The sequence below is a fragment of the Sparus aurata genome, chromosome 3 (assembly GCF_900880675.1).
Source record: "Sparus aurata chromosome 3, fSpaAur1.1, whole genome shotgun sequence".
In the NCBI taxonomy this organism is placed as follows: domain Eukaryota; kingdom Metazoa; phylum Chordata; class Actinopteri; order Spariformes; family Sparidae; genus Sparus; species Sparus aurata.
In genome coordinates, this window is record NC_044189.1 from 19,752,562 (window position 1) to 19,824,650 (window position 72,089).

At 44.8% G+C, this 72,089-nt stretch overlaps 3 protein-coding genes and 1 long non-coding RNA gene across 5 annotated transcripts in view; 3 read left to right on the forward strand and 1 right to left on the reverse strand.

Moving 5' to 3' along the window:
* The first annotated feature begins 3,081 nt into the window (after positions 1-3,081).
* On the forward strand, positions 3,082-6,382 carry sp8a (sp8 transcription factor a). Its single transcript, XM_030411259.1, has 2 exons — positions 3,082-3,394; positions 3,795-6,382. The coding sequence occupies exons 1-2, from the start codon at positions 3,374-3,376 to the stop codon at positions 5,016-5,018; spliced, it is 1,245 nt and encodes a 414-aa protein (XP_030267119.1). The 5' UTR covers positions 3,082-3,373; the 3' UTR covers positions 5,019-6,382.
* Positions 6,383-6,625: 243 nt separating this feature from the next.
* Positions 6,626-27,734, reverse strand: itgb8 (integrin, beta 8). Its single transcript, XM_030412929.1, has 16 exons — positions 27,060-27,734; positions 26,006-26,091; positions 23,900-24,071; positions 23,665-23,771; positions 22,280-22,419; positions 21,782-21,947; positions 20,147-20,305; positions 19,055-19,150; positions 18,611-18,703; positions 16,904-17,044; positions 14,479-14,899; positions 14,167-14,389; positions 13,971-14,074; positions 12,353-12,469; positions 9,605-9,768; positions 6,626-8,886 (listed from the first exon to the last, which is right to left on the reverse strand). The coding sequence occupies exons 1-16, from the start codon at positions 27,148-27,150 to the stop codon at positions 8,758-8,760; spliced, it is 2,409 nt and encodes an 802-aa protein (XP_030268789.1). The 5' UTR covers positions 27,151-27,734; the 3' UTR covers positions 6,626-8,757.
* Positions 14,824-17,062, forward strand: LOC115579409 (uncharacterized). The gene is made up of 3 exons (XR_003983642.1): positions 14,824-14,919; positions 16,687-16,829; positions 16,932-17,062. It is a non-coding gene; the product is annotated as an uncharacterized LOC115579409 (long non-coding RNA).
* A 34,018-nt stretch (positions 27,735-61,752) lies between the features above and the next one.
* Positions 61,753-72,089, forward strand: part of LOC115578387 (alpha-(1,3)-fucosyltransferase 9-like) — an 11,894-nt gene continuing 1,557 nt past the window's right edge. Inside the window, exon 1 of one of the 2 annotated variants that reach the window (XM_030411335.1) lies at positions 61,753-61,897. The gene's annotated coding sequence lies outside the window, so the exon portion shown is untranslated. Of the gene's footprint in view, positions 61,898-62,355; positions 62,498-72,089 lie in introns of those variants that run through there. The other variant, XM_030411334.1, reaches the window with a different exon arrangement.

Sequence of the window (72,089 nt, forward strand, 5' to 3'; positions counted from 1 at the left end):
GAGGAAAAACACCAAGGAGAAATAAAATACTTCACCCATCCCTCTCCCCGAGAAGTGCCAGATCTTTATTTCACTCTTTTCTCTCTGCCTTTTCTGTCTCAGTGCCCACGAAGTGAATGGAAAGCACACGACAATCTTGTTTTGTTGACGTTCGATGGCGCGTGATAATGTGGTCATTATCATCGCTAAAGGAACAGGTTGGGGCTCAGACAGGGTTTCATTGGCCTCTTTTAAGGCACACACACACACACACACACACACACACTTTCAGTGTGGGAAAAGAATGCATCTAAAGAGGGACAGCTGTTTGGGTGGCTGGTGAGGATGGCAGGATGGCCTACTGTAAACTCCACCTGTGATCAGCCGGGCCTCAGGCTGTGGGAGCACTGAGCCGTCAGCGTGGGAGCCGGAGAGTTTGTCTCTTCCACAGATTCATAACACACCACATTTTGTCTGCATGTCATGAGGAACTCAGCAGTCTTCAGATTGGTGAGAGGGCTGTAAAGTTTCCAGCTGACTGGAAGCTGCATTACAGATGTCTTCATACATTTTAAAGGTGATTATTTAATAAACATGATACAATTTTACTACAAAATATGAATACTGAATAATATTCACAGAACGTAGCATCTACAAATAAATGAATGTAAAGGGGCTCTGAGGTGTTGTGGTGGGAGCCGGTCACATCCTGTCAATGAAAATCTGAGTCCTTCACAGAGAAAGCCAAAGTCTTTAAAGGAGCACTACGTAGTAAAAACGTCTTAATCAAAAGAGAAAGAGCTTCATCGACTGATGTGTTTTATGCCTCAACAAACTACATGAACACTTTGTTTTCATGATGAATAAACAAACTGACCTTAAAAGAAACACAGTTTCATACTGTTTCACTGTGTTTACATGTGGCGGACCCTGCCACCTCTCTAGCTTCACACAGTGTTCTGAGAGCAGCTGCTTTATTCACTGATGGATTCTTTTCTTTGTATTATTACCTCATTAATAGCAAACATACTAAAATTCTGGGTTTGAATTACTTCTACAAAACTATGTAGTGTCCCTTTAAATAACATAAACAAATCAGTGAAGGTCTCATTTTTCACGTCGCTTTACAATCTGCTCACACACGACAAGTAAAATATTGATTAATACGTGTTTAATTCTGCAGATTGTTGCACAGAGCGAATAGTTGCATTCCACTTAAGTCTAACGCTGAGACAGCATATGCTAAGCTAATTAGCAGTAGCAGAAGTCTAGATCATAAAAATGTAACAATAACATTGATATTTTTTGGCTTACTGATAACAGCTGGAGATAAAACAAGTCGTTTACTTTGAGCTTTAGCCTAAAGCTAGCCATGTCTGTCTCACCAAATCACTTCCTTCTGACAGAATTCTTCCTTCAGCTGCATTAAGTGATGACGGCGTCTTTAACATGAACAAAATCATCTCTGCATGTGTCTGAAAGTGTCTGAGGGTTAAATTCAGTCAAAATGAAGCTATCAGACGTCACAGGTATTTACCTATATTTATTTTAGCTACTAAAAATAATGTAGGATGATGTTCATGACCTGCTCTAGGTGTTTGTGTCTTTGCATCACTGAAATGAGTGTTGTGCTCCATCGATCACACGGTGAAACGGCTGTGTGTGTGTTGAGCTGGTCGGAGAACCAGAGAGATGAAGAGAGGGCAGGAAGCAGTTAATACCAAGCAAATGAGGGAAATCCATTCAATCCTGCCGTTTTGTTAAATTTGAAATTCAAATGAACTGATCCGTTTGTGGTTTGGTTCACACATGAGGAGGCTGAGGATCCTCCTGAACAGGTCCAGGCTGTGCGTCATCACGTCGGTCGACATTATTAAGATTTACCTGCTCACATTCCGCTCAGTCCGATTCTGACGTGTATTTAAATGACTTATAAAATAGTTTAACGCACAGGAAGAGGTGTGTTTTTCCGTTTTGAAAGCCAGCATTTGTTTTGTGTGTTGAATGGGGTGAAATTGGGGAGGCAGTGGTGTCCTCCCCTCCCTCCCCTCCCTCCCTCCCTCCCCCAGGGCCGGCTGGAACCGCCCCAGGGACGGGATGGGACGGACCGGACCAGCCTCTCATTCATCAGCCTCTCCCTCTGCACGGCTTCACAACGCCAGTAAAACTTGTTCAGGATGCACAGCTGAAACACACCTTTAATCCTGACACAGCCGCTCAGGTGGCTTTAAACATCCATACACTTAAAGGTGCACTACGGAGTCCTGGGAAGAAATGTGATTCATTAAATAAATTACTTTAATTGGTAAGAACAGACAGATCTTCACACACTGATATTCTTTATCAAACTAAATAAACACAATCTCTTTCTTTTCATCACTGAATAAACAGAATAATCAGCCTAAAGTGATAATCTCACAGATTTCCATGTAAATAAATAAATGTTCCCTATTGATAGCTGAATGAGGTAACACAACGATGATTGATCCAATGACCCACTGATCAGAGAGAAGTCCACTGCACAGTTAGTTCACCCAGCAGTGGCTGGTCGTCCAGAGAGAGTCGGCAGTTTGAACCCAACGTCACAGATTTCTTTGTCCTGTCTCTGCTAGCGTAGTGAGCCAACGGCTAACGCAACGCGACCAGCCAAGACGATAACGGCGACGATGAAACAAAAAAGTACAAATCCAAAGAAACGGACTGACGTCACACGGGCCACACTGGATCTCTGGGAAGCACAGAGGTCCTAAAATACGCCAAGATCTGACCCGAGTCCTTCACAAAGAAATCCACAGCACAGCAACTTTAAAGGAGCACTACGTAGTTTTGGGAAGAAAGCTCTAACAAACTACACAACACAACACAGTTGTCACAGTGTTTACATGTGGCGGACCCTGCCACCTGTCTAGCTCCACAGTGTTCTGGGACCTCGTGTTCCTGTGTTTGGTGTAATTGTTCACGTTCTCACCCAGATGTTGATGACCCGGATGTTTGCACTGTGCCTGGTTCACAGCGAGCTCTGTGAGGAAGAACAGCCGCCTTAAAGACATGTTAACATTCAAGACCTCACCTGAGGAGGAGGAGGAGGAGGAGGAGGAGCTGCTCTGCTCACCTTTCCTTCAGCTGGTCTCCTACCTGTTGCTGGCTGATGCGCGCCACTCCGTGATTTACGACGACCTCGAGCGCAGAGTGTGGTGGAGCTGCTCTCTGATTGGTCGTCGGGCTCTCAGCGGCACTTCAAAGCCACGAAGAAGCTACAACTACTAAAGGAGCCGCCGGGGAGGAAACACACACTCATCACATCCAACCACCGCACACAGACACACACAGTCACCGCACACAGACACACAGTCACCGCACACAGACACACACAGTCAGACCAGGAGGACACACCATGGCTGCTACACTGCTCGGGGTAAGTTTTACTTCTTTATAAATGAAACTTTCTTCTTGGTTTAAAGTGAGCGTAATGTCCGTACAGCGCTCAGTGCGTCGGTGGCATTCAAGGAACACACTTAACGTCGTACTTTACAGCATTTTATCTCAACAACCATCATGACAGTGTGATAACACACCGATAGTATATATTGAGAGTAAATGCTTGCTGTGAGGGTGACAGCAGCAGGACGGAGCGGTGCATGTGGCTGTAGTGGACCTGCTGCACAGCCACAAACACTTGATCCAAATCAGTGACGCACTTCTTACAACTCAGTTACACATTATTAATCTACAGGATCCGCGTGGTGCCGACACATTACAGGCTGCCCTCCGTGTGTCTGACAGGTCTGAATGTGTGTGTGTGTGTGTGTCCTCAGGAGGAGCCCCGGCTGGGCAGCACACCGCTGGCCATGCTGGCCGCCACCTGCAGCAGGATCGGTGACCCCGGCCCTTCGTGCTCCCCTGCGCTCTCCGATGGAGCCCCGGGTTTCGTGAAGGGCTTCCATCCGTGGAAAGGAGGCGCCCCGAGCGCCGGCAGCCTGGGTGCCTGCTTCACTTCGCTCGGAGTTCCCCCCGGAACCCCCCGGAGTACGGACACCTCCAGCGCCTTCTCGGTGACCAGTGCCAGCTCTCCTTTTGGAAATGATTATTCGATGTACCAGACCGCTGCGCCGTCAGACAGCTCCGTCCAGGATCCGGCGCACACTCAGCGGTCCATGTTTCTCACCAAGTTCCCGTCCTCGGTGGAGAGCATGGCTGGGATTTATCCGAGGATGCACGCACACCCGTATGACTCCTGGTTCAAGCCCATGGGAGATGTCAGTAACGGCTCCGCTGCTTGGTGGGACATGGGGAGCAGCTGGGTGGACACACAGAGCCCGGCCGGGTTACCGTCTCCTCTGAGCGGGTACAGCTCTGACTACAGCTCCGCTTTCAGCCCCGGAGCCTCTCAGCACCTGCTCCCCGCCGCACAGCACCTGTTTGACGGCTTCAGGCCACCTGTCCCGAGTCCCTACACAGAGTCAAAGACGACCGGGGCACCTGCGCTGACAGGAAACCCGGTCCCGGTGGTTTCTCTCCCCGCGTCCTCCCGCTCCTCCTCCCGGCGCTACGCGGGCAGAGCCACGTGCGACTGTCCCAACTGCCAGGAGGCGGACAGCCTCGGCCCGGGGGGCGCGAGCCCGCGGCGGAGGGGCCTGCACAGCTGCCACATCCCGGGCTGTGGGAAAGTTTACGGCAAGACCTCCCACCTGAAGGCTCACCTGCGCTGGCACACCGGGGAGAGGCCGTTTGTCTGCAACTGGCTCTTCTGCGGGAAACGCTTCACGCGCTCCGACGAGCTGCAGCGGCATTTGCGCACGCACACCGGGGAGAAGCGCTTCGAGTGCGCCATTTGCCACAAACGCTTCATGCGCTCGGACCACCTGAGCAAACACGCGAGGACGCACACGGCGGACGGCTCAGAGGACGGCGGGGAGCCGGGAGTCGGGAAAGGGAGCAGCGACACGGACAATAGCCTCTCCGGGAGCCCGAGCCAGTCTCCCGGGCTGCACGGGCGTGACACCGTCCAAACCTCCGGGGGGCACGGAGCGGCCGAGTAGACGGAGCCGCGAGAGCAGCAACACGTGGGCACGGAGCGCGTTCCTGGACTCTGACACACTGAGATGGCACTTTATGGACTTCAGCTGTGGATGAATACGCGTGTCGTTAGCTCACCTGGTGACACGAAGCCTTGTGTGAAATACAGGTGTGCTGCAGCTGAGCTCAGGACTTCAGACACGATCATGTTCCTGATAAAGAAGGAGGCTGTGAAATGTTCTCTTAGTATTCAGTTTGGAGTGAAACCATCTCGTTACAGACTTTATAATAACACGAAGCTGTGATTTATTTCCACATGTCGGTCAGATCAAGACTCCGTGAATAAAACAGGACATTTAAAGACAAATCTCGTTCCTCATTATCTGAAGCAGTTGTTGTGGTTTTTTTATTTTTTTATTTTATAATTTATGACTATAAAGTATTTTTTTTCCCACTAATTGCTAAAATAAAACTGTACCAAACTAAAATCTAACATCTGTCTGGACTCTTCTAAACCTGGACCGTGATTACAGTCGGGCTCTCATGTCTTCATGCCGCAGGATTCTTTCAAATCGACTGTTTAATTTGATTGATTGATTTTTGGTGTGATGTTAGATAAACCTGGTCACATTTGTCCCATCAGAGTGTTGAGATGACGGCGTTTCTCTTCTGCTCTGTGTCGAAAGACTGATAACAGATGATTGATCAAATATTATATTTGACACAGTTTCTGTAACCGCCCTCAAATGTTGACAGTGATCAATAAGTCTGTGTTCACTTCAGACAGTCATTGGTTGTTGTTTAAAACAGCAGGAGAGCTTCACAGTCTCATATTCACTGTGAGTGATGTAGGGAAATGTTCCATCACATTCAGGCAAAAGTCACAATGCATTTATGTAAAATCATCATTGTTTTTTAGTGAAATTAAACAAAAACAACCTTCTCACTAATATGTGACTCATATCTCCATTATATCTGTCAAAATAGTTGAAATATGTTTTTTTCTGCAAATTGCTGAGCTCTAAAAAATACCAAAAGAATTTGACATAAAACAAACTGAATGAAATCATTCAGCAGAAACATGAGCGTGAAAGAAAAGATGTTGTGATCAAATGTTACTTTGGTAGAAAGTCACTGTATGAATTGTACTTGAGTAAAAGTCCTAAAGTAGCTGACATTAAATGTACTTAAGTATTAAAAGTAATCTTCTGGCAATAAATGTACTTTTAACTACAAGTAAATGAAACACACATGAACATGTACGTATAAACTGGCTGACTCGCTGTCATCGGCCGTGACGTCATCAGATCTGATTATCTGCTGATCACAATCAGTGTTTGTTATTTATTAATCTGATTCCAGATAAATAAATGTATTTCATAATGTGCTGGTTTGACTCTGACTCAGTCTGCAAAGTAACTAAAGTTACCAATAAATGTAGTGGAGTAAACTGTTTGCCTCAAAGTGTATAATACTCAAATAAAGTACAAATACCTCGCAGTCGTACTAAGTTCAGTACTTGAGTAAATGTACTTAGTTCCTTCATCCATCCACACAGACGAGGCGCTTCAGTAATTATCATATATTGAACCACAATAAGTTGAAGTCAAAGACAGCTGTGGACACGAAATGATAGAAAAAATCTCGCACATTTTATTGTGATGAAAATCTTCATGCTACACAACGAGTCACATTAACAGACAGAGAAACGAGAGAGGAAAGTGCTGCTGTTAGCCCGAGCTCAGCCGGGTCAGAGATGATTATTGCTGAATTATTCTCATGATCAGAGATAAAGAGACCGCTTCATGAACACAAACACTTCTCACTACCTGCAACTCAAGCAGCCTTTTCATAAAATACAACAGTCAACATAAATAAAAAGAAGAAAAATCACAATAAATAATAATTAGTGTTCTTGACTTACAGTACAAGAGAGCAGGCGTCGCTGTAAACAATACTGTGTTAAATAAAACTCACAAAGAGGAACAGGAGTGATCTCACATGCAACCAGCCCAGCATGGAGGCTGATGTCAGAACCTTCAGGGCTCACTGGTACCACGTTAGAGTAATGGTTCTGGAATGATCAGCAGATGCATGCGGACACAGTTCCGGCTCTGCCACACGAACATATCCATGAAATACTCACCAGTTAGTTGTCAGTATGTTGCTTTTTAAAAGAAGAATGCGTTCCAGTCTATTGTTATTCCAGTGTTGTGGATGTGTGACGTCTAATGCCCAACATATATTGACCCGGTCCCTTCAGACCCACCGGTGCAGCTCTCCTGCCCCCCTCAGGTCTCAGTAGTATAATGCAGAACAATTGCTCTAGTGCAAGTCTAACCAGATTATCAACAGCTGACAGTCACAGCGGATTATAATCTCACTCATCATGATAGAAAAATTACATAAAGTAACACTATTCTGTAAAACAGTTGATCAGTTCACACAAATAAAATGCAACAAAGAAACTAGAAGACGAGACTCAACATCTCGTCAGTCCAAGTCGTTGGTGTGCTTCCTGAGTTAAAGGGTAACGCCACCAATATTACACATCAAAGTGTGTTCAGTGTCGGGGAGAACTACTGCATATGTGAAAAAGTAGTGTAAAGTCTTCTGTGGCTCCAGAGGAAGCGGCATGTGATCTAAAGATGTCCTCCATTGATGTCAGTCAGTGGTTAAATTGCATTATGGGTAATGTAGGTGCTATGTTCGAAAAATGGCACAGCGTCCTAGGACTCATTATGGACAGTTTAAAAACAAAAGATGAGAAGCGATGCAGCAGAACCAGAGATATCACATCTTATATGTCATTAAATCTTCCTTTTCAAATCCTGGTGACTACATTACCCACAATGCAACACACACGCAGTGTCCTCTGGAGCCAGAAAAGGCTTTATACTACTTTATCACAGATGCAGTAGTTTCCACCAAGACCTATAAACACATTTTATGTGCAAAATTGGTGGAGCTACCCTTTAAATCCCAGGTAGGGCTGCACAATTAATTTAAATACTATTAAAATTGTAATATGGCCAATCACAGAAGCAAGTACAAACCTCCACATAAGGAAACATGTTTGTCTAATCGTTCTTTCAGTGCAAATAAAATGTTGATGCAACAAGAATCATTGAATCAGATCACAATCTTGATATCCGTCAAAATAATTCAAATCCTTTTTTTGGATGACATCATGCAGCCCTTCTCTCAAGGAAACAGGTGAGGTCAGTAATGGAACATGTCGTACCCAAGCTGGCCACAGGGGGGCAGACTAAGACAGGGAGAGAACGGCTGGAGCGTCACACCTTCACATAAACATGTAGTGTTTTACTGTAAAATCATAAATAGAAGCCTTGATAGAGCACAGATGCATCTACCCTCACCACACACACTCTCTGCGTCTCTCTCACACACATGCACTCATAAGTTAGAGCAGTGATGCTGCATGGCTGAAAAGTGTGGAATGATCACCTTCGCCCTGCGGAGGAAGCAGCCTTCCCTGCGGCGTCAGAAGAAGAACAGGTGGGCGACTTGTGCTCTTTGTGTCATCTAGACTTCCAGGATACTGGCCACATTAGTCACACAGTCTCTGAGGGTTCGGTCAGTTCTCGTACAAATGTACCATGGAGGTTTCTCAGTTTAGTTTTCCATTATCACATTCTCCGCGGGCAGCTGGTGGAAGTTTAATGAAGCTTAAGAGGCAGAAAAGAAGCGACTGTCCTTTTATATGTCTCTACTGACTTCCCTCTGACCTTTGACCTCTGCCTAGTACTGCCAAGGGTCACCGAGGGGCATCTTGGGAACCTGGATGTGCATCTCCACGGGGTGGTCAGGTGGACGGTCCCTCCTGTAGGTGACTGTCTTCTCATTGGTTGTGGGGATGTATGACAGGTCCTGAAGAGTGACAGAAAATGCAGTCGGTAACGTCATACTTGATTTAGTGCTGCATTTCTAGAGATGTTGTTCTTTCATGAGAGCAGAAGCTGAGAAACCCCCTTTAATATCAGCATTTTACATTTCATGTTAAACCTCAGAAGTGTTTGTTACATTAGTTAATCTTTGAGGAAATATGTAATGCTTCACAACACTTGCAAAATCCCCAGGAAGGATAAATATGTGCTAGATTTCCCCTGAAAGTGGAATGTTACATCTGCTACATCACCAGGGGATGAAGCTCCTTCTATGAACTCAAATGTTACCCCGACAGATGCATCAGTCTATATTCTGCAGTGTCATTAAGATGATCTGTGGCAAACGCTTAGCAGTAAATGAGAGGTTCCAAACAATCCACATCACTTCAGACACTCATAACTCCAGAACCGCCCCGCACTCAAGTTTCCAACATTTCCTCCTTCTCAGAGGTGCAGTAAGTCATCGTAAGGTCACAAATCTGGACACTGTACATGTTGATCTGGGATTTGAGAGGAAATGTAAAATACAGCTGCAGCTCCAACAGCAGACTCAGATTTCTGGTTACACACTAACATACACATTAACAAAAATATCCCAAAGAATTGAATGGTCCTTTGCTTCTGACGGCTCCGGGGAGACATTAGCCCCCCTCGCTTCAAACCCCTGCCGTGCTAACCATCGCCAGCTCTTTAGGGCTAACCTTTCCAGTGCAGTGATAGCCTCGCTCCTCAGCGGCGCCCCCTGGTGACCTGCCTCTCTTCTGCAGCAGCAGCCGGGACACGGCCACCACCACCAGGCCGCACAGCACCGTGAGAGCGCACACGCTCAGGAATGTTCCTACCAGGCGGCTGCTGCTGGCACACTCTGCAGACACAAACATGAGCATCACTGTGGAGAACTGAGGCCTCACCGCCACACACAACACAGTACAGAGACCAGGTGCAGTCTGCAGACCAGGTGCAGTCTGCAGACCAGGTTCAGACTGCAGACCAGGTTCAGTCTGCAGACCAGGTTCAGTCTGCAGACCAGGTTCAGACTGCAGACCAGGTTCAGACTGCAGACCAGGTTCAGACTGCAGACCAGGTTCAGTCTGCAGACCAGGTTCAGTCTGCAGACCAGGTTCAGTCTGCAGACCAGGTTCGGACTGCAGACCAGGTTCGGACTGCAGACCAGGTGCAGTCTGCAGACCAGGTTCAGTCTGCAGACCAGGTTCGGACTGCAGACCAGGTGCAGTCTGCAGACCAGGTTCAGTCTGCAGACCAGGTTCAGACTGCAGACCAGGTTCAGACTGCAGACCAGGTTCAGACTGCAGACCAGGTGCAGTCTGCAGACCAGGTTCAGTCTGCAGACCAGGTTCAGACTGCAGACCAGGTGCAGTCTGCAGACCAGGTTCAGTCTGCAGACCAGGTTCAGACTTCAGACCAGGTCAAAATAACGATAAACAAACAATATAAATATGTTTTTAAATATGAAAACAGTTCTTAATCTCTCAAATCAAAACACACCAACAGATATACAGTTTCATTCACTGACATGTGTTTGTCTTTGTGATGACTCCGTGTTAGCCAGAGTCCATCACACACACACTCTCAGATCTAATATAGAAATGGAGCTGATTCCCGTCTATTGACTAGAAGTTACACATTTATAATATCGTTATAACATTAACACAGTTTTATCGTACAGTTAGTTCACAGACAACTTCTTATATTTACTTTCACTACTTTAAAACTGAAATGTTTCCCTCACCAAAAAAGTTAATAACTTTTAGATGTTTTAATAAAGTAGATGAACATTGAAACATGAAACATGTTGAGGTAACACGTGTGTTTGTGTGGATCAGAGGGCAGCTGAGTGCCAACAGAACCGTCTCATCAGGTCACGAGGTCACAGTTTCACTTCTGTTAAATTACCCAAAAGTCACCCAAAAGTCTTCAGTAAAAGTAATGTTATCATGTTAAGATCTAACTTATATAACCCATATGAATAGTACTTGAGTAAAAGTCTTGAAAATAAAGTAAATACAAGTATATGAAAATAAATGTACTTAAAGCTGCAGTCTGTAAGTTTTCTTATCAATCTAATCAACAGAATGTCAAGAAATAAGAGTTTTGACTTTATGAGATATTTGTGTTATATTGCAGATATCTACTGAAGCTAGCATGCTAACCATGAAAACAACACCAGCAGTACTGTAGTGCACTGTGCTCCCACACTGAACCACTAGATGCACGGCTAACTGAGCTAAGTGGCTAAGTTAGCGGTTACTCTTGTGGTTCGCTGCCCCTGTTTGTTTTGATAATGAAATCGACAGGCGGCCAATTTGTACATATTCCAGCTTTATGTATTAAAAGTCCACTTCTGACAATAAATCAGATCAGTACCAAAAGTACAAGTAAAAGTGAAGTATACCTGTAACTACATGTATATATACTGTGAACTAAGACATGCGTGATCATCTGCCTGACCGATTATCAGATCTGATCTTTTACACTTTGCTCTTTTTCTTTTTTAGCATTTAATCTACGAGGTAACGAAGTGAGTAAAGTAGTTATCACATAAATATATGGAATAAAAAGTACAGGGTTGCCCCCAAACTGTAGTGGAGTGGAAGTATAGAACGTAGAAGACAATGGAAATATTAATTTACTATAAATAACAAAAAGTACATCAAAATCGTACTAAAGTAAAGTACTCGAGTAAATGTACTCATTTAGAAAGAGTGTTGGAGTGGCAGCTGTGCCAGCGGTGATGTCGGAACAGTCAGCTGGCTGTGTGTCTGCTGGGGAGCATGTGTGGATGACGGCTCGTCACTCCTCACAAAGAGCCCAAACACAGCGCTGACATTTTGTAACAGGGTTACCATGGAGACCTGGCTCCTGCTGCACCGGGAGGAGGAGTGGGCGTGAGCAGGAAGAGAGCGTCCCGTTGGGTGGAGGGTGGAGGCTGGATGAGGGGAACGGGCGAGATCGTGGGGTGGTCTGTGTGTGTCTGTGTGTGTGTGTGTGTGTGTGTGTGTCTGTGTGTGTGTGTGTGTTGTGTGTGTGTGTGTGTGTGTGTGTGTGTAGGGGGGTGACGCACAATGAGGAGCACTGTTCCAAAAAACGGGAAGGCGGGGATGAACTGTAACACTTGGAAGTGCAGTGATGTGTGTGTGCGTAACCCAGTGCATGTGTGAACTAGGGGGTTTTAAATAAGCTGTGTGTGTGTGTATGTGTGTGTGTGTGAGTGTGTGTGTGTGTGTGTGTGTGTGTGTGAGAGAGAAAAGTAAGCTGGAAACTGATGGGAAATCTAAAATACAGCTGTAACACTGACAGCAGGCTTGCTGACTCAAACACCCCAGGGTGCAGCAGTGGTAGCAACGGAAGTGACCTCGAATTAAGGTGTGTGTGTGTGTGTGCGTGTGTGTTTGTTTGTGTGTGTGTGTGCGTGTGTGTTGACAGTATACCTGGTCTTGTGCTAATGCGGAGCTGGGTCTGACCAGACTGCGAGCTTGTTTGAAACCGATATCGACAGCCGTCATTACTGATGAACAAACACTGAATCCACTTCTCCCCTGCTGGACCTGAGAGAGAGGGGGAGGGAGGGAGAGGGAGGGAGGGAAGAGGGGAGGGAGGGAGGAGAGGGAGAGGGAGGGAGGGGAGAGAGGGGAGGGAGGGAGAGAGGGAGGGAGGGGGAGAGGGGAGGGAGAGTGAGGGGGAGAGGGGGAGGGAAGTGAGGGGGAGAGGGGGAGGGAGGGAGTTGAAGTGAGATGTTTTTCAGTCCAGACATGTTCAGAACCAAACCTCCAGTGAAAATCCTCCAGAACTTCTAAAAACTAAAAATCAATGAGAGCAGCATTACAAGCAGGCTGCTGTGTTTTACAGCTCTTCTGTTCGTACCTGGAAGCTGCACCGATCAATACTTCTATACCACTCTAACAATAGATCAGCACACCATGGAGAATGTGTGCGAGGCAGCGGGCAGAACCCTCTGCTCTCTTTTAGCTCATTGTTTTGCTTTTCTTGGGTCAGGACTTTGGAGCATTTAGTTGCTATAGAACTTTTTTGTTCAGGAGTTGATGGAGACCGAACCCTTCTAAAGTGGTTCTGTGTCTGCTGGATGTGTACGGAGGCCTCTGACCCGACTGTAAACCCGCCGTGACGTCACACAGCCAGTTTGGCGTTGTGGCTGCTGTCACCTTCAGCCAGCAGTGACCACGTTTGGACGAGATGGTGGAGATGATGATACCGACTGGATCCGATGCTAAAGCACATCCTCCTTCAATGGGACCATCAGCTACAACATGAGCGTCGTGCTGCATTGAAGAAGAGCTGAAACTAGCGCTTGAGAGCATGAACTCATTATGAAACTGTTCACTGAAGTAATAAATTAAGTGGGCTCATTTTCTCAGTTTCCTCAGGGTCCAAAAATAATCAAGAGCAACCAAACCAGCAGAAATCCTCCTCTGCTGATCTCCAGTGGTTTAGCTTCTCACCACGCTGCAGTGATGTCGACTTTCTTGCTGACCGGGAACATTCCTGTGAACGCCCTCCGATAGATGGAACAACAAGTAGGAGACGGTGAAAGTTTGGTGCCTCACCTCCCGACTTTCTCTTCATATAAGCAGAAACATGGCTGTTTATTCACTGTAGTCGGGTGATCGGGGAAGAAATCATCCACTTCACTGCAAAAGCAGGAAACTGCACACAGCTGGACGGTTTTCAGAGCCTCTCGGCAGCCCTTTTACTTTCTGCCATAACTGAATTATGTCCTGACCCAAACATGATAACGCTAAAAAAAGCTGATGCCGAGTCCTCTGTTCTGATGGTCATGGATCACAATGGCACCATACACAACATGTGAAGAGTTAATGGGGAAGGAAACCAGATATACGTCACGACTTTCTGTGAGCTGGTGCTCATTTTTTACTTTTTTGTCCTGCCCCTCAAACCGCTGGACCTAGATTAGTTAGATGTCATTTATTATCGTTAACCCTGATGACAAGTCAGAAAAGGCTCCATTTTCAGGGTGTTTGTAGGGTGAGCACAAGTGTTGAAAGATTCTATTGGCTAAACCGGCCGTACCTGGTACATCCTCCGTGTAGCCCACCAATGGGGCGCAGGTGTTGTTGCAGTGTCCTCCTTCTTTTTGCGTGAGACCGTGAGACAGGTGGCAGTCCACACACCTCCTGAGAGACAGACAGGGAGAGAGATTCAGCTACCAACTGTTCTGTAAGAGCTCCCATCATGCTTTGCGGTGGCACACAGAAACTGACAGTACCAGTTTGATTGGCAGGTGCTCTGGCAGGCAGGACATCTCTCACAGAAGTCTCCGTAGCGCCGAGAGTCGTCACACACACATCTGCCACACACACATCTGCCCCGCCCGCTGCACAGCGAGCCGTCAGCTGACCGGCAGGTCGCCGTGGAGACGGGACACCCGCAGCTGTCACCCGTCCAGCCGTCCTGGCACACACACCGTCCTGACACACACACACCCCTCCCTGAGGCACACACAGACACACACAGGGTGTTACAGAGGTCCTTTATGAATGCTAATGGCTTGAGATTATTTCTGCAGTGTGCTCCTCACCTCCACACACCAGGCCTCCTCCGTACGGGCAGGAGAATTCGTCTATCTCGCAGTGCTTCCCGTACACTGCGCCCAGCCGGCTCTGCTCACACACACACCTGCCACACTCACACACTCCCCGACCGCTGCAGTCCACGTCGGCTCCGTCTGCTCTGCAGTTCCGGGTTGAATCTCTGTTTGAGTCCTGAATTAGTCCGGGATCAGGCCTCGGCCCCTGATTGGTGCTGTCTGGCGTTCCGCTGCACTGTGATTGGCTGTCGTCATTGCAGCGCTTCGTCGGGCCGCAGCTGCAGCGACATTTGGAGTGGATCCGGATCACGGTGGATTCGTTATATCCCACAGGGCGGACCGTCACTGTTACATCCTCATCTTCACCGTGGTCGGGACACGAGTGCATGCCGATGGTGATGTTGAAGAAGACCTGCGTTGGAAGACAAACAGGTGATGCTGGGTGCAGACTGAAACATGGCAACAACTGTTGAACGGATTGCCATGAAATCTGTATGAAACATGATAAATCTGAACTATCCTCTGACTTGTTTTACTTTTAGTGCCATCATCAGGTCAGAATATTGAATTGTTACATGTTGACGTCCCCATGAGCCTCGGAGGTTCTGATAGTGAACACGGTAAAGATTATACCTGCTAAACATTAGCATGTTAGCGTTGTCACCATGAGAATGTTAGCATGCGGAAGTTAGCATTTAGCTCAACAAACAGCTGTGCTGTGATGTAAAGTCCTCTGTAGACAAATAAGATTTATTTTTTTAATTTTAGAAATACCCTTTTAGAAAGACACTTAGCTTGGAGCCTGTAGAGCCGACTGTAGATTAATGTAACACAACTTCAGTATTAGAGTCTGCGTGTTCTACATGGTTCCCTGTATGTTGGACGATTCATTTTCAAAGTTTGAATGATTATTTTTACAGCATGTGTGGAGTTGATCATATCACTGACTTCCACGTCTCTCTCAAAAACTTTTTTTTACTTGTGTTTCTAAAACCAGTTGTCCTTCCATCAGTATTTATTTCTTAATGCATTTCTCAATTCTTCCCTCACTTGGTTTTATTATTTTATCTTCATTAAGTTGTTGTGAGGGCGCTTTTAAGACCTCTATCACTCGGTCCTGATATATAATGTCATTTGAATTAGATGATGACACTTAGAGGTACCTGTTGCAGTTTCTGAACACTAGCAATGGTGGTTTCAGACTCTTCAGCTGATCTACAGGTGGCAGAAACACACCAAGACACAATAAACCTGCACCAAGAGAGGCAGGGAAGGAGACGCCAAGTCCAAGTCCAGGTGTTACGATGATGAAGTTGTTATGAAATGAGTAACACTGAAACTAAACAGACATTTTGTTTGTAAGAAAACTCCACAGAGCACCTGTGAGGCTCTCTTGTGTTGGACGAGGCAGAACAGGTCAAAAACATACACCACACCACAGATAAATGATTGACTATTTATCACACATTTACTTCTCGAAAGCCTGCTGCTGCTGGAAGTCAGACACAGTTCCTGAGAAAATCAGCACACACGTATTTCCCTGATACAACTCCTGCCGTGAATCTGAGCGGCCACGTCTCACTGCCTACGATCTGATAAGAGTTAACGAGTTGGGAAAATCACCAGGAACTGGATTCTTAAGACTTACTGTGAATAATTGCTCTATTGATGTGGTTGGAAAACTGCGAGCTTTCTATAGGTGGGCCTTCTGCTGGATTTTTTTTAAATGACTCTAGTAATTGTGGGTACTTTCCATAATTCACTTAAATCCACCCATGGATTAAAAGGCCGAGCCTCGGTCTCTTTGTACAATAGAGTCACTATAGAGCAGTGATTACGCATCTCGGTGTTAAGAGTCCCATAAGGTCGAGCAGGAGAAGAGTCTCGTCAGGAGTTTAGGGAGTGAGCAGAAAGAGAATTTCCTGAAAATGCTATAATTAGTACCAAAGGTTGTTACAGAACGTCTGACAGAAGACCTTTGTGTGATCATGACTACAGCGGCAGCAGAGCTCCTGCAGACACTGAGGAGGTGCAGACTGCTCTAAAGCTGTTTTTAGGTGAGAGCAGCGGACATCCAGCGACCTACTTCTCAATATAAATGTCCTATTTGTTTGTATAAAGACTCTCATATCAGGCAAGGTAAGGATTTTCGGACAGGAAGGTCATGGAATCACATGGAAATGTTTTCCTGTTTTCCAGCGCCTGTAATCCGCTCACATCGGATTATTTAACAAATCTTCAGCTCTCAGTGACGCATGTTTCTGTGAGCGTGTTCTGAAGCGTCAAAATACAACCAATAAATGTCCGCTGACATCTCCGGGGGATGAAATGAAGCTTCCTGTGTAAGTACATTGAACTAAATCCCTGTATGAATCATGCGATTAGTTACTGACGGTATGCTGCTGTTATCTTTTACCTTCTGGCTGGGCTTCACCCCCGAGCAGCCCTGGTCCTTAGCAGTGGATCCGTCAGGACAGAGAGGAGACACAGACACCCAGTACCTGCTGGCTGCCTGGTCCTCCACTGACACCGACACCTCCACCTCTGACAGCAACCTCTGGATGGGCGAGGGCGGAGAGAGACCACAGAGCAGCGTTACATTCAGCATCTGCTATCAAGAAATGGTTTTAAAGTCGCCGTCTGAAAGGAAACTTATCACGCTTTGTTGTTTTCCAGATGTTCTTCTGATGTAAATGATCTTGAACGTTAAAAAGGTGAAAGACTGAACCGGCTGACAGAAGCTCCTTTCTCCCACAGAAAACACTGCTCCTGAAACGCCTCGTCAGCGGCCCCACCTCTAATTCTGTGACTTTGTGACATCACACTACGTCACCATGTCAAACATTTGCAAAAATCATGTGTAGTGGTTAGTTTGCCACGCAAGAATTCATCATAGCTGCTGAGCTGAGTCAGGCATGTGTGAGCTGACCAATCAGAGGAGACCATGTATTCGGGAGGGGGGCCTTAAAGAGACAGGAGTGTTTCAGAGGGGGGGGGGGCGATACAATATCTGGGTTGTTTTGAGCATTAAATCCTGTAAATGTATTCAGCAGTAACCCAAAATAAAATGACAAACCTGAAAATGAGCATGATGAGTCTCTTTTATGCTCGGATGAAAAGAGAGTGAGACTAACAGTGATCGCTTCAAATGTAAATGAATATAATCCGTGTGAGAGAAAACTAATGAGGCAGGAGAGAGAAATGGAGACAGAAAGCGAACATGTGATTAATTAAAGTTGTCACATGTCCTCAGAAAGCCCTCATTGTTGCCCTCCTTCTGAAATACAGGGGCTTTATGGGAACCAGGGGGAGGGGCCAAAAATAGCATCTTTGTATTCATCCATGATTAGGACACATGGTTTCCGAGGGGATCTGATAGCTATTATAATGCCAGCTTCTGTTCGGGCCTGCTGTTTGTGTATGCATGTGTGTGTGTGTGTGTGTGTGTGTCTGTGTGTGTGTGTGTGTGTGTGTGTGTGTGTGTGTGTGTGTGTGTCGGCACGTATGCGGGGCTGTTCACCCGGATCTGTGGATTCGGCAGATTCTCGAAGCAAACAATGGAGCGCTGTGCCTGAGGCAAGATTATAGGCCAGACTGCTGCCAGCAGAACGAACAACCAGTCTCACACACACACACACACACACACACACACACACACACACACACACACACAGGCCCTCACCCCTCCATAACCTCCTGCTCTCTGTCATTAGGCCCTCAGCGACCACAAACATCTCCAATCATCTGTTTTCCCAACTTCAGAATTAAAGTTTGCATAATAAAGTGTGGAACCTGACTTCCCAGGATGAATATACGTAGAACAAACATCCAGCAGTTTCACAGATTGTGTTGCAGTGTGCTATCATTACATCTTCATGATTTAACACGGCTGACAGTTAGAGTTCATGTTGCCTCAGCAGCAGATCAGTGGACTTCATGCCTCAACACCTCTGATAACTGTGTGGGTTCATGATCCAGCTGCTGCTGCTCTCTCCTCTCTAACCTGTCCATCTCTCTATTGTCTACACAGTGAGTAATTCACCAAGGCAGACCAACGGGATCTGAAACTGAGAATAAAGCAATTCCATTGAAGTTGCAGAGGAAGCAGGAGAGTGTTCTGTACCTTGTATGCGTCCACCACCAGCTCTATGAGGTTTGGAGCCTGGAAGAGGCCTAACTTTCCCAGGTGGGAGCCGGGCAGGAGGCGCACCAGCTCCTGGAGGAGCGAAGAGAGACGAGGGGAAGAAATGCTTCACATGTTGGAGCTCAGAAGAGAAACATCTTCACAGACCAACTCTGTTCAGACAAACTCTTTACATCGTCATGACTGATAAACTGAACAAACAAACTGACCTTAAAGCACAAAGTTCATACTGTTATACTTTGTTTATATGTGGCGGACCCTGCCACCTTTCTATCTACACACAATGTTCTGGGGACATTATTTTCCTCTAAGAACAGCGTGTTCATTCAGTTATAAAAAATAAATGAGGTCGTATTATTAGCTCATTAATATTGTGAATATTCAAACCGTGAGTTTGAGTTTTAACGCGGTGGGAGAGATTACCTCGTACCACTGGTACTGCTGCTTCTCCACAGCGAAGATGGAGTAGATATGGTTCTCCAGCAGCTTCTCAGACAGCTGACCCAAACTGGGATGGTCCTGAAGAAGATGCAACCAACACATGAAATACAGATATAATACTTAATATGCAAGTTTAAGTACAGAGCTCACATCCACTTCAGCCTGCAGCAGAGCCAGACACAGCAGTTAATCAGCTAATTAAACAATAATGAGTTGTCAACCATAAAGTTAATAAGTAACTATTTTTAAGAATGGATTAAAGGTGTGCTATGTAACTTTCTGTGATCACAGTTTAGTTAATATTATCATAACTCCATGATCTTTCTGTCATATGATCCTCTGATGTTTAATAAACACAAATGTAAACATAACAAATCTACAGTCTAATCCAGGCCTGCAAAAAGTTGTGTAGTGCACCTTTAATTGGTTTGAGTCATTTTCTAAGTGAAAAATAAGTTTGGATGTGTGAATCCTCTCTGGTTTCTTCACTCCGCTACCACAATAAGAGTGACTTTGGAAAGACACAAACAAGACACTGAGAACGTCTGCTGGGCCACAGTTTTAACAAATGTTTGACACTCTATTGACTAAACAGCTCATCAGATCTCGAGGTAATAATCAACAGATTATTCCACAAGGAACATAATCATTGGTTTAAAGGAACAGTTTCACTTGAGGGAAATAAGCCTATTAATTTTCCTGGCAATAGTTGGATAAGAAGATCAATATTCATCTGTGCAGTAAATACAAAGCTACTGCCAGCGACTGGCTACTTTAGCTTAGCTTAGCAAAAAGACTGGGAGCAGGGGGAAACAGCTAGCCCGGCCTAGCAGTGTCCAAAGGTAACAAATCTGCCTGAGCACCTCTAAAACTCACACATTACCACCGGCACAAGAAACAGACACGATGTGGATTCACAGCGACTCTTTCTTGGCCGAGGGAATAAATTGGAAACTCTGCGTGGCGTTTATCTGCAATCAGAGTATCACGTTTTCATCTAGTTATCAACACGCCAAGTTAAAAGTTTCAGCTCCTTCCAGCCTGACTGCCTGGTAGGTTTCCTTCTCCTCTCACCATCTTAGTGCTCCCTGTGTAGACGTTGTTTTCCAGGTGACACAGGCCGTCGTGCGGCGTCACGATCCCTGCCAGCCGGCTGTCCAGGGCCAGGTGAGACGGCTGGTCTGTCATCAGGAGCAGCAGACGCTTGGCCTCTGGCCGCCAACCCACCGCTTTCTGAAGACAGGCAGTGAACAAACAGGACAGAGTGTGAAAAGTTTGGAGACCAAACAATCGATGAAGTCGAACCACGCCGTCTTATGTTGGTGCTAATGTGTGTTCTGTTTCTGGTGAGTAGTTTAATAGACTGTCACATTTTTCTTCTTTTACATCACTAGACAGCAACATTTACACAACTGATGTGGGAAATATGTGCACGCTTTCAATTCTGAAGGTTTGCACATGTGGTAAGAAAACTGCAAATTCAAACCATTTAGTCATCTGAACTAGATTAGTTCCCATGGTGACCAGCTCTTTCTGTTACTCCCAATTAAAGGAGAACCAGCCAAAATTCTTGCACGAGTCACAGAGTCTCCTTCTTTATGTCTGTGACTCGTCATAGACTGTGAGAAAAACGGGTCAGTGTGAGTCTGTGTGTGTGTATTTTAGGAGACCCAGTGAGCTTTAAGTAATAAGTAGGCCTGACATAATGGAGAATCTATTTCAGGAGTCATGATGACCACCGTGGTGTTTCCCTTCAGGCTGGTTACTCAGGCCCCCTGCAGGCTGTGAATCACAGGCCTCCTGCAGCCATATAGCATAAGGAACTGTGTGTGCATGCGTCTGCCATACCCCAGCACTGGTGTCATTACTTAGTGGGATTCCAGTGGTAACATCCAGTGCTGAGTCAGAGTGCCACCATTCTCCCAGAATAAAGGCCTCTTTCACAGCATGCAGACTTACTACCGAATTGCGATCGCACCTCAATTTTCTGAACGTGTTCAAGCCTCACAGCAAAACTGGTCAGACCGAACACAGCACTGACTTATGGTCGACAGGTGGTGCAGATTTGTTCGCCACAACTTGGGTAGCCCTCGACCGTTGACCTTGCATTATCTCAGCCATCTGTATGACTGTAGCTCACCCTATCTGGCCCAGAACCCAGGCCTCTGTCACGGGCTACACTCTGGACCACCTGTGGACCATAATTCATCACTGTGTTGGCTGGCCAGAGCAATTCTGCGATGTGGAAGGAATTTAAAGTAAACTGAACAATTCGTTCATTAAAGCAGATTCATTGGGCTCCCCAACACCCCGTCTCCTCTCATTGGTCAGTTCACAGATGCCAGAGCAAGCTGCGCTAAATCAATTCTTACGTTCCGAACTAGCTGCAAGGCATTAACTTATGCAAATGTGTGACATGGTGTCGTAGTGTGATGTCACAAAGTCACAGAATTAAAGGCGAGGCTACTGCTGAGGCATTCAGGAGCAGTGTTTTCTGTGGGAGAGAGAAGCGTCTGTCGCTGCTGAATTTGACCTTTATAACTTTGAAGATCTTTCACATGCATGAGCACATTTATAAAACACTGAATGAAAGGCAGTAAAAATGTGACTCCTTCAAACTGAATTGCTTCGGTAGCTTTTGCTCTTTGTTGCGCACATGTGTGGCGTTTGTGAGCCTGACCTCCATCGTTAGCATCTGTGTATATTCACCTGGCAGACAGCAGCCTGCAGCATAGCATCCAGTCCTCCCTCAGGTGTGTCCATGTTTCCGGAGATGCGCTGGCGTTTAATCGTACGCGTGAACTCGCTCATATTTCCCGTCATGCCTAGGACGTGATGGAAGCCGTGGGCGGGACGACAGCGGATCTCATAATCACTTGTAGGAGACAGACCAAGAAGGTTTTTGAAGTGAAACACAGTGAGAAAAAAACAACCGGAACAAATGAATGTCAAAAGCCTGTTTGTTGTTTCTGACGGCTCGTCATCATTATAATGTTGCAGGTGACAATTCTCTGCCTGAGCAACAAAACTGGGAGAAATATCTGCGGATGTGTGTTTAAATAAACTCTCACGGCTCTTCTGGACTCATTAAAAGAAGAAAAAGTTACTCGACTGATATAAGAAGACCAGCAGTGAATCAGGTGTGGAGAGGATTACAACTACTTTTCTTAGCAATCAATAATCCAACCAACAAAATCTGTGTCTTACCTGCAGGGGTTGTTGATCTTGGAGGGATGGACGTTGATGTAGGGGGAGACAGGTTTGTCCACAAACGAGCCGAAGCCGAGCCAGAGGTCTGCGGAGTGCTCCGTCATACGGAGAGACAGAGCCACGCCGACGGTCTTCAGCTGCACCACAGAAAACATGCAGACAAGGGAAGGATGTAGAAACACAAGCAGCTGTTATCTGTGATCGTATCATCAAAAACTACTGCAGAGTTTGTGTAAAGCAGTTGGGACTATTCTGGATGTAGTTATGTAGAAACATTTTTTTTTAAAGTACAATTATCAATAGAATGTGTAGAAATAACAGCTTTTACATTAGGACATCTGTATATTGAGTTACAGAGATATCTAATAAAGCATTAGCATGCTAGCTAGCTAGAAAGTTCATGTCCCGAACATCAACAGTCCTCTGATGCTCTGAGCTCCTGCTGCTGGACCACTAGCTGCGAGGCTAACTGAGCTAACAACAGCTACAGTTAGCAGCATTTAGCTGACACTTTGGTGATATGCTCACCCCCTTTTTGAATCTGATAGACAACAGCTGGCTTATTATTTCATATTGCACCTTTAAACCTTGGATATACTCAACATTTGTTCCTTAAGACAAGAAGAATGAAATGCCACAGCTCTGAATCATCGGACACGTCTCCATCTGACTGTCGAGATCATTTGAAGCAAGTTTTTGTGGCAAATCAACATCAACTGCTTTGGAGCAAATAAACTAGGCGTCCTTAACGTAGTGTCACTAATGGTTGTCAGCACAGACTACATTAAACATGGACGTATTAAACTGAGTGGAAGAAGTAAAGGATCATTCGTTGTTGTCATTGATCACATGTACCAGTGCTGCTAACAACCCTGTTACTGTGAGTAATGTGAATGTCCGACTGACTCACAGTCACTCGAGTTACATGTTCACTACATCAGAACTTACTCTGAACTGTACTGTACTCTGATTGTACTGTGAGGCGCAATACATACAATCTTTCATTATATTATATAAAATATTCACAAGAATTAAAAACTGAAAGTTTTGACATAATGTCAAAGACGTGTGTGTTGTGTTGCAGAGATGTTTATTGTAGTTAGTACGCTGATCAGCTAGCTTCTAGCTACTGTACATTAAAGAAAATGTCCCGATCCGATGAGCTCCCCGTTGGGGAAGAGTTGACTGATAGCTGCAGAGTTAACTAAGCTTACGAGCTAATGGCGGCTACAGTTAGCAGCAGTTAGCAGCTCCTCTGGTGATATGCTCCCTACTTGATTTGAGGATGAATTTGACAGGTTGCTAATACTTAAATATTGCTTCTTTATCTCTTTTCAGGCTCATGGAAACGCAGCTGTGAGGAAACTGACCGCTACACCTACATGATCAAGGTTCTCCTGCATAGATGCTGATACATCAACCAGGTAGTACAGATCCACTGGATAACGCTCCAGCTGCTCCACAGCCACAATGATGTTGGCCTTTGAACCTGGACACACACACACACACACACACACACACACACACACACACACACACACACACAATGAAATCAACTTGCCAACCACAAACTCAATTAGAAATCATTAGGAGACTCAGAAAGTCCCCGTCATCTACCTGGTCTTAGGGTGATGCTGATGTCTTGTGGGGACACCTGCGTGCTGCTGACGGTGGCGTTGACCTCCACCTTGATCTCTGACCGCTCCATGAACTCCACCTCGCAGCCTCTCCTGAGCAGGTTCACTGGCAGGTCGCAGCGCAGGCTCGGGCCCGCCTCATCCAGAAAGTCCTAGAGATCAGACGAGGTCAAAAGAAAAAATGATAAATTAAAGAAAACTGTTTGACTGTCTCTAATCCAGATTTTATTTGTTTTTTTTAAATGGGAAATAACAAAATGTAAAAAACAACACAGAAATAAACGACACAGACGGAAGAAGCTGCCAGCCATCGTAAAGATTATACAGCTAAGCCGTCTTTAGGATGGTATCATTGTAATTACATTGGAGAGACGAGAACAAGTGACACAAACAAGTGGGTCAGCTTCAGCGCCACATCGTCCTCTGGGTCGCCACAGGCAAGACGCACCAACGCTGGTAAGTCTGAGAGCATCATGTGAAATGGAACAATTGAACTTTGAGGTCTTTATTTACTGTTCGCTGTGCGTCCGCTCACACACACAGGGAGCTCGTTATCGCGTGTTCCCTGCATGACGAAGTTAAAAAGCTCTTTGGTTCATTTAACCTGAGAAAACAACCTGAAACTGGTTTCACACTGACTCACTTTGGTTTCATTTTTCGTTTCTGTCCCTCTTCTGGCCTTTGTATTGATTCTCGATGAAGTTACACAGACAGAAGTACTGTAATGAGTCTGTTATGTCATCCTGAAGTGACTTATCAGTTTTGTGTATCAGGAAGGAGTGTCCTGTTTGTGATTCGATAGACCTCATTTTCTTTCTCAGGATATGATTTAATCATCACTTCAGTGAATAAATCTAGCTGTAAACAACCTCTCTGACTGTTTCCACGACGACGCAGCACAACAGCATCATGCCTTACAGCTTTGTAGTGGATTAGTGACCTTTGGTACTTTAGTCTTCTGAGAAAAACACTGACAAATACAGTGATCAGTGATGGAAACATAAAACTAGACCATTCAATGTCTGTATTTAAACTATTTCTTTGGGTGTGATGGGCGCTGGTGGATTGGGGGGACAGAGGGGGCCGTCCTCAGGTACCCTTCCTACCTGCTGCTGCCTCTGACCCTCAAACATCCTGAGTCCATGTCAAGTCACATGACCAACAAGATTGTGCCACTAGGGAATGAAATAGCGCGAATAATCAGGATTACTTTAACTTTATCACAAGATCAAAGCTGCAAACTGCCTACAGTAAAAAGCTGGAGCATGTCCTGAACCTGAGTGTGCTCCACTGGGTTTATTTACGGCCGTCCCTGGGGATAGAATTTGTCCTGCAACAACTCTGAGAGTTTCACAGCAACTTCCCTGGACTTTCCTCTCACAGTTTACCTCCCACATTTACAACTCTACCTGCCTGTCCAAGCGTCTGTAACTGTGTGTGTGTGTGTGTGTGTGTGTGTAGGAGGTTAGAGACATGCTGTTTGAACGCTTTCACAGACCAGTGAGCCCGGCCCTGCTTAATGATGTCAGTTAGGGTTAGTGTTCATGGCTGGAAAGCACCTGAAGTCTGTAAACACACACGTGTTGATGGTCTAGTCTAGCCGGTGTGGTTTGTGTGTGTGTGTGTGTGTGTGTGTGTGTGTGTATGTTGTGACTGGTGTGGCTCTGGGAGGCTTAACGGCTTCCCGAGGTCTGATTCGGGGTGGGCTCTTTACGAGACAGGGAAAGGAAAGAAGACAGATACTGATGTAGAAACACGGCGGCGGATGCACCCAGAGAGAGAGAGAGGCAGGGATGTGTGTGAGCTCCTAGACTAAACACACAGATAGAAAGTGTCTCTGTCTCATGAGAGAGCATGCATGGAAACACACACACACACACACACACACACACACACACACACACACACACACACAGGTCATAGGGCAGCCTGCTTAGCTGTAAAGTGCACATTATATTCTCGTGTGTGGCATCAAAGCTTTGCTGTGTGTCATCTGAGGAATGCTGCTGAGTGTCTGCCACTCTCTCTCTCTCTCCCTTCTTCTCTCCCCCCTCCTCACAAACACACTCTTTTATACACATCCTACCTCCTTGAAGCACCAGGCACACTGTGGTCCACGGCCGAGACACTCTGTGCAAGAAGAGACAGTAGGAGACCAACACACACTGTCACCTGCAGGAGGAGGGGAAGGAAGCCAAAGATGGAGAGGAGGAGGAGGAGGAGGAGAGGAATCTGTGATTAGCATATGAAAGAACGTGTGTGTCAACAGTCATTAGCCATGCAGCGAGCCGCTGTGGATGTGCAGAGATCTCATGCTCATTGTCCATGATGGAAGCAACACTGAGGCCACTCAGTACTGTCAGCCGGGAAACCCGTCTGTGAGTGTGGGAACAGGTGCTTGAGTCATTGGAGTGGTGCAATGGATCATCACACACACACACACACACACACACACACACACACACACACACACACACACACACATACTCTCTCTCTCTCACACACTCACCTACCCACACACACACACCCACACATCTAATCGAGAGCCAATCAGTGAATGCTAGATGACGCTGTGACAGATCGCTTTTATGCAGCGTTGACAGAAAAATCCAGCAGGATGAAGTTTTTTTTATCTGACAGAGGGAGCGGGATGGACCTGAGGCTCACTGAGCGGCTTTAATGATTCATTCAAATGATTAATCTGCTGAAGATCCGATGATTCTCCACAGCCTCTCAGCGAGCAGAATGTAGGACACAGACATGCTGCAGGTCCCAGCATCACTAACGAGCCTCCGACCCAATTAGCACTCCTGGCTGCAGGCGATCTCCTGAATAGGTGAAGCTTTTAACTGCTAATTAAAGCTGATCAATAAACACGAGGGCGGTGGTGGAGGCTGCTCCAGCTGCCTAAAGCAAAATAAATGCGTGGTAGCTCAGAGTCTCTCAGAAAACATGTGATAATGACAAAGACCGATGATGTCCACGAAGAGGAGAAGAAGTGAAGCTCCTCCAGACCCCCCGCAGACAGCAGCGCTGGGCGGGACTGGAGCTGATGTTGCGCAGTGATGCCTTGACAAGATACAAGATGCGGGCTAATTGCTGGGATATGATGTAATTGGCCCTAATGAGCCTCCACTCACCGGCACCGGAGGCTTCTGCGCGGGGAGCCGCCAAGCAGCAGAGCAGGAGACACAGAGGGACGCTGCCGCATGCGCGCAGCCAGGAAGTCATATTATCCTGTCCACACCGGGAGGTCCACACCGGGAGGGCGACCTGAGCGAAGCGGCGAGGAGGCGCGGGGACAGCGGCTGGAGCTACTGGAGAGGAGCGCCGTGCGTCCGCCGCCGCACGAACAATAGCCGGGAGTGGCGGACCGAGCCGCGGGGCATTGTCGTTCACCCAATAACCTTGTAATCCCGGAGAGGTATTCACATCCCTCCGGGGTAAATCAGCTTACAGGCGCGCTCCCCCCGTGGACCACGAGAGGAGGTGAAGCAATCTGCGGAGTGCTGCGGCGAAGGCGCAAGTTCCTCCATCGATTTCCATCCAGCCGCAGGTGTGCGCGACGTGTCCCCGCGTGCTTCACAGCTGATGGTGATGGTGATGAAGAGGTCTCATCCCGGGACAGAGCGGAGCGGAGTTACACTGACACTCACACACACGCACACACACACATGAGCACCGAGCATTAAGCAAGCCCGCGCTGCGTTCAGCCGGCGCGCACCAACAGGCTGACTGAACATCCCGCAACACAGCCGGGAGAGGGACCGCGTTTTAACCACTGTACTGAGTCAGGCAGGCGGTGCCATGGCAACGTTTCTGTATCAGAGAGGGAGGGGGGTGAGGGAGGGGGGCGAGTTAAAGGGGGAGGGAAGAGAGACAAATAAGGAGAGAGAGAGAGAGAGAGAGAGAGAGAGAGCTTACTACAAGGAGTCGTGGTGGGTTGCATTCCAAGTGAACTGTGGCCTTGAATTGAACACTGATGTTTATATTGCTTCTTCAGGGAGCTCCTGTGTGTGTGTGTGTGTGTGTGTGTGTGTGTGTGTGTGTGTGTGTGTGTGCGTGTGTTCTGGGGGGCCAACCAAAATGTGTGTGGATGGATGTTTGGGTGAAAGGAGTGGAGAGAGAGAGGAGAGGAAGGGAGGGGGTCAATAAAAGCAGAGGGGGTCACAAGCTGGTGCTGAGTAGGAGCAGGAGGAGGAGGAGGAGGAGGAGGAGGAGGAGGAGGAGGAGGAGGAGGAGGCTTTGGGTCCATTGTGCACAGATTCCAATGACATGGAGTAACCTCGCCTCGCCGGCTGCTCTGCTTGAGCCGGAGCCAGCGACTTACTAAACAACTCAACATTTTAAGCCGGAGGAAAACAGAGCGGCGCAGGAACAAAAGGCACAACGGTCTACCATCTTTGGCATGGTCCTGATGCTTGTCTCCGGTAGAGGTCTACCAGAGAAAGTGGACATGTTTTGCTTGGCGTGCAGCCCGAGCAGTGATTGTGAGCGTGCCAGCAGTCCCAAACCAGTGCTGCAGAGACACTCGCTCACTCACTCACTCAGTCCTTATCTAACTCCGTTTGTCCCCATCTGTCACTCAGGAGCCTGGAGCCCAACCTGGAGCCTGGAGCCTGGAGCCCAGCCTGGAGCCTGGAGCCCAACCTGGAGCCTGGAGCCCAGCCTGGAGCCCAGCCTGGAGCCTGGAGCCCAACCTGGAGCCTGGAGCCCAGCCTGGAGCCTGGAGCCCAGCCTGGAGCCTGGAGCCCAGCCAGCCGCCTCTCCTCTCATTCATTCACATAATTTGTCAAACAGAGATTTTCAGAAGGGGGGAGTGCCAACAACTCCCCCGTCCGTGCCCCATCAGCAGCCATTCTCAATTATGATAATGATGCAAACACACTTGATAATGGACTCTAGTTCAGACACTCCCTGTCAGTACTGCTCAACATCAATAGCAGCCGTCACAAGACGAACACAGAACACTCTTCTTGTTGATCAGTCCTCCCACACCTTCACCTCCCGCCTCTCCTCTCATTCATTCACAACAGTGTGCCAGCACCTCCCCGTCACAGCAGCCACTCTCATTGATCATACTGATGCAAACACACAACAACTCTAAGTGTGTGAAACATCTCCAACATCAAGATTCCGAGGCCAAGTCTGTCCCCCCCGGGCTCTGGTGGCCGGGAGGGTCCAGAGGTCATCTGGAGAGTAAAACCTGGACCCGTCGCTCGCGGACCAACTTGATAACGGACTCTAGTGTAAACACTTCCTGTCATTACTGCTCAACATCAGCATCTGAATGACAGCTGTCATAAAACCGACACTAAACACTCCTCTCCATGGTTTTCAACCTCCCTGCCACATCTCTTCTCTCCCACTGCTGTGTTTGTGTTAGCAGTCGGCTGGGCTTTCCATCACGCTGGTCTGGTCTCATCACTGTCCAAGCACACACACACACACACACACACACACACACACACACACACACACACACCCTCGGTCACGTCCCCCCTCTCCTCTCACACCTGACCAACTGTATTTCCAGAAGTCGACTCCTCCCATTGAGTTTTTCTTCTCTGTGCTTCACACTCTTCGGCTGATTTGACGTGAGGACAAAGTCGGGGGGTCAAAGGTGATTTTGGAGCCCAGTGGGGATTCCCATGCACGGACACAGACCAGCTACAAGTGCACAGAGTGAGTGCCAGAAGACATTTGGGCAGAATTGGTGTGAAATGTTTTACTTGTGTGTCTGAATGTCAGCGTAGGTGGAAGCTGAACAATTGCACTGTTGTAAACGATTCTGTGTTTTCTCCCCTAAAGCAGCTGCAGTTGTTCATGATTCAGTTATAAACACATCAATCTGAATTCCCCCAAAGCTTCTATATGTCAAGACCTGGTATTTAATGATCTGAATTTCCCACTTATTTCTGTGTTATCACCTTCCTACACCTACACGACAGCAGTGGCACACATACAGGACATTTACATACGCTCACACATCTGTTTGTTTTCAAATTTCGAGTTATATTTCTGCCTCTGTCAAAAACTGCACATTCAATCATGAATGAGGTCATAGAAATCCAAATTTGGCTACTGCTGTTATACATCATCTGCCCACACAGACGTCTCACTCTGTGAAAGTCCAGAAATAGCACATTAGGGGAACTGTGGTGTTCCTCTTTTTCTTGTGCGTTGAGTGTTTATGTGTCTCTGTTCATTAAATCGGATGCTCTCTTCCATGGAAACTCAAAGTAGAAGTGAAATTTTCAAGGTGAAAGCTGGACACTTGTTTGCACGTCAGGTCACATTATCAGGTCAGAGTCCTCGTGTTAATATTGCAGCCACATCACCATTTTGTGATCCATCACAGAGGGAACAGTGCAGGTTGTTGTGTGAACTAGTTCCCAGCTGACTGATGCCTGGTGAATTACCAGTCTGGTGTGTGCGTCACGCTCTTCGTTTACAGACGTGGTAACTTGATGTCATGTGACAGTTTGAAGGCCAGCAGCCACGATTAATATCATTTTTTGATGTCAACATGAGGCAGCAAGCAATAATCTGTGAGGTTCAAAGCAGCAAGACCAAAACCAACCAAAGCTTTTCAAAAATCAATATCTGACGTCTGTGGCACTGAAGATGTACATCTTACAAGACTGATGGTTTAAAATACGTTTACATAAAGCTGAATAGTTTCCAAAAACTAGACGATAATAAATAGTATAGATAGTTCATTAACTGGAGGTTTTTACCTGCAGATTTTGTGCACGTGTCTATTTAGCTTTTTACTCAAACTATCAAATCTGTCGACCATCCTCATGGTGGTGGTCTCTCACGACAGGCTGTCCTCATCAGAAACACCACATATACTGTAGGTCAACTGTGAAAGCAGCATATTACCACCGTGTTTATATTTGCTGTTAAGCTGCGGCCTCTAGTGGCCTTGGTGGGTGTGGCAGCAGTCTGCGTTGGGAGAGGACAGACGGTCAAACGAGCAGCGATGGTGACCGCTGTCATTTTAACTTGCTAAAACAGTTCAATAACGTAGTAATTTTAAGCCAAAACGAGATGTTCTTCTCGACCTAACCGAGTAGTTTTCTTGCGTAAACGTAACCAAATATGTAACTGCATTCTGAATTATAATGTCCCATACGGACTAGACCTCTGTTATACACAGTGCTGTGTTGTGTTGTGTTGTGTTGTGCTGTGTTGTGTTGTGAGGTGTTGTGTTGTGAGGTGTGTTACATTCAGACACCTGCCACAACAACTTCTGGGACATTGTCAGAGACGGAGTTGGTGAATGGGACTAAACATAACATGAACTTTAATTATAATAATTATAATAACTTTATCAACTTCACCTCGGCTGTGAACGTTTCGGCCTGAGTCACGTCACATAGAATTTTATTAGCATTGTTGTTTTCTGTTGTTGTTTCTACATTTAGACGGTTTAGTTTCATTTAAACACAACAGACTAACACGGCTCTTGCATCTAGAGATCAAAAAAAGGGTATTTTTAATCCTTATGAACGATACAAAGAACAAGAAAACTCAATTCACCCTTGTGTATGTCACCCACTGTCTCATGTGACAACTGACCCTGAAGAGATTGTCACAAATGTCCCCAGCTGGGATTTTTTGCTAGCAACTAGCGGCCGAGCTAAGACTGAGGTTATAACATGTCGATGTGTGAACAGTGAAGCGACACAGAGAGAGACAAAGCTTGTTGGTGGGATTAGTTAACAGCTGCTGATGTTTTATCAGGTAGAAACTCCTCACATGCAGCTGCGGCTTTTCTTCTTGACAAATCAACAGTGGTAGCAGCAGTAAAGATGCATAAAGTGAGATTGGTGCTCATTTAAAATACATGCCGTGTAGTTGTACCGCTTGTTTGCCTATTGGGAGATAAATGTGCATCTGTGCTCCATGAATTATGTATTTTTTGACCTTCCGAGCAGAACGGTGAGCCTACAGAAAAACATAAGCGACGGGAGCAAGTGCACAAAATATGCCAAGGTGCTGCGTCAGCGAAGAAAGCTGGAAGATTAAATGAGGTGTTTTGTTAGAACATAAAGAATGAGCATTATGAACATCATGTACACAGTTCTGTAAGTGATGAGAGCTGCGTGTCCTCTCTCCCTAATGTTGAATCTACAATAAGTTATTAATGCGCAGTTAAAGTCACCCAGTCATTATAGCAGCAGCAGGGACAGACTGCAGTGGAACAGCAACAAACATCCCCCGACAGTTCCTCTTTAAATAGCATCTCTGAACATCCACATCAAATGTGAGATAAAAATCCCCCACCTCCTCATACCAGAGGTATTGTTTTCACATGTAAATTTCCGTATTGAGACCACAATACCCATAAAGCCTGTTGCTAACACATCACAACCACCCGACTTCCTCTTCCACCTCTCACTCCTCTGACTACAAACATCTCAGAGCTGATTGATTACATAGATATTTAATTTGTTGTCTGATGAGGTTGTCTATGTGGAACTGGGCGAGCATTATGTTGTATATGAGAATATACATTTGAAGGTGTTTGAACTGAGACGTAGACCTCAGAGTGGGAACAAACACAAACACATATTTCCTTTGTGGTTTCATGGCTGAAGAAAATGTTGAAAAACATCCTGGACACGACCAAGGAAACCCCGCGGTCCTCAACAGGTCAATGCTGACATTTACATTGACCATAAGTGGCCTTGTGGTCCGGTGCATTCATGCACAGACGCAGGCAGACACTGACGCTTCACTCAACCACCAAGACCACAGTGACCCATGTTTCTTGTTTTTACTGTCTTACATTACAAAGGAAATTCAACTTTAGTATGTGGTGACGAAACTAACTCTCCTGAATAACTCTGCTCTTCTTAGAATCTGATAAGACGACAGAGAAACCCCTTGATACCCTGTGTGGTATAGGCTGGTTTATGAGTTGTGAAAAATAAACTCCTGCTGAAATGTGGATTCTGAAAGTTAAAGTTCAAAAGTCTGGGAAACATGCTTATTTATTTTCTGTAGCTGAGAGTTAGATGAGAAGTTAGAACAGAAACTGAAGGAAACAGCCAGAGGACGAAATCCACCTGCCAACACTTCTAAACTCATTAATGAACTCTTTGTCTGTCTCACAAGCATCAAACAAACAAACTAACAAACAAAAAGCGGATTCATTGGCGGTTACAAGCCGGAGACTGCAGGAAGTTACTGGTCCTTGCTACATTGGAAACCTCTCATGGAGTCATGGCTGATTGGAATCAGTCCTGTGGGTACTTCCCAAAGTGGCTGGGTTGTCAGAACATCTCGCCGCAGTCTGTAAGTCACAAGAAGTCAGCCTCACCACAAACCAGAAATCTCTTCCGTACGCCATAAAGAAATGACGCCGCCCCCCATCCTGGTCACATGTTACTGTTGTGTGAACAGACTCTGGACAAGAGACACTGAAAAGGACAGAATCAGCTGTATCTGCATCCAATGCTAAATCGACCAAAGCATCGACTCAGAGGGGGGTCAGAGGTCATTGACCAGAAAACAGTGGACAATCAGAGAAAGATCACAGCGGACATTCAAATCCAACACCATCTCTGTAATGATCCCCTGCCATCAGTCTCCTCTGAACAGCTGATGTTCAGATCTGCTGCTCCTTGAACTCTGTCAAGCATTTCTGTGTGCTCCAGTCTGAGTCTGGTGACTGATGAACTTGTCCTGTGCAGCAGAGGTGACTCTGCCTGTCCTGAAGAAGAAATATTCTGCTCATTTTCAGGTTCCTAATTTTAGTTTGGTCCACTACTAGAATAGGTCTACATGCTTTAATGCTCAGATTTGTCTCTCGTACTGTCCAGTGATTGGGCGCTGTGTTCCCCCTTTGTCTGAAACACCGTTTGAGCTCCTGTCTCTTTAAGGACGCCCTCATCCTGAATACTTAGTCTGCTCTGATTGGTCGACTTCTACACACCTGACCCCAGCACCTAACAACAACACAGCAGCTGTGCTAAATCAATTCTCATGTGCCAAACTAGCCAGTATGAAAATGTGTGACATGGTGACATAGTGTGATGTCACAAAGTCACAGAATTAAAGGTGAGACTACTGATGAGGCGTTTGAGGAGCAGTGTTTTGTGTTGGAGAGAGGAGCTTCTGTTGGTGTAGAGAAGCTCCTTTAAAAAACATTTACATGCTCAGGAACATTAATACAACACTGAAGCAAAGTTAAATCATTGCCAACATTTTTCTTCCAACAAATGAGTTGGCTACTTATACTCAAGTTACACCAAGTTAAAGAAAGTAGTGCATTACCCTTTAAAAACTTGAACATCTCATTGACACCATGCTGACTGCACCCTGTAACTGTCGTCTTTGTGGCACATTTCCGAAACACACAGACTCATTTGTCCTTGAAATGTGAAAGTGAAATGAGAGGGGAGCGTTCCCGGTGAGCAGGATTATCAATTCCTCTCATCAGGCCCTTTTCCGCTCAGCAGGGAGTCGTGGAGAGTCCCTGATTTTCTCACCCACATCCCGGGTGCCAGCCTCTGTGCACTTTGCATCTGTAATTCTATCAAGGCCAGCGGGGCGGCTCTCCGGCTCAGAGCCAGCCTCACTATGAGAAAGACAGAGAGAGCGGGGAGGTCACTGGTCTCAAGGTCTTAAAGCCACAGCGTCTATGTTCAGGGGAATAACACTTTTTGGAGCGCAGGGCTGCAGCAGGGAGGAGTAACAATGATATACCATCCTGTGGTTCAGTTTGCGGTCCTCTCCACACGTACACACCCACACACACCACCAGCTCCTCCCAATCCCCACCCGGGTCATATTTCACTGACACAATTGTGCGACTGTGTGATGTGAAGTGAGCCAGCAGTCATGTGGAAATGGGCTCTGATTTCCAGGTAAATACACCCACTAGCCGTGAAGCAAACTTCTGCTGTAGATGAGTAATGCGGCCTCAGTGTAACAGCTGAGTCCGCCTTCCACTCAGGGCTGTGGAGTTGTTCCCCGAAGGTGACAAATTACAGGCTGCACCTGGAGAAATAGGAGGTTTCAGTGTGTACTGTGGAGATTTGGATACAAACAAAACTTTGTAAAAAAAATGTCCTCACATTTCCCTCCAGCCACGATCAGGACAGTGTGTGCATCATGGGAGGTCACGCTCGACCTGCCAGGCAGAAGTTTGACCTACTAAAGCAGAGAGGAAGACGAACACTTGGAGCGCAGCGACGGCCGTGAAGTAGCATTAACATTTTTGTGGCCATGTTAAAGATAGTGCCGGTGTCGTCAAGCTAAAATAATACAAAAGCAGTGTCACTGTCAGGAAAAATGTTCGGGAAAACCCATCAAATTATCATCTGCATAAGTTTTCTGCCTCAGCAGTTTTTCCTCATTCCTTCCCAGCAAGCAGTGCCAGTTAATTATGGTGGGAACTGAAACCAAACTGAAAACAACCAGTGTGGAGAAAGATAGAGATTCACTTCCAACGTAGATTTTAATTGTGAGTTCAAAAGCACTGCTTCTCTGCCAAACTGGCTAATTATGATATGTCACAGTTCATCAGGTCAGGTGTCTCAGGGAACAGGAGGTCGCTCCACTCCAGAGTTTCTGGACTTCAGATTATATTTAGCTTTAAGCGTCTTTAGAATCATTCAGCAGTCTCCTTCTCCATCTCCTCTTCCTCCCACTATGTCGAAAGTAAAAAGGAATACCAAATGATGTCAGACTTAATAACTAAGAGTCACTGAATACTTATAACTTAATCATTACTTTCTCTTTTTTTCTGCACCTTAAAGTTAAGTGAAACACGATGTACAGTATACAGCGGATAAATAACGATGAACTGAACAGTAATCAATGAGTCTCTGGAATAACTACTCAGCATTATGTTTCACTTGTGTTACACATAACTAATGATTCAGTCATTAGTAATTAATGACTTGTCTGTTTTGTGCCAAATCATTAAGAAAGTCAGTATGTTGATTCAGAGGTATTTACAAATCAATCGTTACCTCATGATTCAATAATGTCGTATCTCCCTATCTGTTCTGAAGTTACTCATCATTATCTCTGTAAAGTCGTCCAGTCACAGTTTCTCAGGATTTACTCATTATTCACAGATTCATTAACTGTCAAGTCATTCCTCATTCTACCTACTCACCTGAGCACCTGATTGTTGTTGTAGATAAGTTCAAATAGATTAATAACCTGAAGTTATTTTGGATTGCAGTCTATTAGTAGTTAACAACATGTTGAACATGAGCAATGATCTTTTTAAATGACTAACGTTTAGACAGTGTGTTTGAATCTACGATCAGTAAACCTTTGTATTCATTTTAACACTTGATCATAACACAAAGATAATCTTCAACTCAGAAAGTTGTTCTGATTTAGCAGAAACCTGCAGTGCAGAAAACCAAGAGTAGGTCGAGTGAAAGCTTTCAGAGAGTTTCTCGTGTTGATGTGAGCAAAAAGTTCAATCTTTGCAGCATCACAACAAAAACTATCCTGCAGCCGAGTAAAGCAGCCTCACACCAGCGATGTCTGTCAAACTGCTGACACAGCAGCTTCTTCCCACCTGCAAACAAGATAAACCATAAAAAATGAAGCATCACAGTTTAATATTTGCCCTCATAATCAGCTGGCTGCTGGTGTTTACCCCTCCAGTTAAACCACTTGGATTATGGCAGGATTTTCCTAAGCCAATCATATCGAGGCTTCCAAGCTTTAAATCTGTTCTCCTCACCGCTGCTGTCAGCTGTCAGTTCAGTGTAACGCTCCTCCTGCAGCCCAACACGTCTGAGCTCACCTCCAGATCTCAACCATTCATTCATCCAGTCACCACCACAGTGTCTAGACTCCACCAGGGGGGTTTTCCTACACCTCGCACGGCTTCATTTGTCTTTTAAACACAATGCTGTCACCTCGCAGCAGACTGAAACAACAGATAATGTGGCTCGGCGCAGGAAGTACCGGTTATCTTTTATATGAAACAAGAAATGAAACATTCTTCAGTAAAGAGAAAGAAAAACAAGTCATCTCCACCAGGATGTGACAGAAATGTGCATTATAAAGCATCCTGGTGTTTAAACATGCAGGTCGAAGAGGAGGAGCCGATGACCCAGAGCACTGGGAGTATACTGGGAGTACTGGGAGTATACTGGGAGTATACTGGGAGTACTGGGAGTATAATGGGAGCACTGGGAGTATAATGGGAGCACTGGGAGTATACTGGGAGCACTGGGAGTATACTGGGACTTTACTGGGAGTATACTGGGAGCACTGGGAGTATACTGGGAGTATACTGGGAGTATACTGGGAGTACTGGGAGTATACTGGGAGTATACTGGGAGCACTGGGAGTATACTGGGAGTACTGGGAGTATACTGGGAGTATACTGGGAGCACTGGGAGTACTGGGAGTATACTGGGAGCACTGGGAGTATACTGGTAGTACTGGGAGTATACTGGGAGTACTGGGAGTATACTGGGAGTATACTGGGAGCACTGGGAGTATAATGGGAGCACTCGGAGTATACTGGGAGCACTGGGAGTATACTGGGAGTACTGGGAGCATACTGGGAGTACTGGGAGTATAATGGGAGCACTGGGAGTATACTGGGAGTATACTAGGAGTACTGGGAGTATACTGGGAGTATACTGGGAGCACTGGGAGTATACTGGGAGCACTGGGAGTATACTGGGAGTATACTGGGAGCACTGGGAGTACTGGGAGTATAATGGGAGCAATGGGGGTATACTGGGAGTATACTAGGAGTACTGGGAGTATACTGGGAGTATACTGGGAGCACTGGGAGTATACTGGGAGCACTGGGAGTATACTGGGAGTATACTGGGAGCACTGGGAGTACTGGGAGTATACTGGGAGCACTAGGAGTATACTAGGAGTACTGGGAGTATACTGGGAGTATACTGGGAGCACTGGGAGTATACTGGGAGTACTGGGAGTATAATGGGAGCACTCGGAGTATACTGGGAGCACTGGGAGTATACTGGGAGTACTGGGAGCATACTGGGAGTACTGGGAGTATAATGGGAGCACTGGGAGTATAATGGGAGCACTCGGAGTATACTGGGAGCACTGGGAGTATACTGGGAGTACTCGGAGTATAATGGGAGCACTGGGAGTATACTGGGAGCACTGGGAGTATACTGGGAGCACTGGGAGTATAATGGGAGCACTCGGAGTATAATGGGAGCATTGGGAGTATCATGGGAGCACTGGGAGTATACTGGGGGTACTGGAAGTATACTGGGAGTACTGGGAGTATAATGGGAGTATAATGGGAGCACTGGGAGTATACTGGGAGCACTGGGAGTATACTGGGAGCACTGGGAGTATACTGGGAGTACTGGGAGTATACTGGGAGCACTGGGAGTATAATGGGAGCACTCGGAGTATAATGGGAGCATTGGGAGTATCATGGGAGCAATGGGGGTATACTGGGAGTATACTAGGAGTACTGGGAGTATACTGGGAGTATACTGGGAGCACTGGGAGTATACTGGGAGCACTGGGAGTATAATGGGAGCAATGGGGGTATACTGGGAGTATACTAGGAGTACTGGGAGTATACTGGGAGTATACTGGGAGCACTGGGAGTATACTGGGAGCACTGGGAGTATACTGGGAGTATACTGGGAGCACTGGGAGTACTGGGAGTACTGGGAGTATAATGGGAGCACTCGGAGTATACTGGGAGCACTGGGAGTATACTGGGAGTACTGGGAGCATACTGGGAGTACTGGGAGTATAATGGGAGCACTGGGAGTATAATGGGAGCACTCGGAGTATACTGGGAGCACTGGGAGTATACTGGGAGTACTCGGAGTATAATGGGAGCACTGGGAGTATACTGGGAGCACTGGGAGTATACTGGGAGCACTGGGAGTATAATGGGAGCACTCGGAGTATAATGGGAGCATTGGGAGTATCATGGGAGCACTGGGAGTATACTGGGGGTACTGGAAGTATACTGGGAGTACTGGGAGTATAATGGGAGTATAATGGGAGCACTGGGAGTATACTGGGAGCACTGGGAGTATACTGGGAGCACTGGGAGTATACTGGGAGTACTGGGAGTATACTGGGAGCACTGGGAGTATAATGGGAGCACTCGGAGTATAATGGGAGCATTGGGAGTATCATGGGAGCACTGGGAGTATACTGGGGGTACTGGAAGTATACTGGGAGTACTGGGAGTATAATGGGAGTATAATGGGAGCACTGGGAGTATACTGGGAGCACTGGGAGTATACTGGGAGCACTGGGAGTATACTGGGAGTACTGGGAGTATAATGGGAGGACTGGGAGTATATTGGGAGCACTGGGAGTATACTGGGAGAATAATGGGAGCACTGGGAGTGTAATGGGAGTACTGGGAGTATACTTGGAGTATTGGGAGTATAATGGGAGTACTGGGAGTATACTGGGAGCACTGGGAGTATAATGGGAGTATTGGGAGTATAATGGGAGTATTGGGAGTATACTGGGAGCATTGGGAGTATACTGGGAATACTGGGAGTATAATGGGAGCATTGGAAGTATACTGGGAGTACTGGGAGTATAATGGGAGTATTGGGAGTATAATGGGAGTATTGTGAGTATACTGGGAGCATTGGGAGTATACTGGGAGTATAATGGGAGCATTGGGAGTATACTGGGAGTACTGTGAGTATACTGGGAGCAATGGGAGTATACTGGGAGTACTGGGAGCACTGGGAGTATACTGGGAGCACTGGGAGTATACTGGGAGTACTGGGAGTATACTGGAAGTATTGGGAGTATAATGGGAGCATTGGGAGTATACTGGGAGTACTGGGAGTATACTGGGAGCACTGGGAGTATACTGGGAGTACTTAGAGTATAATGGGAGCATTGGGAGTATACTGGGAGTACTGGGAGCACTGGGGGTATACTGGGAGTACTGGGAGTATACTGGGAGTACAGGGAGTATACTGGAAGTATTGGGAGTATAATGGGAGCATTGGGAGTATACTGGGAGTACTGGGAGTATACTGGGAGCACTGGGAGTATACTGGGAGTACTGGGAGTATAATGGGAGCACTCGGAGTATACCGGGAGCACTGGGAGTGTAGTGGGAGTACTGGGAGTATACTTGGAGTATTGGGAGTATACTGGGAGTACTGGGAGTATACTGGCAGTATACTGGGAGTACTGGGAGTATACTTGGAGTATTGGGAGTATAATGGGAGTACTGGGAGTATAATGGGAGCACTGGGAGTATACTGGGAGCACTGGGAGTATACTTGTAGCAATGGGAGTATACTGGGAGTACTGGGAGCACTGGGAGTATACTGGGAGCACTGGGAGTATACTGGGAGTACTGGGAGTATACTGGAAGTATTGGGAGTATAATGGGAGCATTGGGAGTATACTGGGAGTACTGGGAGTATACTGGGAGCACTGGGAGTATACTGGGAGTACTGGGAGTATAATGGGAGCATTGGGAGTATACTGGGAGTACTGGGAGCACTGGGGGTATACTGGGAGTACTGGGAGTATACTGGGAGTACAGAGAGTATACTGGAAGTATTGGGAGTATAATGGGAGCATTGGGAGTATACTGGGAGTACTGGGAGTATACTGGGAGCACTGGGAGTATACTGGGAGTACTGGGAGTATAATGGGAGCACTCGGAGTATACCGGGAGCACTGGGAGTGTAGTGGGAGTACTGGGAGTATACTTGGAGTATTGGGAGTATACTGGGAGTACTGGGAGTATACTGGCAGTATACTGGGAGTACTGGGAGTATACTTGGAGTATTGGGAGTATAATGGGAGTACTGGGAGTATAATGGGAGCACTGGGAGTATACTGGGAGTACTGGGAGTATAATGGGAGCATTGGGAGTATACTGGGAGCATTGGGAGTATACTGGGAGTACTGGGAGTATACTGGCAGTATACTGGGAGTACTGGGAGTAAAATGGGAGCACTGGGAGTATACTGGGAGTATACTGGGAGCACTGGGAGTATAATGGGAGCACTCGGAGTATACTGGGAGCACTGGGAGTATAATGGGAGTATTGGGAGTATAATGGGAGCACTGAGAGTATACTGAGAGTACTGGGAGTATAATGGGAGCACTGGGAGTATACTGGGAGAATAATGGGAGCACTGGGAGTGTAATGGGAGTACTGGGAGTGTAATGGGAGTACTGGGAGTATACTTGGAGTATTGGGAGTATAATGGGAGTACTGGGAGTATAATGGGATCACTGGGAGTATACTGGGAGTACTGGGAGTATAATGGGAGCATTGGGAGTATACTGGGAGTACTGGGAGTATAATGGGAGCACTGGGAGTATACTGTGAGTATCGGGAGTATAATGGGAGCATTGGGAGTATACTGGGAGTACTGGTAGTATAATGGGAGCACTGGGAGTATACTGGGAACATTGGGAGTATCCTGGGAGTACTGGGAGTATACTGGGAGCACTGGGAGTATAATGGGAGCACTGGGAGTATACTGTGAGTATTGGGAGTATAATGGGAGCATTGGGAGTATACTGGGAGTACTGGGAGTATAATGGGAGCATTGGGAGTATACTGGGAGTACTGGGAGTATAATGGGAGCACTGGGAGTATACTGGGAACATTGGGAGTATACTGGGAGTACTCGGAGTATACTGGGAGCACTGGGAGTATACTGGGAGCACTGGGAGTATACTGGGAGTACTGGGAGTATACTGGGAGCACTTGGAGTATACTGGGCGTACAATGGGAGAATAATGGGAGTACTGGGAGTATACTAGGAGTACTGGGAGTACAATGGGAGAATAATGGGAGCACTGGGAGTATACTGGGAGTACTGGGAGTATACTGGGAGCACTGGGAGTATACTGGGAGTACTGGGAGTATAATGGGAGTACTGGGAGTATACTGGGCGTACTGGGAGTATAATGGGAGTACTGGGAGTATACTAGGAGTACTGGGAGTATAATGGGAGAATAATGGGAGCACTGGGAGTATACTGGGAGTACTGGGAGTATACTGGGAGCACTGGGAGTATACTGGGAGTACTGGGAGTATAATGGGAGTACTGGGAGTGTACCTGGAGTACTGGGAGTATACTTGGAGCACTAGGAGTATTGGGAGTATAATGGGAGTACTGGGATTATACTGGGAGCACTGGGAGTATACTGGGAGTACTGGGAGTATACTGGGAGCACTGGGAGTGTACTGGGAGTACTGGGAGTATACTGGGAGCACTGGGACTATACTGGGAGTATACTGGGAGTACTGGGAGTATACTGGTAGCACTGGGAGTATACTGGGAGTACTGGGAGTATACTGGGAGTACTGGGAGTATACTGGGAGCACTGGGAGTGTACTGGGAGTACTGGGAGTATACTGGGAGCACTGGGACTCTACTGGGAGTATACTGGGAGTACTGGGAGTGTACTGGTAGCACTGGGAGTATATTGGGAGTAAACTGGGAGCACTGGGAGTATAATGGGAGAATAATGGGAGCACTGGGAGTATAATGGAAGCACTGGGAGTATACTGGGAGTACTGGGAGTATACTGGGAGCACTGGGAGTATACTGGGAGTATACTGGGAGCACTGGGAGTATAATGGGAGAATAATGGGAGCACTGGGAGTGTAATGGGAGCACTGGGAGTATACTGGGAGTACTGGGAGTATACTGGGAGCACTGGGAGTATACTGGGAGTATACTGGGAGTACTAGGAGTATACAGGGAGCACTGGGAGTATACTGGGAGTATACTAGGAGTACTGGGAGTATACTGGGAGCACTGGGAGTATAATGGGAGAATAATGGGAGCACTGGGAGTGTAATGGGAGCACTGGGAGTATACTGGGAGCACTGGGAGTATACTGGGAGTATACTGGGAGTATACTGGGAGTACTAGGAGTATACAGGGAGCACTGGGAGTATACTGGGAGTATACTAGGAGTACTGGGAGTATACTGGGAGCACTGGGAGTATACTGGGAGTATACTGGGAGTATACTGGGAGTACTAGGAGTATACTGGGAGTATACTGGGAGTACTGGGAGTATACTGGGAGTATACTGGGAGTACTGGGAGTATACTGGGAGCACTGGGAGTACTGGGAGTATACTGGGAGTATACTGGGAGTACTAGGAGTATACTGGGAGTACTGGGAGTATACTGGGAGTATACTGGGAGTACTGGGAGTATACTGGGAGCACTGGGAGTGGTGTGAATACATCGGTGTTTCTGTTGTTGCTCTGGGTCCACTGGATGAACTGTCCTACATTTAGGTATTCGCTCTGGAAAACAGCAGCTCCAGGAAGCTATTACATCACCTCTACAACTGTGTGTGGGTGTGTGTGACAATGCTTGAATTTATTTGTCCAAGTACGGTTGACGGTTGTGTGTACATGTGTGTGTGTGTCCCACCCCTCCCTTTGCGTCATCCATGGAGATGTCATCTCCAAACAGAACTGCCCATCTATAGTTTGCATTTCAGTGGTTTCTGACGTCCGTCATTGAGGGCAGACGAACAAAAGAATCCTGAATGTGCTGTGAGAAAAGAAGAGAGGAGCGCGTGTTTGTGTAAAAACCAACTGCTGCGAGTGCCGGTCTGAAACTCAGCCTTTGATGCTCTGTGGTTTACTTGAGGGAATCAGCTAATGTGTGTGTATTGACACAGTCCGCCTCTTTCCTCCGTTTCTCTTGAAAACACTCATGCACACAAACACACAGCTGTTGCAGTGGACTTTGTACTGACGTCCTACGGGAGAGCAGGGAGTTTCCTTCCTGGGTGAACTAGTTTCAGTGTCATCCAGTGGGCTGCTGCTGTGGTCAGGGCTCGGCCAGAGAGAGGTGGAGAAGGAAAACATCACCGCAAACTTTTCACCTTCAGAGAAGACGCACACGCTCACATATTCTGAGAAAAATCTGCCTTCAATCTGCTCCGTACTGTTCGGATATAATCCTAGTTCAGCACAGAAAAGAATGAGAAACGGAGCTCGGACATCAGGAATGAAATCATTCTGGGATGTCAAACGTTGGCATGAATCAAACTCTGCTCATTAGTTCTCAGATGGTGAGAGACATCAAGCCGGGCCTGCTGGTTGGCATATTAAACATCGCAACACAATACATAAACTAAATGTTTTACATGCAGTCTAATAAGACGTTTTTAGTCATTAAATGTATTTAAGTATTAGAGGTACAAATAAACATATGTTTTCATATATTTGCATGTATGTAATGATTATCAGCCTCGCCGATTAGCAGATCTGAATTTCAGCATTTTTGTGAAAAAAATAAAAATCTGTTTTTTTAACCTGATTGCAGATAAAATCAAGCAATTTTGAAATGTGCTACTTTGGCCAGGACGCAGCATGCAATCTGCAAAGTACACTGAACAAAAATATTAACACAACACTTTTGTTTTTGCTCCCTTTTTTTATGAGTTGAACTCAAAGATCTAAAACATTTTCTATAAACACAAAAGATCCATTTCTCTCAAATATTGTTCACAAATCTGTCTAAATCTGTCAGTGAGCACTTCTCTGCTGAGATAAACCATCACACCTCACAGGTGTGGCATATCAAGATGCTGAATAGACAGCATGAATATTGCACAGGTGTGCCTCAGGCTGGCCACAATAAAAGGCCACTATGAAATGTGAAGTTTTATCACACAGCACAGCCACAGATGTTGCAAGTTTTGAGGGAACGTGCGATTGGCATGCTGACTGCAGGAATGTCCACCAGAGCTGCTGCCCGTGAATTGAATGTTCATTTCTCTACCATAAGCCATCTCCAAAGGGGTTTCAGACAATTTGGCAGTAAATCCAACTGGCCTCACAACTTCAGACCACGTGTAACCACACCAGCCCAGGACCTCTGTCCTGTCAGAAACCGTCTCCGGGAAGCTCATCTTCATGCTCGTCGTCCTCATCGGGATCTCAACCTGACTGCAGCGGTGTTCTCTTCACGGATGAATCCTGGTTTTCACTGCTCAGGGCAGATGGCAGACAGTGTGTGTGGTGTTGTGTGGGTGAGCGGTTTGCTGATGTCACCGTTGTGGATCGAGTGGCCCATGGTGGCGGTGGGGTTATGGTATGGGCAGGCGTTTGTTATGGACAACAGAGATACCGTGACGAGATCCTGAGGCTCATTGTCGTGCCATTCATCCACGACCATCACCTCATGTTGCAGCATGATAATGCACGGCCCCATGTTGCAGGGATCTGGACACAATTCCTGGAAGCTGAAAACATCCCAGTTCTTGCATGGCCAGCATCGCACCAGACATGTCACCCACTGAGCATGTTTGGGATGCTCTGGATACGACACGTATACGATACGACAGCGTGTTCCAGTTCCTGCCAATATCCAGCAACTTGGCACAGCCATTGAAGAGGAGTGGACCAACATTCCACAGGCCACAATCAACAACCTGATCGACTCTATATGAAGGAGATGTGAGGCAAATGGTGGTCACACAGATACTGACTGGTTTTCTGACCCCCCAATAAAGCAAAACTGCACATTTCATAGTGGCCTTTTATTGTGGCCAGCCTGAGGCACACCTGTGCAATAATCATGCTGTCTAATCAGCATCTTGATATGCCACACCTGTGAGGTGGGATGGATTATCTCAGTAAAGCAGAAGTGCTCACGGACACAGATTTAGACAGATTTGTGATCAGTATTAGAGAGAAATGGATCTTTTGTGTGTGTGTATAGAAAATGTTTTAGATCTTTGAGTTCAACTCGTGAAAATGGGAGCAAAAACAAAAGTGTTGCGTTTATATTTGTATTTAGTGTAATTAGTAAATGAAGTTATCAGTGAATGCAGAGCAGTAAAAAGTACAATATTTTGCCTCCAAAATAAAAAAATAGTCAAGGAAAGTAACTTAAAACTGTACTCAAGCACAGTTTCCATCACTGTTTTTGTTGACACCATCAAAAGGCTCATAACTCTACGTTATATTGATCATTGTGGTCGTAGCGGCTTTGTTTTATAACTGTTGTACTGGACTACTTCACACTGAAAGCCATATTGTGTCCAGTTCAACTCCACAAATTCAATAATAAATCACTCAAAACTGAACGATATGTCCTTTGTAAAGACAGCATTTATGTCAGAGCAGTTGTATTGGATTGCATTTCAAGTGTACCTGCTGAAGTGTGTACAGTTAGGTCGTTTGGTTCAGTGATCAATACGCTGTCGGACATGAGGTGTCATGTCTGTCAGGTAATCTGTGTTTTATATAACTGTAAACTGAAGAGCTGTGGGACTGTTGGACAGACAAAGCAAGGCATTTTAATTCAACTTGAGCTCACAGAACTTGTGACTGGCAGTGACATCTCTTGGATTAAATGATTTAGTTAATGCAAAGGTACCATAACATAATGTAAATAATGTCTAACTGCACCTTTAACCTTCCTCATCCTCACACTGTGATACTGTCCCTCTGTGCCTGCTGTGGACGCTGACAGGCTCTGACGGTGTGACGGGGCCCTCTTGTGGAGCCACGCTGAAACAAAACACGTGATGAGATGGAAGCTTCATGTTCATGCTGACAAATCAAAGAGTGGTTTCAGTGGAAAACACAAACAGGAAGAGGGGCATTTCTGCCATTAATGAAAATGGGATATCAATCATTGTGACCGTATAGATGCAGGTCAAAGGTCAGGGCCGATTCAGTCAACATGTGTCATTAGTTCAGCTGAACGTGGTTTCTATAACCGCTCACATGATCGAACACCACTCCAGAGAGAGCGTGTTTCAAGCTCTCAGCTGTCTGCAGTGGAGCTGAATCAGGTTGGCTCGCACTCATCTGTCCGTCCATTAGAGGCCAAGAGGGACGTGGAGCGGCCGGTGTTCCAGTGTACAACTCCTCCACAAAGATCCAATTTCACTGTGACTGGAAGAAAAAAGAGGCCACTGACACTGCACCGGGACTCCTCCAACTTACTTGCTTTTGTGCATCTTTGTGTTAATATGTGTGTGTGTGTGTGTGTGTGTGTGTGTGTGTGTGTGTGTGCTTTGCGGTCCCTGCTGTGAAGTGTTTAATAGTTAATAAGAGGCTTGTTTACTTGGCAGAGTTGCTGCCCACACAGCAGATGCTGCTCAAATGCTGAGAGCTACAACTTAAGAAATACAGGAAATAGATACAGAACATAGTTCGACTATTTTAACCGTGTCACCACAAATTCTGACATGTGGCTTCCAACAGTGTTTCTTTGGGAGGATGGAACAGGTTAGAAAAATGTTCTTGTTGCCTGCTAGATTGCAACAAAGTTGTGTTTATCCATTAACCATTTTATAAGAAGAATGAAAATTAGATGTTTAGAAAGCCTCTTAACGGATCCACGTTGTAGAAAAGGGAGATTTTTATGACAGATTTAGTTTATAAAGCAGATTTATCTGCAGTCTCATGTGACTCAGGTACGTTTGGAGGCACCTGGAAGTTGCTGGACGTCCTCCCACATCCACTCATATTACACATCTTCATATGACAACGTGTTCCTGGTTGTTTTCATTGTGTTTTTGCCTGCCATGTTGTTCTGCTCTGTGTACACACCTGGCGCAGAGAGATCCCTGAAATCACAGTGTGAAACCCATCAAGTCAAAATTGTGATTTATGACACTGAGTGATGAAACTGACTTCACTTACCTCTGTTTTGCTTATATTAGGACATTTTCTATACAAATCAGCAATGCTTTGAGCGGGAGGTCTTTATTTATTTCACTTTGTTGTGAAATTCGCTGGTGACTCTGATGTAACTTCACATCTAATACAGTGCCACAGTGATTAAAAACACGGGTTGTTGGTGGATTAAGCTCTGGCTTCAGCGCACACCTGTTCATCGATTACCATATTCTGTATTTGGATGTTTATCGCTTTATTTTCACATTGTATTTATTCCTATAGCATCAAATATTTTCATATATTTTGAATATTCTAAATGGTTTCACAGTCATTTTCCCGAGTAGGAGAACATCAGAACCAGCTGTGCTTTCTGACACACACACACACACACACACACACACACTGTCTGACACACACATCACTAGATGACCCCTGCTCCATTCACCTACACTGAGTGGGATCATCTGATCACTCGACACGTTCGCTCCCTCTGCTATAGTGTGTGAGGGACTGTAAGAGCAGAGCCTGCGCAGCAGGTTTTGGCTGACAACGAGGAAGGACTGTTCTTTAGAAACAAACAACAAAACCAGCTGTCACACGTTGATCCAGAGCTGACGCGTTTCAGTTGAAATGGAAATATTTGACTAAGATGAGGATGTATTGTTTAACTCACAGTACAGACGCCGTGTTATATTTATCTTTTGTCTGCCCTCAGTGTGTTTGACATGTTCCCTGTGGTACCTAACACTTCATCTTATCTTGATGTTTCTGAATCAAAGTTTATAACGTGTGTGTATATATATATGTATGTATGTACATATATATATTTAATTTCTTACAGTGTTATTTTATATTTATTTACTTATATGTATATTTACATGTATATTTTAAATGTATGTATGTATATTTCTTGCATATTCATACTCATATATATATATATATATATATATATATATATATATATATATATATATATATATGTATAATATATTGTATTTGGATTTCTATCTTTATATGGATGTCGGGTACTTTGGTGTCTCTTCTTTCTTGATCCTTGATGTGTGTAACAGTGCTGTCTGTGACATGGAGCTTCAATCTCCTTGAGGGAACCTCCCAAAAGGATGAGTAAAGTTGTCTTAGTCTAAGTCTATATTTATGGTGCGAGGAGCAGCCTTGACGCACCCTGTCTGATCCTGCTGCTGCAGGATGGATAACACATGAATAGTTGTTTAATTTCCAGGGAACAACTGAACCCCATCACCTCCTACTGTTATCTCACAACAGAACGGAAATTGATATGTTAGCCAAACTGAACAAAAGCACACACCCGGATAAGCAAAGAGACACGTGTGTGACAGGCAGGAACAGAGTTACACAACGGAACAGTGTCGTGTGAATTTACAATATCTGTTGATAAGAAATAACAATGGATGCCATGTTTAAGGTTTGGAGAAAAGGAAGAGTGGCTTCACTTTCTTGTTGGGTCACGTTGACCCGTATCTGACACAGCCGCAGGAAAACATAAAAAAAGGTTTTCACTTAACTGACCGCTGATAAGTTGCTGCTAACTGCTGCTGAAGATGATGATGATGATGATGATGATGATGTTTCTCTCTGCAGATGGATTAAAAAAACAGAATATAGAATAAAGAACTTTTCATTGATAAATAATATTACAATATGATTTTAAAATCTTGCAGGTATTAACGTTTCTTGCAGAAACATTTCCTTGTGGGCACCAAAATCATTCAGACTTATCTAGATTGATTAAGTAAAATCTTATTTGCGAACATGAAGTTCTTTCATTTTTGAATGCTTCTCAAATTAACTGTGAGTATTTATTACTTTTAAATGTGCCTAGAGGTTGCAAAATATTAGATTTCTTTAAGGATCCAAAGAACCAGGTTCAGTTCGCAGCACTGTGGTGATCGATCGATCACTCGAAGCTGCTGTAAGTGTTGATGATGTGATGAGATGATGAGCAGCTTCTCTCAGGCTGTGAGGCCCTCAACTCCTCCTCAGAGCTCCACCGGAGAGAAAGATATCAAACATTTTGACTTATGGATTCTGTTTCCGTCAGAACATGGTGACGAGCTTAAAGAATATGCAGAAATGATCAATGTCATCGCTGATAGTCTGGTTTTCATACGAAGGTCATATAGAAGCATCAGTGTTAATTGAAACTGCTGCATTATGTATTCTCAGTTCATAAGAGCTTTTCAGTTGTGTTTGTGATGCGTCTGGCTTCATATGTGTATGTGAGAGGTGGTTCTGAATGATGGCCCGCTCACATAACGGCATGTAAAGAACAACCAAGTCTCTTCTGTCTGTACAAATGTATTTCCCTCAATAGGGACCTACTGTGCTCATTGTACTGATCCACTCAGTGCCGCAGAGTATCGACCACAGCACAGCGCACACAAAGTGTTGCCGCATCATTACGCACAACCTTTGACTTTTAACCACACATTCTACTGCTAACAAGCTCCTTTCATCTCTGACTTATGACCTCAATAAGTCATACAATACATTGATTTATGTTCTAATGACCACATCCAACACTGTGTATTGTTAGCTGCTCAACAGTGTGTCTAAGGAGGACACATTGCGTACACACACAGACACACACACACACACACACACACACACACACACACACACACACACACACACACACAGGCCTACTATAAAAAATAAATATCTGCTTTCTTGTTGGGACGTGGATAAAGAGATATAGCCTGCAGCTGGTTATCTTAACCAAGCACAACATTTTGAAGCCTGGATCTGTAGCAAAACTTACGAAGACCTGAAAGTTTGTTAATTAGGGCGTCAGATATAACTACATAATTATAATTATATCAAATTTATTACAGATAGATTCCTCAGGGTTTTCGGGTCACACACCACAAAATGTTGAAAGAATAAGTTTAAATCAAAATCACATAATGTCCACTCAAAAATTAAATTTCAATAATTATTAGTGCTTTGACAAAATTTCAGGACAAAATAAATTCCTTTTACAAAATCACATGAAAACATATGGGCAACAACATGAAACAATTAATTCAAATTAAATGTCCTTCTTTTGCTTTAAGCTGTTGAAATAGTGTCCATTTATTTCATATGTATATATATTACTTATATATGTAGATATTTATATTAACGTATTATATTTATTATATATATATGTAAATGTATAGTATATTATATTTTTGTTATATCTCTTTGAGGGTGTCGGGTACTGTGGTGTTTATTCTCTGCTGCCAGCTCACCTGTGCTGTGTTTTACTGCGTGTGTTAGCCAGAGTTCGAGGCCGTTCATCCACCAGCCTGCTGGCTTTGATTACAACATGCCCCGCAGTCAGAAGAGATATTCACATTCTCACATTGCCTGCTCGTCACTTAGAGCCACACGCACGCATACATTCAGTAAGAAGGCGCTGTGCTTGCATCATGACACAGGAAATGACTGCCCTGCTTCATGCTTCTCGACAGACGAGACAGAGGAACAAAGCTCACGTCACAATGCATTCACGGTGAACACACACAAACGCTAATTGGTCATACAGACAGGAGGTAGCTCCTTTTTGTTAACCTTTCTCACCGCAGAGGCATTAATTAAGAGAGCCAGTCATGTGACCTTTGACCGTCCACGACTGTCTCACCGTGTGCTTAGCAAGTTCTGCGTGCTGTTGCGAGCTGACGGAGGGAGTGCCGGCTGCGGCTCAGAGCCAGGAGGTGGAAGGAGATGTGAGCTGGAGAATCAGAGGAGGAGCAGAAGAGGAAGGGAGAGAGTGCCTCTTTGCTGTGAGCCCCAGAGAGTGAATTGATTTTAGAACTGGTTGTCTTTGTCAGAGCTCACACAGTAAGAATCTATTGATCGATTGCATAATCTGTCTTCATCTCACTCTCCTCCTCCGCTGTCCACACGTCCTCACCTGTCCTTCTGTCGCTCTAACGAGGTCTCTACACTGCTTTTCTGCTCACCTCCTTTTCCTGCCAACTCGACACACACACACACACACACACACACACACACTGAGACACACACTGAGACACACACTGAGACACACACTGAGACACACACTGAGACACACCATCCTCTCAGGTTCAGGCTCTTTCCCTAAGTCATCAGTAGGAGGTGAAATACAACCTCTCCTGTCTTACTCGCACTCCTTCACGGAGAAAAGGAAGCATTTTTTTTTTTTAAATAAGCAGCAGGAAATAAGCAATGAATAATCCACACTCCTGTTTAACAGCAAAGCAGTTTACAGTGTGTGTGTGTGTTTGTGTGCACAGAAACATCTGGAGCTCCGGACTGCGAAGGATGAAAGAGGCGTGGCAACAGCAACACACCATCTGGAGCCTCTGGACAGCCAGAAGTGGGGCGCATACGATGTGTGTGTGTGTGTGTGGGTGTGTGTGTGAGGGGGTGTGTGTGAGGTGTGTGTGTGAGTGTGTGTGTGTGTGTGTGTGTGTGTGTGTGTGAGGGTGTGTGTGTGAGGGGGTGTGTGAGGGTGTGTGAGGGGTGTGTGTGTGTGTGTGTGAGTGGTGTGTGTTGTGTGTGTTGTGTGTTGTGTGGTGGGGTGTTGTGTGGTGTTGTGTGTTTGTTGTGAGTGTGTGTTGTGTTGTGTGGGTGTTGTGTGATGTTGTGTGATGTTGTGTGTTGTGTGATGTGTGATGTTGTGTGATGTTGTGTGTGTGGTTGAGAGTGAGGGTGTGTTGTGGTGTGTGAGTGGTGAGTGTGTGTGTGTGGGTTGATGGTGTGAGTGAGGGTGTGTGTGTGTGTGTGTGTGTGTGAGTGTGTGTGTGTGTGTGAGGGGGTGTGTGTGTGTGTGAGTGTGTGTGTGTGTGTGTGTGTGTGAGGGTGTGTTATAGTGCTGCAATGATAACGCACCTCAAATACATGGTTAATAATGCTTGAAAATTGCTCAGCGTGACTCTGAGTGTGTGTGTGTGTGTGTGTGTGTGTGTGATACTGTGAGTTAATGGTGTGTGTAACAGGGTCCTCTACTCATGACTGACTGAGGCAGCAGACTGCGGTCTGTGTCATATTTTACAGTCCAAAACTGTGTGTCTGCTTCCATCAGGGTGACCAAGTCCCACCAAACCACATGTGGAACAAAGACGACGTCAGCAACGTGAGATGTGCCGCTGATGCTGAGAGAAGTAAACTTTTGATCATCATGTGTCATCAAGTGTGAAAAATGGTTTCCATCATATTCAGCCTTCATCCTGTTGGTTGTAGCGTTGGCTAACAAAGATGGTGACAGGCTAACCTGTACATTCCCTGACTGACAGCCGTCAGTGTATTCTCTTCACAGCCATTGGATGAAAGCCAGAATTTGGGGAAGTGTGCCAAAAGTGACGGAAAACTGTAGTGAAAACATCAGCTCAATATGTGTGACACAGGACAACGGATGAAACTGCAGTCCACGTGTCCATGTGCATGTGAACTCATGTGAGGAAGTCTGCCATAATCCAATAAATATCCCAACATATCAATATGAATTGTGAATAAATAGACCTTTGATCTCAGATTATTTTTTTACACACGCTCCTCCTGAACGTCGGGGAGCTTCCATGCTCACACAGTGGTGAAAGAAGTGTACTGAACCTTTATTGAAACTGGCAATAGACGAGTTTTCTGCTTCAGCGTGTAAATATTAAATACATGTTGGCTTCACAATGTAATGGATTCAATAATAAGTTTACACTGGTTCACTTTAAACCTCGATTACACTTTACAATTTGTCATCCAGGAAACTGAAGGTTAACTTTGAGAGTTTCATACCTGTCACATCAACGTTTCTATCATGCAAATATGTCGAAACTTTACATTTCTTCAAGCTGAAATCTTCAGTTGAATGTTCTGGTCAGGTCACCGCTTGATTAGGGAAAAGACAAAATCATAGTTTCCGCTTGAAATACCTGTTTTTGGTGACACAAAGATGGCTGGACAATGGCCACCATCTTGTTTGGAGCTTACAAGCGTTCAGATGCTGTAATGAACACTGCACATCTGCTGTCACACGTCACATAATAACGCACTTTTACTTTTATAGTTGGTCAAAGTGAAATCTTAAACAGGTATTTAATGACATCTGTACTGCTCTAAAAAGTACAATATTTCTTTCTGAAATGTAGTGGAGTATTATAAAGCAGCTGGATTAGATTAGAATTTAAATGACTTTTAACTAGAATTAAATGAAGCTTCTCTCCAATAACCCTCGGCCAGGAAGTGAGCCTGAGCGTCGCTGTGAACTGTACGAGCTCCAGATGCAGGGCTGCCATGGAAACACTACTGAGGCTGTAAAGTGGGTGTTCAGTCTCTGTCCCTCTCGTTCACAGCGAGGGAGAATTGGTACGATCCACTGATCGACTGCAAGATGTGATGATTCAGCGTCGGAAAACACGGTGTCACACAGTACTTCCTAGCGTCGCTCGACAGTCCCAGAATCCTTTAGGAGACAGTATAACAGCAGAGCTGCTGTCCAACTCGATGCTGTCACACCTGCGACGACGCTCCTGAGATACGGAGGCAATCTCCACGTGGCCTGCGGCACCTTCGATCCTCCTCACTCCTCTCGTCTCCCAGGAGCGATGACAGATTGATGTTTGTCCGGAGCTAAGCTCATTATGGGCCAGCAGACAGATATCTCCTAATGATTCAGAGACACAATGAGTGGATGGCACCTAAGAGAATCTTATAATGGGCCTCTGGGGACACCGTAGCTCCAGGCCGTCCTGATAGCTCGCTTCTTTATCCACTTAGCTGATAGAAGCTCATATGTCAGAAATGTCCTCGCTCTGCTGCAGCCACAGGCCAAGACAAAAGATATGTGTGAAAGAGCAGGTGTGCTGTTCTTTCCCAGGAGTTTTAGCCTTCTTTATTGTGATTATACTGCAAAGCTGCAGGAGGAATTACCCACAGACAAAATGACAACCTGCTTTAATGAGTTTCAGGTTTCAATTATCCGTGAGATCTTCTGGAGTTCTCAGAATGTGACAAGAAAAAGACAACAGAAAAAATGATGTCTCTAAAGTAGTCTATGCCCTCTTTCATATCTGAAAAGTAAACGAGACTCACTTTGTGGCCAAGAATTAGTTGAGAGGAGGGATTTGTTTTTACTTTACTACATCTGAAGGAAGGACAGGAGACTGCCTCAAACACTGACAGCAGTAAAAGAATCATGTTTCCTAGAAAGCTTCCAACTCAAACGCTCTCGTGACAGCTTATATTATCAAAGAAGCAGAAGAGAAAGAGGCAGAGAGAGCGAACAAGCGAACTAACGGAGTCGTGCAAAGTGTGGTGATGTCGAGAGGACGGAGCGGATCTCTAACTGCAAGACGAACAGGAAGTTAGCTCAAGTGACGACAGCGCTTACAGCAGCTCTGTTAACTCATAATGTTACTCCACATTTGTGTTGTCCAGGGGAAAGGGGGAGTAACAATTAATAATAGTACAATTAATAATACCGGGTGTTTCAAGAAAGAAAGGAAACAGGAAGATTTGTAATGTTAACACAAAACAACTTCCTGATGGAAGTGAAGTGAAAAAACATTTAAAACAGACAAACCACTGATCCAACCAATAACTACAGATAACACTACAGCCGGAGCCCTGAGGGAGTAATGAGAACATGAAGAGAAGCACACAGCTCTGATTCACAACCGACAGCATCACAACACTATCTGGCGGCTCGGCCCACTGGCCCGTCTGCTCCCATCCTGCAGCTTTATAGCAATCCACCTGCTTGCTGAGGTGCTGCAGGTGTGCCTGACCAGTCCGGTGGGGAGGGCGGCACCTGGAGCAGGACACAAGAGAACAGCGGCAAGTCCAATCTTTTTTATGCTGAAATAACCTGTTGTTAGTAAATAACACTGACAGCCACTCTCCTGTCTGTACAGTAAATGTAATGCTGCCGGAAGCATCGCTCAGCTAAGATTATAGCATAAATACCGAAAGTAAGTGACAGGTTAGCTGTATCCCTCACTTCCCCGTCTTTGTGCTAAGCTAAGCTACATCTCCTGGCTTCATGCATATTAAACAGACTGGTACAAGATGTTCTCAACGAACTCTCGGCAATAAAGCAAACATTAGCCAGGTTCCCATCCAAATATGTGCACATTCTTCCAAATAATGTACGTTTCAACCCAAAACCAGTCGGTTCATCAAGATGAATACTGAGTGTCACTTATTCTCCAGTTGGCTGCCAACGATACTAAAAAGAGCACCGGTCCAACCGTCAGAAACCATTTGGATAAGACGAGAGAAGAATGTAATAATAAACACAGCTCTGATGTTTTCATGTTTAGTCTCTATTACACTCTGTCACATTTAGCTTTAATTCATAGATCAGATAGAACCAAGCACAAGACATTTTTTGCCAATTTTTGCTGTCTCAGCTCCAACTTTTTTTAACGCACATATTCAATTTGCACACAAAAACATGTGAATGGAAACACTGCTGAACCATCCATCCATCCATCCATCCATTATCGTCCGCTTATCCGGGGCCGGGTCGCGGGGGCAGCTGCCTGAGCAGGGACACCCAGACTTCCCTCTCCCCGGACACTTCCTCCAGCTCTTCCGGTAGGATCCCAAGGCGTTCCCAGGCCAGCTGAGTGACATAGTCACTCCAGCGTGTCCTGGGTCTTCCTCGGGGTCTCCTCCCGGAGGGACATGCCAGGAACACCCCCCGAGGGAGGCGTCCCGGGGGCATCCGAAACAGATGCCTGAGCCACCTCAGCTGGCTCCTCTCGATGTGGAGGAGCAGCGGCTCTACTCCGAGCTCCTCCCGGGTGACAGAGCTCTTCACCCTATCTCTAAGGGAGCGCCCTGCCACCCTGCGGAGGAAACTCATTTCAGCTGCTTGTATCCGGGATCTCATTCTTTCGGTCATGACCCAAAGTTCATGGCCATAGGTGAGGGTCGGAACGTACATTGACTGGTAAATCGAGAGCTTCGCCTTTCGACTCAGCTCTCTCTTCACCACGACAGACCGACACAACGACCGCATTACTGCGGCCGCTGCACCGATCCGCCTGTCAATCTCACGCTCCATCCTTTCCTCACTCGTGAACAAGACCCCAAGATACTTAAACTCCTCCACTTGAGGCAGGAACTCTCCTCCACACTGCTGAACCATTCTTCATGTATGTAAACTACCAGTGCTGAACCATTCTTTTAATGTACAGTCAAAAAATAAATGTTTAACTCACTGCAGTGTGCAGGAAGCAGAGGCTACAGCCCTCCACGCTGCCAGTAACAGAAGAAAAGATGCCTGAGGGTGAAAGTCTGTTGATTTGAGAGGCGGATAGAGAGAGAGAGAAATCCAGTGCGTCATCAAGTCTGACATTGATTAGAAGCTACTGTACAGTTCAGGCAACATGCCAAGGCCTGCCTCTTATTCCAGACTAATAAAAGTCTGGTTGGCGGAGCTGCTGCTGCTATAAAACACACTTAAGTAACCAGACGTTCCTGAAATATGACAGTGAGCCGATCTCCTGACGCCACTTCCAGGCCGGCCAGAAGCAAATGAATGCAAACTCTCATTGTTGTTATCTGGCGAAGTGAAACATAGTCCTGATGTTTACGATCATCCAGATGAATGAGTATCCACCACAGCTCCTGCCATCACACTCTAACCTTTAAACAACCATGAATGTCAGAATCGGACACTCCCCAACAGCTACTTAATGAATCTGGTGTTGTGACTTTTTTCCCCCCTATTGTCAACGTGAAAAGACCAACACGAGCAATGAAGTAGTCCTACTAACAAGTCTGTGTGTCCAAGGCCAGGTATTTATTATGCCGCATTGTTAACCAGAGAAGAAGGCTGTCATACATCCTACAGGCAGCTAGAAAGTACAGTTACAGGAAAGCAGAGGAGAGTTGCAGTTGCAGTTACAGGAGAGTTGCTGTCTTTATTGTTAGCAACCAACATCGCCAATTAAAATCTATTGACTTGCCTAGGACAGAAATGTTCACAGATGAGGTGATGTTTCAGTGTCGTCATGTTTATCCACTTCCTTCTCTTCTCCCTGACTCTCTCCTGGAAGTTGATGCCACGTGACCATGTGAAACGCATCGTTACCTTGAGTATTCTTACGGATTTCCCTGGGTTTGAATTTTGTTGGAGAAGTTCAGGATGATGTAAGCACACGGGTCAACAAAATAGATATCAAAGGTTTTGTCATTTTTAGACATTTCAAGGCAGAAATGTAACATATTATATCTTTAAGCCCCTAAGCATCTCTGCCTGGTCTGCTGTTACTACATATCCTTCCGTCTCCGGGATGCATTCCACCTCCCTTTATCCGAACGACACAAAGGCACATGTATGTAAACTACCAGTGTTGTGCCTGAAACGCGTTCAATGAACGATCGTTCATGAACTCGTTCATATTTTGGGTGAACGTGAACTGAACGCACGTATTTCTGCCTGATGAATGTTATTGTGAACGTTTTCATTCTGGCATTTATGAACAGCGCGTTCTCAAAGTTTAACTTTGTTCAAGACAGTGCCAGATTTACATCGAGCCTTCCAGGCGAAAACCGGCTAAAACACACCATGAACAGGTCTTAATATGTAGCAGGAAAACACCCAATCTGGCTGTACAAGATGTTTGTGCAACTTTAGATCAAAACGAAACTGAACTATTTCAGACAGAAACAGCTGCATGCCAAACATGCAGTGAGGCATTACCAAACGAACACAGATTAATTCAGCCTGAACGGACAGAACACAACACCAGCCACCACAGAGTCGCACCGCTGCATGCGTCATCAACATGCTGAGCATGGAGGCAAAAACAAATGAAGGCAGCGGCACCACCTCAGACTCTGCCTCCACCATTAATACGGCATCTTTGCATGATTACTTAAAACAATTTTATGAAAAGGTCAGTGATGATCCAGGTGGGAAAAATCTGACCTTTTTTGTGTAAACTTTGCCCACCGGGTTTCAAGAAGCAACTCTGTACATCAACAACGTCAACAGCAAGCCTGAAACGGCACATTGAACTAAAGCCCCCGGCGAGCCTTTCAAGGTCTGTGCGAGTAAATAAAAAATCAAAAGACACGGCAGCCAAAACAGATCCTCTACCACCCACATCGCATCAACGACGTACAGTAGCGGCGCCGCTGTCTTCATCTCTCAGCCGCAGCTGGACAACCTGGTTTTGCAGTATATTGTGGGAGAGCTGCAGTTTCAGTGTTAAAACTGATAGAATAATAGCTGTCTGTGGTTCTATATGGGCTGTGGCAATCATTTAGAAAAATAATAGCTCGCATCAACATATTGAAAAAAAAAAGAACTATGAACTAGTTCATTTTTGGAACTGTGAACTTAGTTCAAAATTTTGAATTATGAACTATGAACTGAACTAGTTCATTTTAAAATGTGTGAACTGAACTTTGAACTAGTTCATGTAGACAGTGAACTTTCCCAACACTGTAAACTAGTGATGGGAATAACGCTCTAAAATAAACGTTGTGACTAACGTCATTACTTTTTTTCAGTAACGGGTAATCTAACTAATTAATATTTCCATAGTTACCGTTGCTGACAATTAAATGTGGCACGTTATGAACTGAAGCTGCTCATTGAAGCTGTTGTCATTCGACTCAGCTCTCAGTCACCGGAGCTGCAACGCTGTTTTTTTTCTCTTTGGTGAGGGAGGGGCGAGACAACTGCATAAGCGATGATGATTGGCTAAGGTAGAGTAAGAGTTTGTAAGCCAATCAGAGGCAGTGTTCAGTTTACACACAAACCACACACACACACACTAGCAGAGGTGAGCTGCTGCAATGGCGAGTCTGGAGGGAAAGTTCACGTTTTCAAAGTGGAAGTACAGACACTACTTTAATCTCTTTTGTCTACGTCCGTTGTAAGCAACTCTAATCTAATGAATCATCTCTCAGCAGCACACGCTTCTACAAAACTAACACTGTTGACACTGATGATGATGACAGCAGGCCAGGTGTGGCTAACGTGAGCTCTGCTAACAAAGAAGGACACAGAGCTGTCCGAGCAGCTACAGCTGGATTTTTCTCCTCCAGCTTCACAAAGACTTGACACAGGCTGAACTGAATGCAATGATAGGCAGGTATGTTGTTGAGAACATGCTCCTGTTATCAAAAGCTGACTCAGACTCCTTCAGAGCACTCACTGGCAAAAATATCGGGGAGAACAGGAGCCGGTCCGCCATGCAGAAAGACATATTCTAAGGGGCCGTCCACACGTACAAAAATGATCTTTCTTTCCTCCGTCTTCCTCAGCATAGTTTCAAGAATATTTGTGTCCATAAGGATCCACTGAAAACGACCGAAAACGCTGTAGTATATATTCCAGGCCTATAGGTGGCGCTTGACATTCACCAAAAAAGGAGAAGAGACAGAGCATGCGCAGAAAGCTTTCACTCTGTAAACAAACAGACAGTAGACAGAGAAACCAAACACAACAAGAAGAAGAGGAAAATGGCTAGTGCAAGGAAACCAGAATCGTTCGTGTGGACCGATAATGAGGTCGAACTGCTGCTGAGACTCACACTCAACTACAAGGAGAGGAAGTTGCAAGAAAGGCTCAATATCTTCTGCAGCACGAACGCGAGCATGTAAAAAAGTGCGTTTTCAGGATCCGTGTGGACAGTCAGTCTAAGCGATGCAGAACATGTGCGTTTTCGCAAAAGAGCGTTCTCGTCTGGACGGGGCCATAAAGGGATATTCCGGTGTAAGTTAAATCCATGTTCTAACACACCGTGAAACTGTGTTAGACTCCCTCTCGAGAGAACAAGTTAGCAGACCGCTGATTTACGGAGTTTTATCAACCTCAGAAACGACCGCACGACAACAATACACTGCAGTAAATGGATCACCAAATTGGATTTCTACTGAAAAGCTGAAAAGCTGACTAAATTTACCACTCTTCTGCAGCAGCTTCCTGTTGACGGGAAGTCCCGACGAGTCGATTACCGAGTGCAGTAGAGTTCCGCGGCTCATGGATGAAAATGTATGATTATGACTCCATGGAAAAGCAATCAAAGTTCATATGTGTCTTACCTGCCAGTTTATAACAGTTATTATCGAGAGCGGACAGGGACAAGAACAGAATTGAGCATTCGGGACTTCCCCGACCCGGAAGCTGATGGAGGAGAGTTAAAATCTGTTTTTAGCTTCCCAATAGCTTCCCTAGCTAAGCTAGCGGAGGTTAGATGCCCCGGACTATGTGCTGAGACCCTATTTGTACTGTTGCTGAAGTTTGGTGCTGTTCTGAGCATTATTTGTGGCTTTTTGGTGGCGGTTTATATTTGGATCCATTTACTGCAGTGTATTGTTGTCGTGCGGTCGTTTCTGAGGTTGATAAAACTCCGTAAATTAGCGGTCTGCTAACTTGTTCTCTCGAAAGGGAGTCTAACACAGTTTCACGGTGTGTTAGACCATGGATTAAACTCACACCGGAATATCCCTTTAATACATGGATCCAGAGCACGCTAAATTGAATGCCGAGCTCAAAAGGGGGAAGAAAAAGAAGTAAGGCAATAGTTACTTTCCCTGGTAACTAGTTACTTTTATAATGGAGTAATTCAGTTACTAACTCAGTTTTATCTGAAAATACAGCCCGACGTCCCCCAGAATTTCACTATCCATCATCTTTTCAGTTGCGGGTCAATGCTGAAGTGGTGAAAAGAAAATGATTTGTCAGATTTCCTACGTTTATACAACTCTCGACGTAGAAAACAACAATATAACATAATTCCAGCATTCCAACTAGAATCTGTTGGCTAGATTTTTTTTTTTGATTTTTCAATGACGCAACACTAAAATGTGAGTTAATAAAGTATTTTGAGCTGTTTGTCTACATGCTGATTTAAACTGAAATCTCCTCATTCTAACTTGCTTGGGCTAAACTGTAATTTAAATAAGAGAGGGTTTAACTTGTTTCCTGTCTACTGTACCGTAGATTTAACCAAAACAACTACGTCTATTTGCCAGACCCTCTCCACAGCAGACATTTTGATTGCTAGAGCAGGAAGAGCACAGGTGTGACCAGTGACGTTAACGATGGCTCCATTCTATTAAATATCCCAGGAAGCCGCATCAGTGAGTGAGCAAGCACAACACCAGAGCCCAGGAGCAAGTTCACCTAAATGGAATGGAGCCATTATTAATGATATGAATTGTGCCTGTGCTTTCGTGCAAAATTTCAGTTGTAAAGGATCTACTGTGCAACCCTTTGAAAACGTACACCACCAGATGCTGCCGTCATTTGACTACAGCCGTGTTGTTAACCGGAGAAGAAGGCTGTCATACATCCTATAGGCAGCGAGGAAGTACAGCTACAGGTAAGCTCTTCATATAACCCACTACACAGTCAAACTGATTTTTTTTTGCTGTCTGAACATTACAGTGTCTGCATGAAAAAACTAAAATATTCAAGAGTCAAGTAATGGGAAATAAGAGCGCACATCAACACTTTCCTTAAGACCTACCTGAAGCGAAAAGCAAAAGGGACATTTAACACCAGAGTGTTGCTAAACTTTCACAGAGCCATTGTTATGATGGCAGAAACACCCAGCAGAGCCACCGTAATCAGATCAGCGCTGGTGTGTTCAGTTCAGCGAAGCAGACACACCTGAGGCTTACTACGGAACAGAGATGTCACGGTGTGGCAAAGGGACAAGTGCTCATACCCCCTTTAAGATCTAAATGTGCGCCCGTGTCTGACCATCAGGACCATCTTGACCATCTTCACAAGACAGAGGTACAGAGACTGCAGTGCCTATATGAAAGAACCTGCTCAGCGGCATAAGCAAGTAGAACTGGTTTCTCTTGTTGGGGCGTCCCCTTTATCCATGCCAAGGTAGTCTATTCAATGCCTCCTGTCACATTCTCCCTAACCTCGACTCAAGAGAGACACAGCCCTCAAGCTATTCTCAGAGAAGGTAAGAACAGCATGTTTAAATATATTTATACATACATACATATATTGTATAAAAAAAAAAAAAAAAAAAAAAAAAAATATATATATATATATATATATATATATATATATATATATTTTTTTAGATACATACAACATAGCGCAATAATTTACTAATATGACAGAAATGATCAGAACTATTTAATAGTTCTGTAGAAGTCCCTTCAGGACTCATCAGGAAGTCATTGACAGCTCGCAATGGCCAAAAGAGAAAAAATAAAGGGGGGCACCTTCTCTGTGGTCATCATCACTCCAATCTTCAATAGAGGACAAAAAGAAGAAGGAGAAGAAGAGCAGCAAAAAAAGAAGCAAAGTGTGTGTGTGTGTGTGTGTGTGTGTGAGTGAGTGAGTGCGTGAGAGTGTGTGTGTCTGTGTGTGGTTAGATCACGAGTATTACCCCTGTCCAGGAGGTACTGGACCAGCTCTCCGTTATAAAGGGTCAGGTCCCTAAACCTACAAGGTGTTACTTTCATAGTGGGATTTAAATAGGAACTGCTCAAGCTGGTAGCGAGGAGACTCGCCTAGCTTCGCACTGCCTACACCCGAGCGCCTACACTGCTTCCTCAGGTGTGGGCCCTGACATTTACATTTGCATTTGCATTTGCATTTACATCTCAGGCATTTAGCAGACGTTTTTGTCTGGATCGTTAGCTGCTATTTCTCACGGATACCTTTAGTACATAAGAGCTGTGAATTTAGTGCTAACTAGTGCAGTGCCCGTAGGAAATATGTATTCCTATAGAAAAGTGGGAGGTTAAGGAGCTTTTTCATGGATGGCCAAATGAGGCTGTGTTTGAAGGTGGGACGTCAGGGATATTTAGGTTTGTTGTGAAATCCGATATTCCAGGGTATAATTGGCTGTTTTTGACTATTTTTGATTTTGCCATTATATTTCACCTTAAAAGCTATTTACTTGGTGTCATTATTTTCAGCACAACCTCACATGTGTGACTGTACAGTTATTTTTTTATTTTGACATATTGTATTAACACAATGGACCTAAAATCACAAAAAAAACATAAAATCCGAGTAGAAAAATATATGTTTAACAAACCATTTTTTATTACTTATAATGCAAATATAAATTGTTGTTTGCTAAATATGTGCATACATTTTAAAAATGTACAAAGTTATTTGTAACTATTTACATTTAAATGCAGGCAATGCTCAGGTCTGCCTGAGCTCCTTCCAGCTGAATGAAGAGCTGCACTGCCTGCTCCACATTCAGCTTCTCCTCATTATTCTGACTCATTAAACAAAAAACCGACTCCACTACTCACTAAATACACAACACCAAACACTACATAACACACTAAATACACAACACCAAACACTACATAACACACTAACTACACACTCCAAACACGCTAAATGTCACAAATCTCTCAACTCTCAATATCGCTGTCTACACACCGACCGTCGTTGCCTGTCAATCATCCGCCTCCGTCCCTCTCACAACTTCCTGTTCCTCAACAACCAAACTTGCTGCTTGGACACTTTCGTGACAAAAGCCTATTTTTATTGTTTCTTCCTGCACCAGACACAAAGCAAACGTGGTGGCAAAAGCGTGGTGGACATTATTTATCCTAAGTCCGGTTTTGGACGTGCCGGTGCGTCCGGTCCGTCGCCTCGGGAGGTGGGCCGTGTGGGTGGGTTAGCAGAACACAATGGCTAGCGGCTAGCAGCTAGCTACACACGAACATCCACAGATTCCGATTCCACTTTGTTGTCCACGCGTCTCCGGATCTCCTCAGACCCGAACAGACTCGGTCTGGACTCGTTTAGTCTCATTAATCCACAACAATCAGTTTAGATGCAACGAAAAAAACGGGATCGAACCGCCGGCAAAATCTTGTTTCTTCAGGTATGTCGTGGGCTAGGGCTCTGCAGTGATTGGCTCTGGTGCGCACGTGACTGTGTTGGCTCTGGTGGACAATGCTCGTTGGAATTTGTAAAGCATTTATGAAATAATTTATTTATGGTATCACTGCAGTCCAAACAAATGCGACTTTGCACACCCTTGAACCACGCAGCAGCCATGTTGAAACTCTCAGGTCAGTCTGATCCTGATCCGCAGAGGTATTTGAGGCACAGATACACACACACACACACACACACACACACAGACAGAGATTCCTTGCTTTTATAGAGAGATGACAAGAACATTCCACAGGAGGGGGTGGGTTGGGAGGGAGTCATGATATCAGTGGCGACTGGAGAAAAATATTCTAGGTGGGGCTGTGTGTGCCAGAAGCTTACAGTAACTTTCCCAATAACAGAACCCAAACCAAAAGATACCATTGTTTTAGGGATAAACAATATTTACCCTTTAGAAACCAACAGTTTGACGGATGATGACAATTATATGAGATGTATATTAGTGAATACTCTTAATACAAAATTAAAGTTCTTGAGAGACATTAAAAATAACTATATACAAAGAAAAACTGTGTCATAGGAACATAAAATGTAGCAATTGGATTAAATATATAAGTAAATACTTATTACAATACAAGTTCACTATATGTTTGTATTATTAAAGAATTTGTTGAAGATTATCACAGAAAAACTGGCAGAAGAACATAAAATGTACCAACTGGTCTCAGGTCCAAGTTCTTTAACAGTTTTTTTCTGTTAAAGTTCTCCTTTCGAAGGGGTTTAGCAAGAGAGATATTACAGAATGTATGTGTAGCTGAAGCCCTGTGTGTTCTTGTTCGTGTCTACTTGACGCAGCCATTACAATTTCCTACATTTGTTTCTGGTTGCCAGGATACTTAAACATATCCTTGGGTTGATATTTCCACTGCCCCAAGCTTATCAATTTGACGACGCTAATTGGCTAAATTATCCATTGCTATGTGTTTATTTGTCTTAGCAGCAGTCTACCATTGGCTGAGTTGCTGCAGTGCTGGGGCAAGGATTAGGGTTAGAATGTGCAGCAATTGTTTATTTTAAATGATAATTTTGGATAAAATAAAAAAATATATATTTTTAAATCACTTTCCATCAGGGAGGGCAGAGCCCTAGCGCCCCCTATCAGCCAGCCGCCACTGCATGCTGTGCAGGGGAGAGGTGAAGTCTGAACAATGAGTCTTTTGCGGAAGATGCCGAGCTATTCTGCTGTCCTGCCATTGAGCCGTCTCAGTGGAGTGAGCTGTCCTGAAGCCTGACTGATTTGGTTAAAGGAATTCGTTTTGAGAAAGATCGACAGTTGAAAGACAGACAGGTGGTTGCGATAGAGTTCCAGGGTTTTAGAGAGGAATAAAGGAAGAGATACAGGTCTATAGTTTCGGATGTCAGCTGAGTCTAGACTTAGACTTAGACTTAGATTTGTTTGTTGTTGAGATGTTTGTTTTCTACTCCAGCCTGCCCCGCATAAGCTGCTGCAGTGATTGATGAAAGGTGCATGTCTTAACTTGTCTAACCCTGACCCACAATGATAGAAATACATCATCCCATAGTTACTAAGAAGTACTACAGAATTTCATGGTTGTCAACAGTGCAGCTCTGTTTACAAAAACTGCACCCCGTACTTACTAAGTATTTACAATATATTTTGTTGCTTCTTTCCTTTGAAATAAAAATACCTTGTAGGTACCAGTGCTTGGAAAAATATTTACAGCATAATTTATTTCTTCTGTCATCTAAAAGTCACAAAGGTTACTCTCAGTTAGTATTGTATATGTACTGACAGGACAAAATCACACCATATGTTCAGAGGAATTACATGCTAAATGTTGAGAAATGTATGAAGTGTTATCATTCAAGATGCAACAAAAAATAATGATAATAATAACTTTATTTGTATAGCACTTTTAAAAACAGAGTTTACAAACTGCTTTGACAAAACAAAGCAAGATTACAATTGCAAATACAAAGGTGATATAAATACATTTGCATGAAATGTCAGGCCTGGACTAAAAGGAGGACTCAGATGCAGAGTGAGAACAGTTCAGGCAGGCTTTTATTCGGAAAATTCACTTATCTTCCCTTAAGATAGAGTGACAAACCAACAGGCTGTAAAAATCTCTTTCTCAACTAGGCAAACAGGATAACAAGGAAACAAAATCACTACTAAAGGAGCAAAAGTAAAAGGGTGAGATAATAAATTATTAAACAAAAAACACTCCCAAAGGAGGCAAGAAAAATGCCTCTAAAAAGAGACAAACACAAGCTCTTCTGCTAATCCCTTGGTCGGGAACTATGCAGCAGGAAATATGATGATGCCTACATAGACCTTGGTTTAACTGTGAACACGGTTGGAAATGAAGAAAGACCTGTGTTTTATGCTTAAAAACTCTGGCAGCGGACAGCATGAAACAATTTTGATAATCAGGTGATTGTATGCAGAATGCTGCAACTCATACAGTGGTTTATACAGATAAATAAATAAATATTATCAGGTTCTCAATATCATTTCAATTCGGGGTGGGGGGAGGGTTGAAAAATGCGATCATTTGGGACGAAAAAGTGGTCATTCGAAAAACAATAGGGACCTTGCAGGTAGTCACCTGAGTTTCATGTCATTGGGACAGACCAGTGTGGAGTTATGCAACACTTTGCGTTTTGAGGAAAATGTACAGGAAGTTGTTATTTAATAACCTCAATATTGTTTGAAATATCAAAATTCTTTTAATAACTTTTTGTCAGGAGAGTTCACAGATGCTGTGTGCAAAGTTTGGTGCAAATTGGTGAAATAACCTGGGAGGAGTTCAAAAAAGTAGGTTTGCAACATTTTGCGAATTTGCAAATGGGCGTGGCCTATATCACGAAATTCAACACAATTCAGTGAACACGTAGATATAAGGTTTTTGAATGTGTGCCAAAGTATAAGTGATTTAAAAGCCAAAACGCACTTTCCTTGATTATAGTGCCACCTAGTGGTGGAAATTGAGGACGACAATAGATTATATTCCAAGTCTGGTGAGTTTTGGGGGATGTTCAGGCAGTGAAAAATTAGGTGATTTAAAAGAATTTACAGATCCTGCTTGCCTTATCTCCTTAAGCAGGGCGCTCCAAAGTGGAGTGGCCCTGATGGCGAAGGCATGGTCATGGAGAGGGGACCAAGGGCTTGCTGGTAATGACTAATATGGGTTGGGGGGCTGAACAATATGATATCTGTTTTGGTGTTGTTAAGCTGAAATTTGGGCCATCCAACTGTTAATATCTTTAGGACAGTCTGAAACAGCAGCGAGGCTTCCAGGGTCACCAGGCCTCAGCAGAAGGTATATTTGTGTGTCGTCTGCATAGCAATGGAACGATACGTTGTGGTGTTTAATAAACTGGCCATGTGGGAGCATATAAACAGAAAATAAAATCAGACCTAAAATAGAAACTTACGGTACACCATGGGTAATGGGAGTTGTAGTTGAGGAATAATTACCTGTGGTGACCGAGGAGGTTCTGTCTAAAAGAACTATGAGTGCATTGATTGCAACTCATAGTTACTGTTTCCAGGTTCCATCCTTGCAATTCATACATGCAGTAAAGAATGATGAAAGGTGGCACATTTACGACTCAAAATTCTTGGTTCTCTTTGAAGCAATTATTATTTCCTCAGCTGACAACTGCTTCTGGCAGATTCACTCTAGCTAGTGAGCCAAAACAGTGACGCGTTACTGGCATCATTGATTGTGTAGCTTAAGTGCAACATGGAGCTTAAAGGTGTAAAGAAAAAAAAGAAAAACAGGAGAATTAACTTTGAGTGAGTTTGGAGGAAAGTCAGAGGTATGGAACCATTTTAAACAAGTCATGGGCAGTGACAACATGTGTGGCGGCTTTGTCGAGTGCATTAAGTGCGGCACTTGTTGCATTATTCATTAAAATAATTCTAAACAGATTTCTGTACTTCAAACAACTCAGAATTGTAGTTGAGAACGTCAGTTATAACAGCACACATTAAAAAAATGTCGGGTTTAAATCTGGCTCAGGCTCATAATCGAAAATCCTAGAGAAGCTATTCAACAATAGGCTAGATAACTTCATCAACAAACACAAATTGCTATATGACAGCCAATATGGATTCAGAAAGAACCACTCGACTGCCTTTGCTCTAACTGAGTCTGTGGAAATCATTACTGACGCTATTGACCATAAACAACATTCAATAGGAATTTTCATAGACCTGAAAAAAGCATTTGACACCGTTAATCATGATATCTTAATAGCTAAACTGGAGAGATATGGCATCAGAGGTGTAGCACTGCAGTGGGTCAAGAGCTATCTACACAAGAGATCCCAATATGTCAAAATGGGTGATAACACATCGACTAGCTTGGACATAGTCTGTGGGGTCCCACAGGGGTCAGTTCTGGGTCCAAAGCTGTTTATACTATATATAAATGATATATGCAAAGTGTCAAATATTCTGAAATTAATATTATTTGCAGATGATACAAATATTTTCTGTTCTGGGACAAACCTGAACCAACTTGTGGAAACAGTAAATCACGAAATGGCCAAACTTCATGTGTGGTTTAATATAAATAAATTATCATTAAATCTTGAGAAAACTAAATACATGCTATATGGGAAAAAAGGCTGCAACAACAGTACTAACATTCAAGTAAACGGAGTGAATATTGAAAGGGTACATGAGAACAAAGTACTGGGAGTAATCATCGACGACATGTTAAGTTGGAAGCCACACATAAGACAGCTAAAAAGGAAGTTGGCCAGGAGTGTGTCCATACTCTGGAAAGCACAAAAAATATTAAATCAAAAAGCACTTCACCTGTTGTACTGTGCACTCGTCTCTCCACACCTGCAATACTGTGCAGAGGTGTGGGGACACACATATAAAGGCTCCACACAGCCTTTGTTAATACTCCAAAAAAGAGCTCTGAGAATCTTACATTATGCCAACTATAGGGCACACACAAATCAGTTATTTATTGAATCAAGAATACTTAAACTATATGACTTAATAAACTATCGCACACTACAAATGATGTACAAAGCTGCTAACAAAAGCCTCCCTCATAATTTGCAAATACTCTTCCTAGACAGAGAAGAGAGACACAATCTCAGAGGGAACATGATTTTCAGGCAAAGTAAAGTACGAACTACGTTAAAATCCTTTTCTTTATCGGTCAAAGGTGTTAAACAATGGAATGTGCTAGAAGAAGATGTCAAAAAATCAGCAACACTAAGTGGCTTCAAAAAAAAGTATGTACATTCAATCGTTGATCAGTACAGATCAATACTAGAGGGTTGATAAAGGTCAGAGTCACGAATCAACAGACACTGGGCAGACACTTTGTTGAGACGGCATGTGAGCATAACAAATACCATTCTGTACCCAAACAATAAGTTGAACCTGAGAAAATTGTATGGTCCAAGGCCAATGCCAGTTGTACATGGCAGGATGTTGTTATAATGTGCATCAACAATGTGAGATAACTTAGGTACGAACACTGTGCCACTATTGTGAGTTATCACAAGTTCTTCTGAGCTGTGAAGGACTCAACCCTGTAAATCGGCACACAAGAGTCATTCGATTGAGATTCATTTAATATTGTCCAACTACGTTCTTAACCAATCAATCAATCGATCAATCCACGATGGAGTTGCTGAGCTGGTCAATGAATGCCATCGACAGAGTGTTCTCAACACGGCGTGCGGGTTCTGGTGAACCGACATGCCCGGACGGGACCTTTATGTCCGGCTACGTTATGGATGGTTGGGGAAAGTGGAGAGTCATCTGCCTTGCCGCACTGGATGTGGAAGATGTCGAGGACGTGTACATGTTCACGTTCATGACAATTGGAACGATCGCTTTGGGATTTGGAATCTTTATGCAATATTGGAAAATGAGAAAGATCGCTACTGAGCAGACCAGTGCGAGGGCGGACAACGCCAATACTCGGAGTGCTGTGGTCGGGATACGCTCTGACATCTCAACAATCCGCGACTTCGTGATACAGATGCGAGTTGATGTAGCCACCAATCGGGAGGACATGGCGAAGCTAGCAGCCATAAAAGCTGCAGAGGAGACTGATGAATAACATGAAAATGCATTAAAGGGCTCTTACACCATCCCAACACCATCTCAACAAATAATAAATACACTGGACTTTTGCTCTCTCTCAATTGGATATTCTGACTTTGTGGCAAGCCTGGCTATAAGATGAGGCCATAAGATGAGACTGTTGTTCACTCATGATGGACTAATATGGACACATGTGCAGACACACATGTAATCTGTATGTACTGTCTAGAGCTTGAATTCAGCTCTATATGCTACTGCTGTAATATGTTTTGTCAAAGGTCATAACAAAAGAAAAAAAGAGAAGAAAAGAAAAAAGTAATTTGCAAAAGACAAGAAAAGATCAGAATGAAGATTTTATACTGTGGGTAATGGGGGCGGGACTTGATAAGCTTTGGCTTCTCCCGCTTTTCCCTTTCGGCCATGTGTGTTGTATTATTTGAACAATGATGAAATGTGATGCTTATGAATTGACATGTCCGAAACAAACAACATAAATAAAATAAATAAATAAATAAATAATTACAGATGATGTGTCGGGTCGGGTCGGGCCGGGCTGTGCTCGGACACAAAGTGCACAGGCTCTGGTCGGGTCGGGCTTGACTTTTTTGGGCCTGATCTAAGCTCTAGCTGGGACACCAGAATGATAAACTTTCGCTCATTTTATCAGATAAATCGTTTGCTTTGTATGATGTCACTTTCCGCCTACAAAGCAAATGATTTCATTGGTCAAGCATGTAGTTTCGCAGATGGAATTCCGCAGACGACAAAGTGGTTCCGGATTTTTTTTTGCCACACGAAAGTTCCACCCTGGTGTGCAGGCTCCCATTATAACCCATGAAATCATTTTTTATAAATTTCCTTTTGAATATTCAGCATGGAAATTCGCACTTGGTGTGAAACGGCTTTTACTGAGTTTGTTCAGTCTGTTTGCGTCCTTCGCTTTGATGCCCACATCCCAGGACCCCCCAGTGAAGAAGGTGGTGCTCGCAACAACAGACTGATAAAACAATTATAGTTATGCAATGCTCTAATCATTGCAAATGATAGAGTGGTAACTACAGCCATAAGAGACTTCACACTTGACTGGGAATTTGCAAAAACAGACTTGTGGGCATCTCTGCCTTCAATCTGTATGTGTTCAGGGCACCTGCTCAAGAGAACATGGACAACTCAACTGAATGGAGATGAAAATGGCAACTACAAAGTTGTTGTTGTTGCAGAATGTTTCACAATACAACATGTTGTATATAGAAGTATATAAAGTAAAAATTTAAAAAAGGTAATTGTTCACTGTGTGCACGGGCATATTGCCTCGATGCTGTGTGCTCATGTCCGTAAACATGGGCTTGGTTTATCTTGACCATTGCATTGCACTTTTTCTTGTCAGAGGTTTTTTTTTTCTGACAAACACTGAATGCATTAGTACACCTGCACTAGTATTATGTGATAAGGATACATTTAAGATCAAAATGATTTTTTTCTGACATGACCTATTTTTGATGCTTAGCATACATGCTTGGATGAGCAGTTGAAGTAAGATGCATTTTATGTTCTATTATTTATC

Coding starts and splice junctions, on each gene's coding strand:
- sp8a (XM_030411259.1), top strand. CDS start 3,374: ATGGCTGCTACACTGCTCGGG. Junction 3,395..3,794: donor TGGCTGCTACACTGCTCGGG/GTAAGTTTTACT, acceptor GTGTGTCCTCAG/GAGGAGCCCCGGCTGGGCAG.
- itgb8 (XM_030412929.1), bottom strand. CDS start 27,150: ATGACTTCCTGGCTGCGCGCATGCGGCAGCGTCCCTCTGTGTCTCCTG. Junction 24,072..26,005: donor GTGCCTGGTGCTTCAAGGAG/GTAGGATGTGTA, acceptor TCTGATCTCTAG/GACTTTCTGGATGAGGCGGG. Junction 8,887..9,604: donor GCTATCACTGCACTGGAAAG/GTTAGCCCTAAA, acceptor GTCACTCTTCAG/GACCTGTCATACATCCCCAC.